Genomic DNA, 72089 nt, shown 5'->3' with positions numbered 1-72089 from the left:
GACCCGTTGCCACCCTAGCCTCATTAAACCTACATTGGCTGAAATGATTCATCTCTCTGTCGAAAGCCCATCTCACATACATATATGAATATGTTATGTGTTGGCACTAGCGATTATGCATAGTATGTTGTGGGACAGATAATCACTGTAAATCAACCTGATGTGACATTAAACAACATAATGGTGATAAACAGTATCGGACTGATTTATGTGGACATTCGGTTTTAGGGTTGTTTTTTTTGTTGTTTTTTTTAAGTAAAGACTGGGAAAAGAAATCTTTGGGGATCGAGAGTAAAGCTGCAAGTGTCCATTGATGAGTAGCTATTTTACAAACTCAGCTTGTGAGAGACAGAGAGAAAGAGAGAGAGAGCGAGAGAGAGAGAGAGGGAGACAGAGAGAGGGAGAGGGAGAGAGAGAGATGCATGAATGACAAAATGCTGGCTCTCCAAGTCTCAGTAACTGTGCATCTGGACTCAGAAACATCCGATATCCCAGAATCCAATGCACAGTTTTAACAATTTGATTACAGTTTTAAAAAATACCAGAAGAGACATAACTTCATAATGACAAAAAGTAAAGTTAAAAACAAAATTAAAATAGTAAAACAGTTATCATCCCTTTGAGAGATTTTGTTAACCTAACTCACCAATATCTGCACTCTACATTATGAGTAACATGGTAAAGTGTAGATTCACTGATGTAATAGTAGTGAAATAACTGGCAAATTATTATATTATCAAGTAATTAGTGATAAACAACATATAAATGAGATCATTGCCCTGATGTATAGTGTAATAGGTTCGAGGTCACTGGATATCTACAAGGTCTTTGTAAGATCTGGTCAAACACTTTAAATTGTTGACGACATACAAGAGCAATTGTATGCAAACAATACTGCCAGCACAACCTAATTAAGAATGCTTAAGAGTGCTTATATCTGTTATATATTGTGCAAACACTAGCTCTGGATGAAAATGTTACATCTTGAGACTTCTCTACAGAAAATAAATAACAAGCCCAGTTATCAGTAATGTGAATACACACAGCACTCATTTGCTCTCCACACTTTGGTGCAAAAGCAGTAGTCTCACAGCAATTCCAATTTGTTATCACTATGCAAACATGTGGACAATGCATGAAGAGCCATTCAAAATCTCTTACTGGGCCAGGCCTAAGCAACAGCAAAAGAATTAAGAACCAAAATGGGAACAATAATGTGCAACGTTCACATTACGACTAACCCAGGGGAAACTAACGGACTATTTAAAACATATGACACACCTTGAGTGATCGAGGATGGATGTGCAATCATTTTTAAAGCTGAAAAAGAAACTTGTGTATTTTTCCACAAAGAATTTACGGTAATAAGGAGCTTCAGATTTAGCTATTTGTAAAAGGAATTCAAATGAATTACTATTGGACTTCCAACAGGTATCATTCTTTCCTACTACATTCACTTGGTTTCTTGGTCCCTGCTGTTTACATTGCCTTTGCTGTTAGCATTAGTAATATATCCAACAATAGATGTCAGGAAACGTGGTAGCTTGAGAATAGCACTGAATAAGAGGGAAAATCCTTTGAGTACTATTTTCCATGTCATTTTTAATTTATGACAGCTTGAGCTATTTCTTGTTAACGACCTCTGTCCTGTAAATAGTGTACATTATGCTTTTACTCACTGTGTACAAATACATAAGTCTCTACTTCCTTAGTCTCTGCCTACATGTAAGTGAATTACTGTGCACTGCTCACTTGAAAGTCATAACCTATGATTTCACCATCCAGGCTATCCTGGAGAAAGAATGTTATTTATACCAGTGCATTTATCTTAGGCTTGTCCAAATGAAACTCTGTCTGGTCAAAATGTTGTTCTTCAAGTTAAACTGTCACAGTGAGAGGCATCATCCATATTCTTCCAATTTTCTACTTTTAAAAGGTCACAGGATTCTATCACAAATCACAGGACTACTGTGATCATACTCAGTCTTCTGCTCTTCATCTATGTGACTGTGCTAATGACATTTTAGGGACAGTCATAAAATTACAGTTCCCAAATTTAAATGTAGAAAACAACATCCTGTAACATTTGTGCGAAATTTTCTACTGGTTAAGATATTTTAGCACACCATCTTGTGAGGTTTTTGTAAGCAGTGCAGAAAACTCTCAATGACTTGGTTAATAAGAGCAGAGCGAGACCTACAGAGAATGACTCATCACTTAAACTTTCATTTGATGAACTTTTTCTTACCATCTCTGTAGTCATGCTTTGGAAATGATCGTCATAGTGTTCTACTTGTAAAGAATGACTTATTTGCCGGTGTTATTTCCTGCTGGGATATTTCTTTTATTTTCTGAGGATTGTAAAAGAAAAGATTGTGCCAAAATTGTAGCATGTGCGCGAAAGGAAATCATTTGGAAACTCACTCCAAAACATCATATAGTCAGACGCTCTTGGACTCAGGTATACACTTCAACAGAGTACATCACGTTTGAATCGTCCATACGCTGCCAAGATTAATGGCAATATTCACAAGGTTTTTCTTTTTCTTTTTTTTTTTTTTTCCTTTCGCTGAAACGAGGGTTTGTCTGTCACCACCTCGTTATGGCTACATCCATCAATGTTGGCAAACATGGGAAGGTATTCAGTGCTGCTACGTGAACTGAATACATTACCACTGGGCCTGTGCAGTCCAGACTCTTCCCATGACACATTTTCATTTCTTCCATCTCGTCTCTCTTACTTCCTCTTTTAATCCCTGTCATGTGAGTTGCAGAGTGTTCATACCTCTTCATTAAATGTCCATAATATCTACACTCACACCCAACAGATAAAGCATTACAGTAATTAATTAATTATATACAGTTCTAATATATAACATTTTATATGTATATATATATATATATATATATACATACATACATACATACACACACACACACACACACACACACACACACACACACACACACACATATATATATATATATATATATATATATATATATATATATATGTTTATACACACACACACACACACACACACACATATATATATATATATATATATATATATATATATATATATAGAATTTAGAATTATAATGTCAGTGCAGATTTTCATACTGTACCTATATGTGACAAGCTAGTTGGCTGTGAAATCAGCAGGTTGTAAGGCAGTGCTACAGGTAAACAGTCTCAGTGATAATATACACTGGAATATCAGTCTGTACTGACTCTCCTCAGCGAATTTTCAAAAATGTTTCTGTTGCTTTCATGTTTTGTTTTAGAGCAGATTTTTTATGTAACTTTGTAACACATTATATTTTAAAGTAATATTTCAGTGTAATTGTTATTAATCATAAATGTATATCATCATATGTGTTTTTCAATATTGCTGTGTGACATTAAGTTTTATGGTTAATGTGTGCAGTAGCACTTACTGCTGAAAAACTCAAACACGACTGACTTTTCATATTCACATATTTGAATGCATAAAATAATACCCAGAATATAAATGTCAATCTCAGTTGGCCTTATTTTCATGGAGAGAATCAAGCTGGATGGTGATGAAGCAGAGGACTTTAATAGTATGGTGCTATTGTGAGGGGTATAGTGTTCAGCGGTCTAACCTTGGGGACAGAGAAGTCTCCGCATGTGATAACTTAACGAAAGAATAAAATGAATGTTGCTGTGTCAGTGAGATAATTTATGGCTCCCTGCAGCTGTGTAAATAGGATAATGGCTCGTGTCATCTTTTCTTCTGGAGAGGGAGGGGGAGGAACCGGGCCTCAGCTATGATTTGTTATTATGAGCGCGAGTACATACATTTCAGAGTCGTAATAATGAGGCCAGCGTAAATAATTCAGAGGGCATTCTACACAGCCGAAAACGACAAGTTATTGCATCTTCTTACACATTCACACACCTCATTTGCAATTTCACCTGCTTATGTGTTAACGACAGGTGTTTCAAATGAATGCCCTGCATCAACAGGTCTTAAAAATTCATATATAAATATATACATATACATACATATGTACATATATACATGAATATGAATATATATATATATATATATATATATATATATATATATATATATATATATATATATATATATATATATATGAGATTATGGAACATATATATGATTATGGAACATACACACACACACACACACACAAATATATATACACACACACACATACACACAACCATACACATGCGCACACATATATATAGCGTGTGTATGTGTATGTGTGGGTTCCATAATCCTTAATCCTGTGTACACCTTATCTTTCAAGCAAGCATCAGTCGTTTGTCGGCCATAACCGGAGCTGTTCTAATGATGAAACATAATATGCATAATCCTATTAAAGTCCCCCTCCTTAATACAACCTTAATGCACATTACAGTTTAATGTTATCAATGGGTTATACTTTGGTTCTTGCCCCATACATATTCATGGCTGGTAGACTGAAGAAAAAGGAAAAAAAAAGAAAAAAGCCTTTGCTGTCAGTGGACAGGCATTCATTAGTCAGTGTGCATTTGCTTTTCTTCATTAGGTTAGCCATTCTCCCATCTCAGATTAAACAGATCTGAGTCAGGCTAATACGCTAAACGACTTGACAAAGTGTCATTTGGCGTAATCATGTCGAGCGCCAGAGGCAACCAAAAGCATAGGGCATTAGTCATGCAAACTCTTGCTGTGGTGTACAACGAGGTCGCTATTGAAGGAAGTGCTTAAAAAGTGCAAAAGTGATAGCAGCCGCTATTAAAGGAACAACAGGACAGTTTTTGGCTAAAAAACAACAATTAAACCATAAAACCAGATTCATCTAATGTATTCTGGTACACTCAAGGCCAGCTTTCTGTAATTATAATCCTGGTGGGCTACTGGTTTTCATTTCTCGGAAGCACTGTGGTCTTTGATTGGCTCAGGAGTACACAGCCTAGTTCCCCAGGTAAAAAATCACTCTCTAATTATGAGGTGAGAACAAAAAACAGTAAGACTTTGGCCCTCCAGAGCTGAAGGTGGGGAACCCCGCTCTAGAGTATGCAGTTTCACAGCACACCTCGGACAAAAGCCAGACACAAGAGGATGAACATATATAACCAAACACCAGATCGTTGCAGACAATATTCGTAACTGAGACACTGATTTCTTTCCATTATGTTATTTCTCAGTTTTTTTCTTGATAAGGTCACATAAGGATTATTTTAAGATCTCAAGTTCTCGTTGCTTGGAGGTTCATGTCAACCAAGACAACATCAGCAGCTTAATTTCATTTGAGTGGTTAAGATGCCTGAGATGCACTGGTGACCTGTCCAGGGTGTTTCCCCGCCTTTCAGCCACTGAATGCTGGGATAGGCTCCAGCAGCCCCCACGAATGAGGTTAAGCAGCTTAGATAATGAGTGAGAGTGAGTGAGTCATTAAGATGCTAAATAGAGTATGGGTAAGAGAAGTTTTCTGACATACCCACCTCATGAACAGTATTACGTTAAATGAGTCACTTTCTCATTGATGTTAATTCCTTGGCAGATGCCATCTGTACGGCTCTGTTGAGATTTTGAATCTACATGTATATGATGAATATATTAAACCTGACAAGGATAGTAATGGACTCAGTCTTCATTAATGGAGACATTCACTGCAGAAAACCCTAAAAACTAAACAAGATTAAAAGAAAACACATGGATATATGCCATACAGTGGCATTCTGGGCAGCGAATCAAACACTCATGTACAGCTAATTGACCAAAATTTGCTGTGCAGAATCCAGAGAATAGTTCTACCCTAACAGCATGTGTACATACACCCATATGTCCGCCTCTGGGCAAAGCCACCAAATCCTATTTAGAATTTACAAAAAAAAAAATACCCATATGTTTTTTAGACCTAGGCACAAGCGTCAATTCCAGAAAACCGTTTGCGAGCTAGCAGCTGCCTTTCAGACTGAGTGATGATAGGCAGTGGTAGGTTGAGATGAAGGCCAACAACAGCTCATTGGTGAGAGAAAGTCACCCCAGAGGACTGCAACATCTGCCAGAAACATCCACATGAAGGCTCCCCTCCCCAAGGGAGAAGGGGGTCGGACACATTCTGTCAGCACATCCACTCATCTGCCTTGAGAGAACTACGGAAGAAAGAGTGTGGGGTGCAGAAGGTTCCTTCCTCACCCTTTCCATTCAGATGTGTCACCATGTGAAGATGGCCCCCAACAGATGATTGACCGAAAGGGACCCTATCCCCTGGGAGACCCCATGCTAATTCACACACCCACAGTGTATAAACAACAACCAGAATACGCTATGTCACGTAGGTGCCAAAAGGAAACAAGAATTACGTTTTAACCCATTCTAAGGATAAGGGTAAGTAAACTTTTCTCCAGGAGGGCTTTACTATATGTAAGCTTTTGTCCCTGTGCTTTACAAACACAGCTAATCTCAAGGACCTTATGAGTCCAAGAAAAGTAGGCTAAACGTAGGTGTTTATATTAGCGCTGAACTAATATAAGCTAAATTGTGCAAAAGTGCAGCTCTGTGACATGAGGGAGAGCTTCCTTTGTTCTAATTTATCATATGTATTATGTTTATTATATGCATATCTCTAGTGTGGGAAGCAAAAGTCGTGTCTGAGGATGGTTGGATGCTCTATAGCGTTTAGCCTATTTCACCGAAGCCAGCCCTACATTCTCTCACAACAACCAGATTTAATTTAGAGCTAGCAAATCTAAATTTCCAATCACAGCAATGGCCAATATTGATGAGCGCTGTTGAGCAAATTGTGTGGGTATTCCTTAGAAAGTATTGAGATTTAATAATGTTTATGATTATACATGCAAACAGTGACCTTTTTGGAGATGCGGCATCTTTAAAACCCGTTTTCCAACTGATTAATAATGACATGAGAAGCCAAATGCTTGGGGGAGTAGATGTTTGTCATGGCTGATGAGTTGAGATTTGTTTACTGCAATATACAGAGAAAGACAGCACTCATCTCTAATGTCCCATTGTGGTTAATTAGCTGGTGGCAGTTTAGCTTTCATTATGTATGTAATTATGTCTGTCAGTCAGACAAAGATGATATGATACTTTTGTACAATCCAGTTACCCAATTTAGAAGTTACGACAAACAGCAACTCTGTGTTCAGAACTGTTCAAAAATTAAAGAGAGAATATGAATATTGTTGGGTTTTGTTCTAACTGTCATGGGCTAAATGTACACCCACTCTTGATTAATTCATCAGTCACAAAACATCAGTCATGCTTCTTATTCGTTTTACAGAAATGGAGAGAAGGAAGCCTAAAATCAAAGTGTCATTTTTAACAAGGACTGTTTCAGGATATTCTGATATTAGTCAGAATTAGCCAGGAAAAACAGGCAGAAAGTCAGACTCACAACCAGATTCACACACCTCATCCAAGACTAACCATGTGTCAAAGGACATTGCATAAATAAGTAGGCCACTGTTCCTTTTAGAGGTTTCTCTCCAGTGACTCGGTTTCATGCAGGCTTTGCACTATAAAAAGTTGAAATGAACTAATTATATAGGCCCTGTTGCTTGAGTGTGTAAGCATAAAGAAAGAATACAGTTTTATCGATAAAGGTAAATTTACTAACTTACGAAGCATCATTTATCCTCTCTAGTATGTCATTTCAGTAGAAGGGATTCAGATAATGTTTTAATCATCTGGACAGGTGTGAATGGAGGCACATGTGATGGAACTGGACAAGTAAGCTCATTCAACATGTTAAGTCTGCGTGATTGACTATATCTTAAAATGTAATTTCCTGGGTTAATATTAGGTTTAAACAGAACGTGCAGTCTTTTGACACATTTAGGAAGGAAGATATCTGAGTTACTGCTCCGTTATAAAAGGGCTGTACCATTGTTATCATTATAGGTTTCAAAGACTCTTGGGTTTTTGCATGTGTTTTTAAGAGAACCTTATTTAGTGGAGTGTTTTATTCTACTCAGTGTTTTATTGACTTAAGTTTCTTCGTGTTTTACAAAGCATGTTGGTGGGCACCCTAATTTTGATGACCACCCTTTAGTCTTCCATAAGTTCTGCTGTCCTAATACTTAGAGCCTGTCAGAGAATTAGGAACCCAAATAATATTTTTGTGGACACATTTCTGTTGGATATGTATTTGTCAGTGTCATTTTCTGTTGATCAAAACCTTTTCTGGTAACACCGTTGTCCAAGCTAATGAGCAATAACCTGGTTTATTCCTTATGATGATTACACTGAGTGATTCATAATTAAGTAATTAAGATAATTAAGTAAAATATTACCTCTTAATACAGTTGTAAAGTGCCAAAAACATTACAACATGGCTGTAATAGGAGACCCTTGTAGTCTGATGCAGTTAAATCCGCTCTGTTTGTGCGTAATAGAGAAAATGTGGAGCTCCTCTCTTATGACTGGGACAGGTGGATGTATCGTCGGAGGTTGTTGGCTGCTATGTGGCTCTCTCATTAGCACCAGCCTCAGAACAACTGTGATCAACAGGGCTTTCAAGGGGAGGTGTGAAAGCATCAGCTTAGGCATCACTCAGCGGCTTGTAATATGACAAGGTGGTTACTCAAATGTGCAAACACTGTGTTAATTTTTCACGTTCGATTCAAGTCAGCTGACTGGTTGTCTCGCTAGAGGAAGTATGTGTACGTCACACACACACACGCACACACACACACACACAAAAAAGCATCCAAAAAGATGTATCATTTGCATGGGCAGATAGCTGTAAGTCTTGACACAGCTGATAGTTTGGGGTTCCGGGAAAGTTTCCAGAACATTGTGGAATATTCCGGGGCAGGATTCTGAGAATAGAACTCTATCTAGTGTTATGAAACTGTATAATTTCTTCAGGACATTATGGGAAAAACATTCTCACATATATTGCTTTGCTGGGGCCTTTTTTTTTTTATTGTCCTTGGTGCACTGTTGTCATAGCCAAAGAACTGCCACCGAATGCAAAAGAACTTTCTCACTGTCAGAGTTTGATCGACAGCGCTGTTGACTTTACTTCAGCCAATGCCGTCTTAACCTCACGTCACTTTTCTTCCATGTTTCGCTGAGTTTTCAGAATTCAGCCTTTGTTTGATTTGCATACGAGATTTTGGTATGAGCCAGAATGGAAATTAAATTTACTCTTACCAGGTCAGAGCGTGTTTTACATATTGTGGTGCAGATCCAAGACTGTAATTGACTAGCTGAATTATTGTCACACTTTGTAAATGACACAAAGTCTCACATTCCAGGCATTGGGCACAGCATGGAAATAAAGAGGAAAAATGAATAACTCTCAAGATTGGGTAGAATGAGAGAGAGAGAAAAAAAAAGAAGGAGAAGAAGAGAAGGAGAAAATGTGACCGGTGAAGCGTATAATTAGCAATTACACTCAGTGTCATCAGTAATAACTATTTCGGCCAAGATTCGAGGTGGCTGTTAGGGGGAGCGTGTGTGTTGGGGGGGGGGGGGGGGTGCATGTGAGGTGTACGTGGGGCGTATGGGCCGGGGGGGGGGGGGGGTTAACTGAGCTCTGAGACTGTAAATCAGCCACTACACCTTTGTTCGATCATGCAATGTGTGGGCCTAAGCCAACCTCCCCCCTCGACCCCCCCCTCTGCCCCCCAAGCTTCAGAAGCCTATCTCTGCAACAATAAGCAAGGTGGCTACTATTTACCTGAACAGCTTTCAAAAGCAATTTATTTCTTAAGACCCGAGAGTTGACCTTGGTCAAGAGCAGCAAATTTTGCATGAAATCACAATTTTTTTTTTTTTTTTGTACATTTATGGACATTACATTTGCTGGTAGGGTATAGGATAAGGTGATGATAGGGTAAGTGATACAGTTGGAGAAGTGGCATGGGAAAGTGTTGTGTTGGACAAAAATGTGGCGAAATTGCATTCTCATACTGTTGAACCGCAGAATTTGGAGGAAATATTGTTTCCTTTGAGTCTTGAGACATTCAATGCAGACCTTTTGAAGGAGTGCTTTAATTGAAACAATTCTTTGTGTAAGAAAAAAGTCCGGCCTTGAAACAGCACCATGAATATATACATACACAGACCTGAGGGACCTCGTATGACACTGATGCTGTGTTGGTAGCTTCATTTTGAAAACATTTTAGCTTTTAGTGCACTCTCACTGTTTTAATTTCATTACATCTTCACCCTCGTGGAAAAAAGAGAGAGAGAGAGAGAGAGAGAGAAAATTTAGCCATCTGTCCTCCCTATCTGTGAGAAATATTTCTCAGAATCCCTCCATTTTCATTTTGCGCTATGATGTCACATTTATCAGTGTGATAAAGGGAATACAAATGAGAGGGATTCACGCGGAGAAACTCGCTGTAAATAATTTATTGTTTTGTTTTATTGAGAACAGAGACACAACATTCTTCTCACTCCGAAATCCCCCCCTGCCACGCACTGCAGATGTATTAATCTAAACAGAGAACGGGGAAATAAATGTCATTTTTCAGGTGTTTGCAGCATATTTTATGGCATGTGTCTGCCATACAGGATTCTTAGGATGCCGGGTACTGACACTCTGCCCTGTGTAACCTGTATCTGACGCTGCAATGATGGGTGTGTTAACAAATTAACTAATCACAGAAATATGACATCAGTGATTTAGCGTTGTAATACTGTATATTACCTGCAACAAACCATTATTCATATGATTACGGTGAAACAGGGAGATGACAAAGTCCGACGTCTTGCTTTGACAGTCAGCACAGGATTATGTGTAAAACTAAATTGTGGTGTTTGTGATAACTACCTGTTTTCTCATCAGTGGTTTTGTTATGTGTAAGCAAACTGACATGCAGTAAAAGAGAAATTTGCAGTGCAATCTGAATCCATTTATGCACAGAGTGATTATGTGGTTGATTGTTTCCCAGAATAAAGGTTTTACTTTTTCATCAGTAGAGCTGTGTCTGTGTATATGTGTTCATACTGCGTATCACTGGATATGCTGTGTGTGCACGTGTGTGTGTGTGTGTGTGTGTGTGTGTGTGTGTGTGTGTGTGTGTGTGTGTGTGTGTGGTGTGTGTGTGTGTGTGTGTTCGTGTGTGCCTGCGCGAACGTGCATCTGTGTGTGTGTGTGTTCGCACACTTGCGTGTGTGTGTGCGTGTGCGCCGTGCATGCATGCATGTGTGTATGTGTGCGTACTCTTGCATTTTGTGTAGCTGGCCTGGTGCTCCAAGAGAAATTTCCCGGAACAGAAAGTGAATTTACAGTCTACTGTTTGGCCACAACTTCTACTCTCCATTTGCCCTAATTGCCCTGTTGAGCTTTTCAGTCGCACCGGTTACTTCACATGAATGCTGAGCAGGAAGGTCCCTCTGTTTGCAATGCAGGAAAATGGCCACCACTTCAGGAGGAAAAGGGCTGAGGTAATCCAGCTCAAAATGAAGGCATCTTTTGTTTACCCTCTAGTTAGCAATGTGGGAATGCAGGATCAGATTGTCTGGGAGGGAAAAAAAAAACTTAATGAAAGGTGAGGAGGTTCATCTTTGTCCTAGAGAACCAAGTACATTAGTGTGTAATCTGTGTGTGTGTGTGTGTGTGTGTGTGTGTGTGTGTGTGTGTGTGTGTGTGTGTGCGTGTGTGTGTGTGGGAGGAAGAGAGAGAGAGAGAAACCATCGCTTGTTTTCCTCCAAGCATTTTAATGACTCAGAAGTACATGGCCTTTTCTTTTACTAATCAAAGGGATATAGTAATACATTGTAATGGCAGCTATTTCTCAACTAAACACGAAAATTTAAGTGGATACTTTCCCCCCAAAAAAACAAGGGTTCCTGTGTTTATGAGAATAATACTATTAATATTTCAACCATTCAGAGAAGCAAAGCGGCCGTTTCTGTCCAACCGGAGACCAGTAGGTTGAGACAAAGTCTTTAGAAACTGGATCAAGTCTAAGCTTGCCCTGATTCAGATACAGCTGCACTGCTTGGGAGGCAAGAAACAAAAGTAAGTATAAAAGGCACTATTCGTCTTTATGAGATAGCTCAGGTTTCCACCATTAGTCCCTGTTCTGTGTAATTTTCCATCCTTCTTCTCCAGAACGCTTTAAGATTTTTTCCCCCCGGGTTTTTCCAGTTTTAGTTACTCCCAAAACTTTTAGAATTCTCAGGATGTCATAAATTGGCAATTAAGATTTTAATTAAGGGTTATGTAGTCATAACGAAATGGAGAGCAGTTAGAGGGATGAAAAACACCAGACCATTTCTAGCTTCCAAAATAAAATCAATATTCTAAAAAATGCAACAACAACAACGACAAAAAACTTCTCAAAGATTTTGAATTTGTTCATATTTAAGGAACAAGATTCATTACAAGCCAATGTTTTACCTTGTGTCGTAAACACACACACACACACACACACACACACACATACAGCTAGAGGTGGGTACTGACAGTGTATCAGGTTTGCAAGACACTGTGAGCAGGAGGAAAGTCAGCCTTGTAAGCCAACTCTCTCCTGGCTAAGCTCTTTCACTCATAATGAATACAATGCACTTGGATCCTGTCATTCTCATTCCAGTCTTGGACGACATTTTATTTCTTTTCTTTTTTTTTTTCTTGTGAGTTGCAATCATGCCGTTGAGGAGTTCTTATCCACAAAAAAGGGATATTTTTGCCGTTCATGCATCACGCATTTTTCATTCTGTCCTCTCAGTGATTAACGACGATGTACCGTATCCATGTAATTTCCAGTACTTCAGACTTTTATTCAGTGCCAGTATATCTGAGGTTTTCAAGTTGTATGACTCTCTTCTTGAAATAGATACAAGTTAATAAACTATCCTGGAAGCAAGTGATTATTTTGATGCCGGTTCAATTATACGTACACTATTTAAAAGAGAGATTAAAAGAGAACCTAATTTGTATCCATTAAGTACATTAAGTGCATTTCCTGAAATCTCTTAAGTTTATTGTATTGTAATTAGAAGTGTTTGTGCCTGGTGAATAGAGTGAGGTCACAACAGACTGAATACTAAGTCTGAATAAATGCTGCAAGAACCAGGATATCTCAAAAATTGAGTCTTAAAAAATGCTTCCATCTCTATCCAAACCTAACTACAGATAGCATTTGAAAGTAATAAAGTATAATCAGTTTCAGTTTTTCTATAACGAATACTTTAACCTTTGTAAATGAGCTCAGATTTAGCATCAAAATCCGTGAAAAAAAATAGGTACTTTATGTATACTTAGTGCTGAGTCTGTTTTCTTTAAGAGTTTAGTTCACTTCTTTATGTTATGAGAGTGTGCATGAAGAGCTTTTCTCCTAAATCTTAGGCCTTATCTTCAAATTCCACTGAAGAGGCTAGCCCGCTAAATCTCGCTGAAGGTCGGCATAATATTGGTTTAGGGTCAGTTTGAAGCCAAATCTCACTTGGAGCTCTACCTACGCGCCAGGAGTGCCAGCAAATCTCCCTCAATCATAGCTGAATTTGCGAGTCATCAAGAAGCCAGTCTCACATATGCTACTGCGTTTAGTTCGTCTAATCCGCTGAAGTGATAGGGAGCAGTCGACCGTAAGTAATTCGGACCTGGATCACTGGCGAGGCAGCGGGAGCGTGTCCTACGAAGGTGTCCAACTGTGAGCTGAAAACCGAGCCAAAAACTTCAGAGCGCAGCACTTTCTCGAGAGTTGTCAGATGAAATGAGATGGTTTGATCTCGAAAGGTGAGATGGTATCTGTAGTCGTGTGCCCAGTACTTTTTTTAACTTGTTTAACGGCAGGATATTCGTCAAAGTCAAATCTTTGATCTGACTTAAGCTGTGTAGTGACAAGATTTAAATCTCGCTTGTATACTCTTATCACGAAGAAACACAATAAATGTTTAGACAGAGAGATGTCGTGTATTTTTAATGTCTTGAAAACCTGTATCTAATGGTTTAATACAAAGACCTCTGTAATATCTTTGGGTAGTTTTGTTGTCCATTTTGAATCATATACTACTGATTTATGAAGCTAACGGTGGCGTGTTTCATCAGTTAGGAGCTACAGCGGGTGCCGTGAAGTAGCCTATTACCCATCCTACAGACTCAAAGGTTTTGTGTATTGATTCAAGCTCTACAATACCCAACCCATTTTGACTCCCCTTTGGTAACCCTGAAATTCATAAACACCAGCAAATATTATCCAAGTCATGGCCCAAGTTTTATTACAATCTTTAGTTCGAAAGGAATTTACACTGTAGTTCTTTCAGACATTCACACAGCCTAGACTGCATGAATCTCAATACATATTTATTTTTGCTGTGGTGGAAATTCAATGGTCAAAATCCATTTTAATGATGATCTCTTTTTAATAACCAAGTTTGTCTATCATCACTCCGGAGTCTTTTGTTGTACAGAAATACATCTCCCAAAAAAAAAAAAAAAAAATCCAGCAATCTTTAATCTCTTTCTTTGGCTCTAAACAGGAATGTAAACTAAGTCCATTTTTAAAAAAAAAGACAGGACATACTCAGATGACTGCAGAGAGGGAAATTATCTTGCAGTCTTTGTTTTCTCATTGATTATGAAATACATAAGAATGCTTGTGGCATAGTGAATGGTTGAGTGCACAAACAAAAGGCCACATTGATCTGCTTTGGTCCCAAACATTAGATCATGCAGATTGAGAGAGCAGTAACTATATCAGCTTCCAAGGCCAGTGCTCCAATATCTCGTGACTTTATAGTTGGTAATAAATAAAGATCAACATTTCTTGAAAAAGTAGAGAAAGAGCCGATGTTGGAGTTGAGAGAGATGGAGAAATAAAAGAAAGGATCAAAAAATCTTTAAAAATAATTGTTTAAGCAAGAAATTTAAAATAAAAATAAAATAGTTGTTTGCTCCCCAATAGAGAAAAAAACAAAAACAAAAAAAAAACCAGGAGGGACAGTTATTTTCTGCAAATCAAGCTGAAAACTGATCACTGCCTTTCCATTTGGTAACTGGAGTATATAATATAGCAGGTGTGGACTTATATAATGTTCTGTTAAAGAGAGGACAGGTGGACTTTGGTAGCATGAGAGTCCAAATGGGACGCTGTCCACTTCTGTCTTTCATCATTAAAATCGCCCTCAAGGCAAAGGAGAAACAACTACAAAACTACCAAATCCACCTGCTCACGCCTTTCAAAGCATTATTCGCACACAAACACACACACACATGCACTAACAGTCTGCCCTCCCTCCTGTTTCCCTCTCACTCCAAACACAACCAAATGTTCCTGCCTCTCATTCATCTTAGCTTAAATAGGAAATGAAATACCCATAGGACAATGCTGATTTACCAGATATGATTTTGGTTGTTGTTACTGTTGTTGCTCTCTCTCTCTCACTCTCTCTCGCTCTCTCTCTGTCTCCCTCCCTCTCTCTCTCTCTCTCTCTCTCTCGCTCTCTCTCTCTCTCTTTCTTTCTCTCTCTTCTCTGTCTTGTGTGTTTTGAAGAAATTTCGTGCTCTGTCTGTATATTAGTGAGTTAGCGCCTTCTTCCTCGCTAGCATTTCTCTTCCCCTCAACCTTGGATCTGGTTTGCAAACTGGCATCTCTCCAGCGCAGTATTTGAACATAAGTGGTACATTTGCATTGTCAACTGGAGATGAATGGTTTAAATAGCTGCATTGGCACCAGAGACCGAATTGACATGATTCTCTGAGCTCTTTGTGAAGTATATCAGTGGTGCATTAAATGTTTCAAGGAGGACCTACCAGATGTACTACTAAAATAGCTCTCTCTCTCTCTCTCTCTCTCTCTCTCTCGCCCCACCACAAGCCCCTCTGACACATTTGCAGATCCGTCAGTCTCCCCTTTTCTATCACCTGCCCTGAGTTGATTTGATTCCTCTTTTAAAAACATACAGTCAAACGGGTTAAAGAGAAATGAATGTGTTTGAGCAATAAAGACTGACGAACAGAACTCCATGTACTGACTGCTCCATGAATTGCCCCTCTGAGTGAACAAACACAAGGCTTTTTAAGTTAGGGATTTGCGAACAGTGACAGGACTTCATTATCTACAGCAGAGCTGACTTAAACATTACATTGCATTTAAACTGACTTCAAAAATTACGTTACACTTAAACTGACTTAAACATTACTTCCTATTAGAATTCTCACTCCCAAGACTGCCTGCACTATCACATTTAACAATATGTCAGTTTTTATGTCAAATATGAGCTGTCTGTGAGTTAAGTTTGATTGACAGATGAACAGAGAGGACGAGCAGTATCATCTATGCTTTGTGATAGTGACTGTGAAGGTCACTGGGAGGTTCTTTAGTAGGGCTGATAACTCGACTGTCCCATCCGCCATGCCTACGTCTGTCACAGGGTGGACGGGGGAGCGAACACCTTCATCGCCTGGAGCTGCAGAGCACCAGATTGATTTGAGGATAAGAGGGAAAGGAGAAAGAGAGAGAGAGAGAGAGAGAGAGAGAGAGAGAGAGAGAACAAGAAATGGAGGCTTGTCAAACTACTGAACTGAGTTTAGGATAAGAATGAAGAGAAAGAAGGAGGGAGAGAGAGAAAGAGAGAGGCACTTGACAGGCTTGACTGCCCCCTGTCAATGCCCACGTCTGATAGCTGCTTTAATTTAGCACATTTTTCGTCAGTGTAGGAGGGAACCCACTGACAGGGCGATTCTTTACCTGTCACTATATGCAAAGGTGTAATGGCTAACCAGGGCAAGCAGCCTCAGCGGGCTACACGCCACTGATTCGATCCGGTGACGCCGCCAAGCGTGGCTCAATCCTAAAGACAGGCCGTCAATCCAGGCTTTCGCCAAAAAGAAAATAAATGGCTGCCAATCTGGTAGACACTTGAGCGAACGATTGGGTTTGTCCATCTCTCACACCGCCCCCCCCCCCCCCCCCCCTCCTCCTCCTCGCACAGTTACCCAAGGGCTGCAGCTAGGGGAGCGTGAATCCATAAGCATTTTTTTTAAATGCCAATTTGGGAACGTTGCATGCACATGATGTTTATTGCTGAAGGATTTTTGTTTGTTTGCTTGTTTGTTTGCTTGCTTGTTTTGGAAACATCTGTTCATAAACAAATGTTGTGAAAACAAATACCTTTTTCATAAATCCAACAGCGTGGTCATAAATTTTGAAGATATTATTCAAAAATCCAACACCTTCAATGGTACATGCTCTTAATTGTACCATTTGTTATACACCACCAGTGACAAATTCCTTCATATATATATATATATATATATATATATATATATATATATATATATATATATGTATATAAATGTATATGTTTGTATGTATGTATGTATGTATGTATGTTTGGGTGTATGTATGCATCTCTCTCTCTCTCTCTCTCTCTCTCTCTGTATATATATATATATATATATACACCAGTATGTGTGTGTGTGTATGTATGTATGCATGTATATATATATATATATATATATATATATATATATATATATATATATATATATATATCTTAATGATGATAATAACAACATATGACAGTGTTGTTTCATCTCTCTGTAAAAGATTTCAAACACTGGGGAGAGGAGACCAGAGCTAAAAGCAGCTACAGTAAAATATGGGGATGTGCAGTTTTTCATGTGCCCATAGATAACAGAATTACTGTAAATTCCCTGTCAGATGTTAAAAATTGTTTTCTTACCTTAAAATGTGTGTTACAGTCTCTATCAAGAGCACCCCCACCCCCCCTCTGCCCCACCGGACTATACCATTGTCCAGAGTTGAGAGGTGTTGCATGTTGAATAGCCATGAGCATCATTTGATTGGTCCCGTTACAATGCATTTACTGCTGTGTCTCACACCACTGTCAGACCCCTCTGAAGGGCATGCTGCTGTAATGTTGGCCTGAGGCGACGTTATGTTGCTTTGATCGAAAAGAGAGTCCTAACACTCTCTTAATGCAGGTTTTGGTCCAGGAGGGTCAGTGATCAGGGGTGGTTCTCAACATGTGTTCTTTGTGTGCAAGGCACTGACAACCAGCTCAGGTCTGTCCTTGCCTACTGGCACTGACTAATCCAGACCAACTATGTTTGGATCCCACACAGCATATGAACCTTTCAAACAGAAGTGTGTGTGTGTGTGTGTGTGTGTGTGTGTGTGTGTGTGTGTGTGTGTTTTATGGTGTTTTATGGTGTATGTGTAACAGAGAGACACAGTCAAGAAAAGACGAAGCTAAAACAACAACAAAAAGAAAACTCTCTGTCTCAAGAATCATAAAAGACTTCTGTGAAAAAGAGGTTCACTGGCATTTTTACTTTTTTTGCTTTTCTTTCTGTATTTTTGAAACATTTCTGATTGCTACCCATTTTGGAATACATCCCATCTCTCAAAAAGCTTAGAGAAGGACTAACAGTGATGTTTGCAGTTCAGTCAGCATCTTTGCCCTTCCATTTTGATACATTTTTCAACCTTTTCAGATACTTTTTTTTTTCCTCCCTAAATACGGCCTTTCATTCTTACCTAGCGTGTTCCATACAAAAGCAAAACGTTACTTGTGTGACCACACTGAGTCAAATTGCCTTTTTTTTTCTCCCCTCCTCTGTGTATTTGGTTGTTGCAACCCGCGGAAGAGCTCCTCCATTCATGGTACACACACAAAGAGTCCCGGGGAGTTCTGTTATCGCTCAAGTGTACACAATAGACACTGTCGGTTGTCAAGTTTCAAACGGTGCATAGTAACTCAGAAAAAAAAAAACGGCTAAACCCAAGGAAAACAGGTCATTCCAGCTTACAGGGAATATGTCCAGTAGATTCTTGGATTGATTCTTTTAAAGTCAGTGGCAAATGTTATGACAGGAATTTTCCAAGGATCCGCCAAAAACGTCTTGTTAAAGCAATAAATCAAAACGTCCTGCACATTTTTCAGAAAGTATTCTATGACTTTGTGAAGCTTTTATACATTGGGAGTCTTAGGAGCGGTGCTGTTTGAGTTTTTGGAAAGAAGACTTTTTTCGCAATTTTAAAAAGCAGAAGATTCTAGAACCTAAATGGTTAAGATAGGTTAGTTTTTTATGTGAGACCCTATTTTTATGTTTGCAGTATGTTGTCCAATGTGTGTAACTGTCACACATGTTGAAAAACTTTCAAGGTTCTGATTACCAGGACTATTACCAGCAAAATCATACATCTACACTGATCTCTACAAACAGATGCATTACCCCCCTCCCCCCCAGCCCTGGCACTCACACACACACGAAGTCAGACAGGGCAGTTGCATCTTTACAGGAGTCTCTCACTTCCTGTCTCTTGTTGTTGAGAAAATCTCTCCCTGTCTCTTTCTCTCTCTTTTTCTCTCCTCTCTCTGTCTCTTTCTCTCTCTTTTTCTCTCCTCTCTCTGTCTCTTTCTGTCGCTTTTTCTCTCTTCTCGACCTCTGTTTCTGTTCCAGGCCGACAGCATGTGTGATTACACAGGGCTTCTGTTACACCCTGTCTTGTGCCCAAGTTTAATATGGAATTCAGTCCTGGCAGTAGTCTAACACAGCCAGCCTGCTATCGGAAACAGCCCTGGCCTGTTTTTGCACTGAGAGTGGCATAAACTGCTAGCATTTGGAGGCACTTTGCTCTTATTCATTAATGTCTGAGTCAGCTTTTTCATTTCTCTCCTGCACGGTTCCTTTTGGGGCAATTAAGTCTTAAAACAGTTCTGAGTACACTCTCCAAGCACTTTTTTCCCTTTCCTTATCATAGCCTTAAATCACAATTACAGCTAAATGACCGATCTCCGAAAAGATTGCGATCCAAAAGCAGAATTACAAAGTTGTGATCTTACAGTCACTTGGGAAGTGGTGATTATTAAATGGAGATTGTTCACTGGTTTTTTCTTTTAGTTCTTTCACATTGTTTTATACTCTTATTGACAAAATTATGCTCGATAAGTCATTACAAAGGTGTGTATTTATGAAACTATATCTCTTTGATTAAGTCAATACCAAATCTGAAGTTGTTCCACAGTAAAGAGCAATATGGGAATAGATAGGCCAGATAAACGCTGAATGGAATGATAGAGTGTATGACTTACTTAGATCAGTTACAGTTCACTCTGTGGCAGATGGTCTGCTTACAAACACACTATTTAAAAACTCAGGGCAAATGTCATGTCCTTTATAGCTTTCCGTTTTCATTTTGAAAAGAGCTCCTTGTCAATTTGTATATGTCTTTGTGCGTGTGTGTGTGTGTTGTATGTGTGTGTGCATGCATGCGCACATGTGTTTATATATTCTTGTGTGTGTGCACATGCACATGTGTTTGTATGTGCTTGTCAGTATGTGTGTGTGTGTGTGTGTGTGTGTGTATGTGTATGTGTGTGTGTGAGAGAGAGGGCGAAACAGAGAGAAAGGGCAGAGTGAGAGAAATGAAAATAATGATTTGATAGGTAGGCTCTGCCTCCCAGTGGTCCACCACAGCAAATATTTCCTCTGTTTCCTCCAATGTCATGTTCAACACATACTGTTTCAGTTCAGTGTTATTTCCCCTAAATATCTCTCTCCCGCTCTGCATTTCCAAAATATAGAATGCACTCTTTTCTTATGGTTTCCAGTGTGGTCATTTTCAGTGCCTCAGGCAGGGGTAATATTTGACTTTAGCTGCTTCCTGTTCCTGGTCTAACAAGTAGTTTCTCTACTATTGATGTCCTCTCTCTCCCTCTCTCTCTCTCTCTCAGAGTGTGAGTGTATTGCATGATTCTGTGTTATTGATGTTCTGATGACATGTTGATGGGGACCTAGGAAGCCTGGAGGAATCCAGCTCCTTGTTGCACCTGTTTTTCTTTTTTTCTTTTTTGCAGTTCAGTAGAACATAAGCAGTAATGCCCTTCCTGCTGTCTGCTGTATTTAATGTTTGTCCAGAGCAAGGACAGCTTGTCATTCTGCAGTTGTTTGAGTAACCATTGCTTTTTTTTTCATTGTGCTTCCAAAACGCAAGCCTTTCTTGTTTGTTCTTTTTCTTTAACATCATGGCATTGTAGAGAGAACAGAATTGTTTATGTTTATTTGAACTCCCACAAATTTGAAAATGAGTTCAATTTTCTGGTTCCAAATTCATTTTAATTCAAAGGGAGGTTAGGTTTACTTACAGTATATACACTCTCTTAAACCTAAAACTAACCTTCCATAGTCAAACCAATATAACATAACATGAGATCAACGTAGAATGTTTCAGTTCAATATTATTCTGGCGTGAGAAAACACAGCTCTGAATCCACGTCACCAGGCACATTGGGAAACTGTTTCAGCTGTGTGTTTGTGCACACGGGCCTTCTCAGACACAACTTTTGCCATGCCAGTTCCAAAACTTTTCCCAAGCACCTCCTCCGAGGACCCTCCTGCAGTTCCTTACATTATTGAATGGAAATTAACAGTCTACTAATAGCATGACATTATCCTTCAGATGGCTTAACAGCGTATCTGCAATTGTACTTAAATCTACACAGGCATTTGAAAAGCAGTTGAAGGGCCAAAGGGAAGATGCCTAAGGAATGGTTTTGAGACTTGGGCTTTCCAGTATGACGGAGCCAAGCCAGATGTAGCAGCTTGGCTCAGAGGTGTGAAAAAGCAGTTGAGAACAAATTTGGGAAGTCGATTAAACCGTGCTAACCCTTCACTGACAGCCCTGAGGCCTGTGGCGATGTGGACACCCTGGGTTTCCTTGTTTTTTTTTTCTCTTCCAGATGTTTGCAAGCTTCCAGGTCCTTACCGGGTGGGCTGACCGTGGTCGGGTCATACCGGTCCCTGTTCCGTAGGAAATCCAACCACAAACCTCTAAGCGCCATCATCACCATGGCTACAGTCCAGCTTTCTGTCAATTACTGACCAAGTCAAATCCAAAAGCAGCAAGGTTCAAACCAAGAGTCACTGAGTCTGATCCAAACCATCCAATTCATCATCCCATATTCAATGGAAACTTCAGAAGGGGTTATGTTGCATTTGAATGATTACTTTAAAAAAGAAATTTAATTGAAAAAAGTCAGCATATGTGGCCATAAAAATGAACACTGAAAATGAAGTTTTAATGATGATCATTCGTTTAAAAAGGAGGGGAGAGCTATCACAACATTGTACAGATCTTAGTCTCAGTTTGAGCCCAAATGAAGAGCCATCGCAGACAGTCACATTAAACCTATTTTAAATTCTCATTCTTGAAGATTCTCCATTTGTGATTTCTCTTGTTGTCTTTTTATTTATTTGTTTGTTTCTGTGTTTGTTTGTTTGCTAATTCCTTTTTATTGACCTTGCTCACAGTACCTCTTATTTGGGAAGGGGCGAGGGGAGTGTGCAAGCCAGTCACCTGGTGATTGACAAGTAACGATGGATATTCATAGTTTATGTCCTAACTGTGCAATATGCATTCCACTGCACACTCCAGTCACCAACCTAGACACTAAAACTCAACTAAGACAAACAACATGAAATAAAATGAAATAACAGGTCTATGTACTTCAGATAGGAAACAATTAAACAAAGGGAACCGATTAAAACACAAATTATATTGTTTTATGAATTTCAAGGAATCAGAAACAGAAAACTGGTTTGCTTTAATTGTTATGACTGGTCTTTATCTATATCTAATTTCCAAGTACCCTAACTAAACTCAACATGTTCTGAGCTATCGTGGAGAATTTTCCAGTGTTATGTGGCCACAAGGTGGCAGTGTTTGGAGGAGAATGTGGGATTTGGCTGTGTATTTGCCTCTTTTTATAAGATAAAGATTCAGATCTTTCATAAGCAAAAATTTAAAACTTTCTCCCTTTTAATAAATGGATGTAAGTGACTGACAGTATATATATATATATATATATATATATCTCTAGCACTTTACAACCTTACAACATGCTGGTTTGAGTCAGAGGTACACAAGAGAAACACGAGATTAAAAATAAGAATCATTGCAATTACTATAAATCTGAGCTGTATTAAAAATGTTCTTCCTGAAGATTATCTTACTTTATTACCTGTTCCATTAGTTACTACTGGCATATTTCCATCAACAATGTCCAGAAGTCTGCAACAGTAACAAAATTGGAGGGGAACATAAAGTAAAATACATGTAAATGAACACTACACAAAGTGCAGAACAGAGCGTACATGTTGGTTTATTTGGCTGTTTTACTTCCTTTGGACATGTCAAGATGAAAAAAGGCATTTTAAGTATATGCTTTTGTTCTTCCTCTTCTTTTGCACAGAAAAACATTTTTTGGCATTTTCTTTTTCATTCATTTGCATTTGGGTTTTTTTTTCCCTTTGCTTTTTTTTCTCCCTCAATTGGGAAAAAAATATATATTTTTCCTGGTTACTTTATACTCTATACTGATTGCTGTACGAGTCCAGAGTCTGCATAGACAGGTCTTCCAACAGCACCACCAGCTGGTCCCAGAGACACATAACACACAGTTAAGAATAATTCACACAGATAAGACATAATCCAATATCTGTCTATCAGTCAAACAAGTCGTAAAAAGGAGTGCAGCAATACAATATGGTATGGTTTGATGAAGCAGAGAAAACAGGACTTCAAGATTCAAGAACTTTATTGTCATTGTGCAAGTACAACGAAATCGCAATTGTTTGACCTCAACCGGTGCATTATATTAAGACTCACACATATTTGTAAAAAAAGTAGGAAATATGAAAAATACGAATAAAAAATCTGCAATAAAATCAGAAATATAAACATCAGCAATAAAAAAGTATAGAATCTAAGCAAAAAGTATGAAATATAAACAGTGTAAATTATAAAATACAATTAACGATAAATACAACTATTAAAGATGCAAAGTGCCAGCAGTAAGGTACAGTCAAGGTGTGGTGTGACATGGAATGATGGTGTGTTGGGATGTTGAGTGACATGTATGGTTGATGTGGAATCTGAACATAATCAGTGGTGAAATGACATATAAGTGAATATTGCACATACTCCAATGAAAACAGTACATAAAATTACATGGGTGAAATGACATGAATGACATAAATAAATATTGCACGTATGACATGACATGTAAGTGAAAAATAAAAGTATTGAAAGTATTGCGCTGTATTGCACTACTTCAGTGTAGCAATACATCAGTCTTGTTACACCGTGGAGTTATCGGAGTTCAATAGTGCCACACTTAAGATACAACACACAGGGACGATGTGTAAATAAATATCAGTGTGTGATAAAAGTATCCTTTGGCTCACACAAAGTAACAGAGAAATTTATCAGAAGTTCCAGACTTACAGATATCAAATACATACATACATATTCATACATACATACATACATACATACAGGGTTTGGTAGTAACGGATTACATGTAATCGGGATTATGTAATCAGATTACAGAAAATAAGTGACTATAATCAGCCCAGATTACATTTGAAAAAATGTGCAATCAGATTATAGTTACATTGTCAAGACTTACTTGATTACACTTTTTGCTTTCTCTTTTTGGTGCCTGAGCTGTACAACTTTGAATGCTAAGTGAACTGTCAACTGTTGTTCATTCATAGCTCCAAACTTGATAATATGCTAGCCCATGAAATTGTCGGGGGGGGGGGGGGGGTAATTTCGGGACACAAGTGTTCGATGACCGCAACTTTGGTTATTAAGTGTCCAGCATTGCAAACCTATGCATACATAAAAAAAAATCTACCTACAACAAACAAAAACACAGTCCTGAGGGTTCCTTAATCAGATTGGGGAATTGGGGAATTTGACTGGATGGACCAGAACTGTTCAAATGAGTAAGAAAAGAAAAACAATAATTAGATTGCCAAAATATGGCATTTTTCATTTGAGGAGGAGGAACAAAGCAGTTTTTATTTTCTATGCTTGGATGAGATATCAATCAAAGACATAATTTCTCAGCTCCATCTTTCTCTCATTCTAATTATTAGGAGGCCTCAGGAAGCAAGGTGCATCAAAATGTCCACAAATCCCACACCACAGAAGAGCATTAATCCACATCAGCATCAGTCCAAAGATCTGTATGTTCACAGTCCAACCATGAAACAGCCAGGTATGTTTCACATATACGAATACATGCCACTATTGCTTTCATTGATTGCTTTGGCTCTGATTACACCAATGTCGTTAATTACATAGGCTTATGTTCTATGTTCTTATTTACCTGTTTCAGACCCTCAACAGTATGCAGAGACATGAAAGAGCGTACAGCATAACTATCACCCTCTTCCCGAAATAAATCTTAACAAAATCTCAGGAGACCATATACGATACATGGCATGTATATGCCAGCACAGAATAGCTAATAGCACTTATCTGATACTCAAACCCTACTGAACTTGTCCAGTACAGCCAGAGAGGTTCAGTAAAATAAGTCACTTTAAGGTCTATGTCACTACCTCCCTATCTCCTGGCCAGTCAGAGCCCAATTGGACCTGATCTAGCTAATCACCTTGTTATCTAATTTTGGTGTGCACCTGTCCTCAGTTTGTGTCCTCGTTGGGTCTGTGTGTCTTCCTGTGTGCTGTGCTTGTCTTTCTCATTGATAGTACTGAGTTGTCTCTTGTGTGCCTTGGTCCTTGGTCTTTCCCTGTTAGCCTCCTTGCTCATCCAGTTAGCCTTCCTGTGCATTGAGATTAGTTTGTGTACCCGACCTCAGATCTTGCCTAGCCCCCAGTGGGCTGTGTTTTGTGTACCAGACCCCTTCATGACAGCCACTCAGCTGAGGCGCATACTATGGAACTGCACTGGGTACATCTCATCAGTAGTTGAAAATGATCTTATCATCAACTGGACAAATGTCACACAAATACTGTCGGTAAGATAAGATTGCAAGCACAAAAAGAAGTAGAGATATGATTTTGATCCAGGGTTGAATCTTCTGTTACGCAAAGCTGATGTAATGCACTTCATATCAATGGCTAGACTGGTTCCAAATCAGTGCCAGCTAACTGCATTTAGGATCAAAGAAGATAATGTTGCTGGTACATGAGATCTAAGTAAAGATATGATCAGATCGTTCAAGGCAGATCCAGGATCAGTTTTTCCATAATGACTGATGTGCTGCACTTGACATGAATGTGATTAAACTTGATTCAAAATCAGGGGGAGGGGTGACATAAAAACGAAAATGAAAAAAATGAAATATCCATCTCCAACCCGAGTTATGGATGTACTTTGGAATTACTGATTTCTTTACTGAAATCTGGGTTTCCTACCAACTCTAAATTCAAAGTATCAATTAAATGTACATTGTCTCATCAAAAGTATGTTATAGACAATATCATATTGTAGACCTTTTTAATGTTCTCATTATAGCCATTTAACATTTCCTGAATACCCAAGGTGATGTGCTACAGTGATTTCATTAAAGCTGAATCACTGAATCTCTAATGAGACAAAACTGTAAAATGTTTATTTTAAATAGTAAGAAATACGATCAGATTTCTTTTCACTGCCTTTTGGTCTTTTTCTCTGTGCTGACTTAACTAACACACTTCAGATTCTGGCAATGGAATCTCCTGGCTCTACCAGAGTTCTTCTAAGTCATCTCCTTTCTGCTGAGGTGACTTGCGTTCCTCACATAATCATTTTCATATTCATCCCCCACATACTCCTCATTGTCTTCCTTAGACTGATCTGTGTGTCTCAGTGTGACTTAACCACCTTCTCTCCTCATTTTCTCTCTCTCTCATAACTCTCTTTCTGGGGCTGTTGTGTAGATTTCATCTGAGTTATGAATACAGCATGCTGCAGCTGTCTCTTTTCTGTCTCCCACTCAGACGACTTCTTTCTCTCGTTCTCCAGCTCTAGAACAACATGCTCTCTCTCCTGCTCCACTTCAATGAAACATTCTAGCTCCTCAATCTTTCTCTGAAGAGATGATGTTTCCTTTTCCTTTCTTTTCCCTCTCTGTTTCCTTCTTTATCAGTTCTTCATTTTATGTCTTGATTTCATCCATCTCTCTGACCATGTCCTCTATTTCTTTCCTCATAATCTCCTCTCTATTCTCTCTCCCTTTCCGCTGAGATTCTGTTTTCATCTCTGCCCTCTGCAGCGCAACACAGGCTTCCAGCTCCTCAGTCTTTTTCAGGAGAGAACTTTTCTCATCCGCTCTTTCCTGTTCCACTCTCTTCTCTCCTTCTTCATCTGAGTCATCCAAACTGCATGCTGAAGCTGCCTCTTCTCCTCCTCCTCACACTTCTTCTGCTCTTGGACAAGGGAGACTTCCAGTCCCTCAATCTTCTCTCATCTCTCTTTCTCTCTCCTCTCTCTCTCTATGTCCTGTTCCTGCAGCATACGACTCATTCCCATTCTCTCACACCTTCAGTTTCCTCTGCCTGTCTCTCCAGATCCTCTCTTTATCTCACTAACTGAGCTCTCAGACTTTTCTCCATCTTTGTCTGCTGTTCTTTCTTCAAACGCGATGGCATTTTAACAGCTCTCTTCTCCACCTCCATGCCCTCCCTCATTGCCTGTCACTCCTTCCACTGATCTCTCCTCATCTATCTTTCCACCTTTCCACCTGATTTTTTCAATCCAATTTTCCACTGATATGTCCTTCCATAGTCTTTCCTGATACATGGTTTAAAATGGTTTCAATCTGTTGGAGGGGAAACATGCAGATGTAGAGGATTATTTTAAATTATATTTAAAATGTAACCCAACACAGCTAACCTTCCAAAGAAACCTGCCATACTTTTTCCCTTTTAACATATGACACTTCAGATATATTTATGAATGTAAGGATGTATGGATGTATGCATCAGTCGCATACGTTTTTTGCCAACCATGACATAATAACACTGCTATTGAAAAGCATACAGTCTCATATTGGAAAGGAAGCATGTTCTTGACCCGAAGAGTTTACTGTGTTGAAAATTTTTGATATAGTTCATTTTCATCCGTTTTTCTCTATCTTTTTTGTGCAGCTCAACAAGCGTCTTGATCACATGCAACCCCTCTTAATATTGTAATAATACATTTTACCACTAGATGGAAGCATTGCAAAACAGTTCCCAACATGAACCTCAAAATGTCGTCTTTCCAAAGGCGAACTTCAGTTAACCTTATAACAACAACAACAAAACTATACAAATCAGACAATAATACAGGATATATGGCAAAATATACAGAGCATGCTGAAAGGGAAAAATGGTGGGAAGATTGATAAGTCCTTTTACTAACAAAGCAAAAAATTCTCATGAGCAACATGCCTCTGAGACAATCAAAGGTATACATACAAATCTTGTCAAAAATTGAGCCTACTGGATTTGAGAAAGTTGCTCACATGAAATGTCTAAATAACCAGCTCTTTGGTGGCAAGGTGACCCAGTCGCCTCACAGCAAGAGAGTCCTGGTTGGATAATCATGAATGAATAATCAGTTCTTCATCATTTTTTTGAATGTGTAAACTATACATAAACTGCACATTTTACTGTTGCTGAATTACTGTTCAATATCATAGTTAGCTCTATTTAGTGTTAACGCTGTGTATGATTTAATTTTTTATGTATTACATATTGAATGACAAACATAAACATCCTTTTCCATGATCAAACTTTTATTTATTTCACAACAAAGAATGACATCCCATTGGTGACAGCAGCGCAAAGCATCAAAGTAATTATCTATCTTTATTTCTCTCGCACTGGTGCTGTGTCTTCGCTTTCTTTTCCAAAATGAAATGACGCACAACACTAAAGGTGTACACTGAGTTTGACATAATTCAGGCCAATGTAAGTGTCTGTGTAACAGTTCATATAAAATCCCTGAGTGAAGCAGTCACTTCTGGCTCTGCAGCATTAAGAGCAAAGGGACCTCCATTGTGGAGCAAGACATGGGCTCTATCTCATCATCAGCTGAAGTTAAAGTACAAAACTCCACTAACTGGAAAATGAAAGGTTTTTGGTTGAGGTTACAGATGAGATGTTTGATTCCTACCTGTCTGACTTAATTACATCCTATAACCCCCCTCGCACCCCTGCGCTCTCAAGATTCTAGACTATTCAAAGAGTTGAAAAGAGTTAAAAAGAAGTCTGCTGGCAACCGAGCCTTTTCCTACCGCTCTCCCTTCCTCTGGAGCGGTTTACCTACAAAAGTTAGGGGGGCAAACTCTCACTATACCTTTAAAGCCATACTAAAGACTTATATATTTTCTCACATAGATAATATAGTTTTGATTTGACTTTGTTATAGTCATGTAAAGCCCTTTGAGACTATAAATAGTGATATTGGGCTCTAAATAAACTTATATTATTATTATTGGAGTTTAATGCTGATGATGCCATGCCAGGTGCCGCTGGATCTTGGAAGGTTTTTTCTGTAAAAGCTGCATAGGCTTGGAGTCAGTGATGAACCTGAATGATATTATGTAAGAGTAACTTCTAAATTAAAGACAAAAGATCAATAATAAGACTATTCCATTAAATAGCTACATTTGCATCTCAGTTTACGATGAGAATACAGAGAATACATAAATAAAATACTACTCGACTAATTGATTTTTTTTTTCACACAGTTGAGGCATCTTAGCAGGCAATACGACAGAACATTTAGACAGAACAACTGTCTCTATTTCAACATCATCTCCTCAAAATCAGTTTGGCAAGTTGTTGTCAAAAGCAGTTTGCCACTGGGCATCTTATGTTTTAGTATCAGTAGCCAACAGGTTAAACACTGGAGTCTGATTTCTGTTCACAGACATGGCAAAGAACAACATCCCTTGATGTTTCTCTTTGTGCTTGATCATGGCATTGCTGAGGTAGAAAGCTCTGGTGATTGGATAGATGACACTGGCATTGTTGTCCTTTACAGAAAACTTTTTTCAAAACGTATATTATCATCACTGTGACAATAACAACTACAAGTCCTATCAAGGTAAAGCTGATGGTTTTCTGTGGGTTACAAACCTCCTCTGTGGGGTACAAAAAGAGATAGTGACAGAGAGAGAACAAAACAGACACAAAATGAGAAAGAGTGACAGACAAAGAGAGAGAGAAAGAGTTAAACATTGTAACAGAGAGAGAACGAGACAGACACAAAATGAGAAAGAGTGAAAGACAAAGAGAGAGAGAAAGAGTTAAACATTGTAACAGAGAGAGAACGAGACAGACAGAAAATGAGGACAAGACAGACAGAAAATGAGAAAGAGTGAAAGACAAAGAGAGAGAGAAAGAGTTAAACATTGTAAAACACACATCTACAACTCTGGCCTTGACAAAGCTTTCTATGCATATTATAAACTGAACAAAATCCTTCACTCAGAGTATAAAATACTAACACTAAAAGCATCTCCATTCAAAGTAATGTTTATTCCTGGACAGCTCAAGTACTCACCATCAACAGTTACATCAAATACATGGAGGATGTCCTGGGTTCTTTTGTCCAACACAGTATAAGACCCATGATCAGAGTGAGTTACACCCAACAGCAAGAGAGACTCATTCTTCACTAATGCTCTCTCCTCATAATCTGGACTGCACTGGGTTTGGTCTCCCTCCACAGAACAGACTAGCACACTGGCACCCTCTAGGCTGGTGAACGTCACGGCCACACATGTGAGAGCATGTAAAGTCAGGGAGAGAGACTCCCCAACATGGACCCTGACTGTCCTCTGAGGAACTAGAGAAGAAAAGGAATGGAGAAACATTCAAAATGAGTGCTACATAAAGCTCATAATGTATGTCAGTGTCCAAAGCAGGTAATATTCACTAAGTGCGTAACACAAATGCAGACTCAAATGTTCATATTTCTGATACCTTTTTCGAAAATTTTGAAATAGTGTACATTTGTTACTTGTTGTACTCAGAGTCCTGAATAGAAGTTGTGTAAATGTCACCTTTTACACTGAGATTGAAAGTGTAGTCTCCTTTGTCCCTGTCACTTTTGATGTAGCAACGGTAAAGGCCTTCATCTGACTGACGAACTGAAGTGATGGAAAGAGAAAAATCACCACTTCTGTAGTGATCTTCTGACAGAGAGAATCTGTTGAGCTGTTGTATAACATGTCCATCTTTCTCCCACTGGATGTCATCTGTTTGTTCTTGAGTATTCTTAAGGCATGGGAGTGTGATATCATCCAAGACACTTGCCTTCACTCCTATGGGGACTGATGGAGAAATGAAAAGCCACTTCAGATGAACAATTTACTTCATATTTCATATCTAAAATTATATCTGTGTCATAAACAGTAAATAACAATAGCTCCCAAAGCAGCTTCTTAGTTGTTCTGAGCCTTTAGAAACACTCTACAGATTTTACACTTAAATCTATTCTGAAAAGTTCCTAATGTCTTGTGAGAAAACTCACCATAAACGTCGAGATACACATCATCCGTTACTAACCCGTTGCAGCGACATGTGTACCAGCCCTGATCGGTGTACACTACAGAGCTAATGTTCACTGACAAATCTCGCCCCTTGACAAGTTCGTTGGTGAAAGTGACCCGTTTCGCTTTTGTGGAGCAGATCCCTTCGTGACACTGCAGAACCATCTGGGAAGTATCTTCCTTCTTCAGTTCAAAAGACTTATGGCACTCAGATCTTTCAATTTGACAAATTAGGGTGACGGAATCCCCTTTCGGTGCTGTTAGAATGTGAATCGAAGACGCACACACTCCCCAAAACGCTGACATAATAAAGCGACATTAGTTGATTAGTGGCTTTTACTTTAATTTTACCTTTGCTAATTTAACTGATGCTCTTTTGAACAACATACTAAAAGCGGTGAAACTTGACAAGAACAATGTATCACGCATAGAATATTTCAGATTTATTGAAATGGCATCGCATATACTTCCCATAATTACTTGTGTGACAAAATTGTAACGATTCTTCAACATTTTAAGGTTAAGTCGTTACTTACGAATGAAAAAGATTATAATAACTCCTTTTGCCGTCATTTTGATAAGTGATGATATACCAGTATTTATCCGTCTTTCGTATTATTTCGCTACCGTTCTACATAAGTTCATAAGTATAATAATAATTACTTCTTGTCAGGCCCGTATACGAGTAGTTATCGCCGATTTTGATCTTATGGCTACTTCGAATGGTTATGTTTCTGTCACTCTACATGATGATTGGTCCTGAAATATGGGCGTATTTTAGTCTCAAATTTTGCGGTAGTGAGGGGCTAGAATAATACTTGAGTGGTAATACGTGTGTTCGGTAAACGAGGAAGTGAAGTTAATTTATCGCGTATTTTTGACATCTACGCTGGTCTGTAAGTTTCGCCTTTATTGACTAAGTACGCACACGCGCCTTCAGTTCCTGAAAGGGAAAGAGGACGGTGAGACAAACTACAGTTTAAATCGTAATTAAATCCATCTTTTGACTAACGAAGTAGCATAGGACGAGTCTGAAACTATTCTGTAGTGACCTTGATAATGATATTTTCATATTGTGATTTACCTTAATTTCATTTTGAGTCGAGTGAAATAGCTTCCATCAGCCAGTTGAGTGAGTCTATGTTTTGTTACTTTATTAACTTTCTTATTTGAACAATGATGTATATAAATGTAATAGAAGTGTATCAGTGATGTCGACTGATTTGTTAATGATATGCTGATTCTTAGTTTATGTTTATGTCGTTACGTGTGCGTCAATTTTACTTTTGACAGAAGATAAGGTAATTGACTTTGCTAGCGGAATTATAATTTCTGGAATGTTCTTGCCAACCGTGGATGTGACGTGTTATTCGCATTACTGTAGTAATTAATATCTCTCGTTATTTTATCACTTTTAATGTTGATTGTTTGCACCGTAATTACAGATATATATTGAAAATGTGTATTGAAGATGTCTTTCACTAAAAGGGGTTAATATGTGAGGAGACGGACATTGATGACATTTATTGTAATTAATTGTGATGTAGGCCTGTACACAGTATATCTAAATTTCATCACTGTAACTGCTCTTAAAGTGGTAAAAGTGCCTTTGTTATGAATACATTAATGTAAATTTTCTTTTACAACACAGGCTAGGTTTTGGGTGTGATTGTATGTTCTGAGGAGATAATGAGTCACACAGGCCAGAAAGAGAACTGCATGCAGAGAAGGAGACTGCAGTTGAGTGGCAACTGGATCCATCAGCTGAATCTTGTGTGGTATGACACACGCACATATGAACACACACACATAGATGCACACACTCCAATATTTTTTAGGGGTGCACCCAACATGTCAGCTGTCCATTGATAACTAATACTGAAATTGTATCTGAACATTCATTGTGATGCAATGCTCCATTTGTTCTGTTAGGTAATATTTGCTTTGTTGGAATAGTGCTGTAATTACTTTCATTATGTATCTGTTTCATTTCTTATTTATTTCATTTTATTACCAAACTACTCAGTAAAATTATTAACCAATTAAACGACCATTTCATCTCGACACTGGTGTCTGCTCCATTTCTCCAATCAGGCCTAGACATGTACTTTCACTAATGGGTTACAATAAGATTCACAGTGGACAACCGCTTTGGACAACAACTTATCAAACTTGCCAAACCGATCTTGAGGAGCTGATGTTGAGTGATAGACAGTTAATCATTATCTTTGATTGCCTGCTTAGATGCCTCTACTGTCTTTAAAGAAAATGGGGGGGGGGGGGGGGGGGCTGTCAATTAAGTAGTGTAAGTATTTTTAAGTATTTTTAAGTATTTTTCTTATCATAAATTGAGAAGCTAATTTTGCTGTTTAATGAAGCAGGATTATTAAGACCTTCCAAGACCCATGCCACCAGACATAGGATCATTAGCAATGAACTTCAACATCCTAGGCCATGCTCTAAACATGGTTATATTAAAATTCAAACTGTGCTTAAGCATGCTGTGATACAAACCAAGGAGCAAAGTCCAACCTCCACAGCGCTAAACACACCAAAGACTCACACAACAATCGCAGAACCTCAAAATCTGGAAAAGCTCTCTCCAGCACCACTTTAGCACTAGAATTTGAATCTTTGGGATATACAAAAAAAAAAAAAAACACCTCCCCTGGACGTAACCCGAAAAACTTCTATTATCTTGTTTGTGGAGTTTTGTATGTAAACTTCAGCTAATGAACTAATAGAGCCCATGTCTTGCTCCACAGTGGAGATCTCCTCACCCTTAATGCTGTGAAAAAAAGGAATCGTACACTCATTTTATTATTAACTAGAGCCCATTATGATAATGGTTTTACTGAACTGTAATTAAATTTTAAAAAAAGTTCAATATACAAACATTCAAAAACTGCATGAAGGACTATTTTTTTTTTTTTCGGTTTTCTTAAGACAGTTTTCCTGACCATCAACAAGAGAGTGAGCTGCTTCCTCTCGGTAGGCTTACTTCTTGTCAAGTTTTTATATAGAGTTTTGATTTTCTCACAGGTGTATTTTAACAGGTATTTGGTGATGGTGAATGACCTCTCAAAATTCGTGTTCTCATAACGAGTGTCAGGTGGAGGTGTGTGAGAGAACGGAATTGAGTCCTGTGCTGCAGGAACAGGAAATAGAGAGAGAGGAGAGAGAAAGAGAGATCCTGACCTTTGGAAAAAAAGGATTGAGGGACTGGAAGCCTCTCTTGTCCAGGAGCAGAAGAAGTGTGAGGAGGAGAAGAGGCAGCTTAAGCATGCAGCTTGGATGACTCAGATGAAGAAGGAGAGAAGAGAGTGGAACAGGAAAGAGCGGATGAGAAAAGTTCTCTCCTGAAAAAGACTGAGGAGCTGGAAGCCTGTGTTGCGCTGCAGAGGGCAGAGATGAAAACAGGATCTCAGCAGAAAGGCAGAGAGAATAGAGAGGAGATTATGAGGAAAGAAATGGAGGACATGGTCAGAGAGATGGATGAAATCAAGACATAAAATGAAGAACTGATAAAGAAGGAAACAGAGAGGGAAAAGAAAGGAAAAGGAAACATCATCTCTTCAGAGAAAGATTGAGGAGCTAGAATGTTTCATTGAAGTGGAGCAGGAGCGTTGGGAGCAGGAGAGAGAGCGTGTTGTTCTAGAGCTGGAGAATGAGAGAAAGAAGTCGTCTGAGTGGGAGACAGAAAAGAGACAGCTGCAGCAAACTGTATTCAGATCAGATAAAATCTACACAACAGCCCCAGAAAGAGAGTTATGAGAGAGAGAGAACATGAGGAGAGAAGGTGGTTAAGTCGCACTGAGACACACAGATCATTCTGAGGAAGACAATGAGGAGTATGAGGGTGATTATGAAAACGATTATGTGGAGAACTCAAGTCACATCAGCAGAAAGCAGATGAGCTAGAATAACTCTGGTAGAAGCAGCAGATTCCGTCACCAAAATCTGAAGTGTGTTAGTTAAGTCAATAGAGAGACAGAGAAGAAAAGGCAGTGACAAGAAATCTGATAGTCTCTTTAACCACATAAACACTGTAGGAAATAAACATTTTACATGTTTACATGAATGTTTTGTGGCCTTTTTTTTCTTACCAAGTCTTTAGCAAGTATTGATCCCTATTCATTTTCAAAATAGATTTTTACAGATTTGGGGATTCACTCACGTTACATTTATATTTATTAATGTAACACATGCTTTTATCCAAAGCAACCTCCAAGACTTAATACAAACCAAACATGAGGCCGTTTAAAGGTAAAGAATCCATCCATCACCAGAATCTGAAGTGCATTAGTCATCAGAGAGCAGAAGAGCAAAAGGCAGGGACAAGAAATCTGACAGACCCTCTTAGTATTTAAAAGAAACAATTTACAGTTTTAAAGTTTTGTCTCGTTAGAGCACTTGTCAAAATCGGGGCGTGGAGGGCCAGGGTCCTGCCGGTTTTAGTTTTCACCTGTTAGTTACCTGTTGATTTTCACCTTTAAAACAGGTGTGCACAATCTTCTGCCAATCAGAGATTGTAATTAGTTGGTCGACAAGAAAAACAGCAGGACCATGGCCCTCCAGGACTGGATTTTGACACCCTTGCATTAGAGATTTGGTGATTCAGCTGTGATGAAATCACCGCAGCACATCAAACATGAACTCATTTCGGGTACTCAGGAGTGGTTAAATGGCCATAATGAGAACATAAAAATGTCTACAATATTACATTATCCTTAAGATCATACTTTGGATGAGACCATGTACATGTAGCAAGTCTAGAAGGGAGGGCTACACACAGATCTTGCACATGTTAAAACGGGTTGAACAATAAGTGGCGAGAGAAGAGGCAACTCAGCGTTCTCCTTCTCTTTATTGAACATTAAAATATAGAAAATCATCTCGTTCTCACACATATATAGGTATATACAGATATATTGGGAGCATGTTGTATTATTCAGTCTTTAAAGCTTATTAAAGAAATTGCTAAAACCACACACAGTCACGTAGTCTTAGCTGATTGCTTTAACATACCGTTTTACTCACTCTCACTCATTATCTAAGCCGCTTATCCTAATTGGGGTCGCAGGGGGTGCTGGAGCCTATCCCAGCACTCATGGGGCGAAAGGCGGGGAAACACCCTGGACAGGTCGCCAGTCCATCGCAGGACAGACCATGCCGTTTTAGACTACTAATAAATAACAAGGACACCTTTCCATTATAAACTTACTATTTACCAGACAATATAAACAAAGATTCTTGACATTTGACTTTCAACTGTCATTCATCCTCAACTTCAAAACTTGATGGTGACAACACATGCTTATCGGTGATGCTGGTTCAAACTATCACATACAAGAGAAACTGCAAAAACACATTAACTGTTCTTTTGGTCAGTATCAAAGCATCAAGGAAGAAGTGAAAGTATTCAGTTGTTGAAGGGTACCTCCCTCAGAGAGGTCTTCTTCACATGTCTACAGGAAGTAAATAGCAGGCATGAAGTTTAGTCATAAAATGAAATGAGGTTATAACATTATATATGCAAACCCAAACTGTGAGTCTGGCTATTTCTCAGGATCCTGATCAGACACAGACGTAAAAAGTCTAGTGTCTCTGTGTCTTACTTCGGCAACTCACTATTACGTGATCTCTGGACAGGTGATTACACACAAGACTTATCATATTTCTGGATAACTTCATGACAAAAAACTGTTCCACAGCAAAACAAAAAACAAAAAAACACTTAACCCAGTCATAAGATATAATATATTAATGATTCTCAGCGTTGCGTTTGCACACGGTCGGATGTATCAAGAGTGAAATGAACCTGAGAATGTGCGTTCCTCCACGCCAACTTCATGTCTGGCGTACGCACATTTCTAATGGTTTTTGTCCGTTGGCGACACCTAGAGGCTATGCAGTGAAACTGCTAACACTGGGAATTGGTTCACGAGTCTGTCGGACCACATGAGGATGCTGGAGACGCAGGGCTGTACGGGAGGGACAGACTCAGAGTGCGTGCCACCGGTTTCTCTTGCCGCCGCACAGTCTGGCTGAAAATACAGAGATCACACTAAAGCCAAAGAACATACGCTGCAGCCTATTCATTGTAAATATGGATGTGTATTTGACACCATTGCATCTTTACACGTAAACTTTTATCTGGTAGGCTCTGGGAAGGCTGGTAGGCTCTATAGGAAGGTTACCCAAATACGTGGATTTTTTTTTTTCCTTCATTGCGTACGCATTCAGAATCTCCCTCACATGCAGCAATACCCCCGTAAAAATAGTGTCGCCCACAACAGAGGAAACTCTCTGCTCTTACGGTAGAGTTTCCTGCATATCGATTCCTGCACCTCCGCCCGTTCTGCCACCACTTCGGCAGTGGGCAGCAGTCCTCCGCTTCACGTCCACCTTAATGTCGGACCACTTCTTTTTAATTTCATTTACCTGCGGTTCTCCGAACCCACCGAATTAATAGCCTCCGCCACAAAGTCCCACTCAATTTTTTTCTTTTATTATAACGCCAGAGGACAGAGTGCCAAATAAAATACCTTTTCCGGCCTCTACCTCTGACAATAGCACCTCCACCTCGCACTCGATGAAATTTCTTTTTTCGCCAACTTCCCGCTTGCTTTCGCCATTCTCCCTGAATTTCAAGAGACGGGAGCCTAGGCCAATCTATGCTCATTAGAATATTATAATCGGTCTAATTGAGGGAGGAGAGAGGGTGGAGTGTAGTGCTCGTGTATGTGCGCTCAATTTCACGTTGACTGAGATGTACAAAGAAAAGGTGCGTGAAATCCTGCGTGCGCACGGTTTCATACATCTGAATTTTTTGTACGTACGCAGCTTTCCAGCTTCGTGCGTACGCTACTTTTTACTATGAATTCTACGCAAGGTTTTGTACATGAGGCCCCTGGGATGGATTGTGGACAAGTGCAACATATGATATAGAAACAGGCGGCATATTGAAACCACCGTTAGCAGGGTACAGACACAAACAATGTTTTTTAATGCTGCCACAAGATGGCATCAGAACTCCTCAGAACTCCTGACAACCACAACCTTGTTTCAGATCCCATTTTTTCTTCCCTTCTTTTTTTCTTTCTTTCTTTTTGTTCTCTCTTTCTTTTTTTCCCATGCATTTTCCCATGCATGTGAAACCAGTCACTGCATCATCTCACACTGTGAGTCATACGCTGTTGCCAGGTGATATTGGAGATTGCATATGCAGTAAGTGTTAGATCACCATCTCACTGTTACGTAAAGTGAACTACAGAGTGTACAGCCTATTTGTGGTCCTTAAATTTAATCACTATGCTTTAGATTATGGATAAGGTACAAATTTGATTCTGACATTCTTGTTGTGAATATGCCTAAATGCTCACTGCTAAATGCTAATAACGCAAAGCTATTGATATTGTGAACTGGCTCTCTGAACTTATCTGCTTGCAAGAGAACAGCAGATAACAGCTTCAATACATTCTCATGAATTATATATGTGTGTGTGTGTGTGTGTATGTATGTATGTATGTATGTATGTATGTATGTATGTATGTATGTATGTACGTGTGTGTGTGTGTGTGTGTGTGTGTGTGTGTGTGTGTGTATATATATATATATATACATACATACATGATGTATATACACTCTTTATTGCCTTACACTGAATAGTTCAGCTGCAACGCATTGCAGCAACTTACAGCACAAAATAAGAAGGATTTTGTCTTAAAACATTAAAATGTAGTACAATAAGAAGGAGATTTTAAGTGCATTTTTAAGGCCTGAGATTAGTACTGTTATGACTGCTTAAGGAATGAATGCAGGATGAAAATTAGATTCACACATACTCAAATTTTGTATATCATGGGGAAAACTAAGTATGTTCAACCTAATTCATTCACTTAATTGCTTTACTGATGCCCTTGTCCTCAAATAACAGTACTTTAAAACTTTAGCTATTTTTTTTCTAGATTGTGGTGGAGCTTTGTGGAAAATTATATATATATATATAGTGTTTTATAATGAGCTGAAAAGGAAGGGGAAGTTTCCTGTTCATGGGGAGGGGGGTGGGGGTGGGGGTGGGGATGCAGACTGGGCTGAGGATGCTTGTTGCCGGGAAACGGGATGCTGAGTGATAATCAGAGCACTTCCAGACCATTGGCAGAGCGATAAATGGAGGTTGCTGGGAAAGCGTGTGATTGCTCAGACGGTGGAGGCTGCTCAGGAACAGCTCCTAGCAAAACCAAGCAGTACCGGAACCATCAGCGGTACTGTTCTCATCATGTTCATCAACAGAATCCTCCGCTCCAAGCTGGAATCCCAATATGTGAATTCCTGGAAGAACTGTGGTCTCCTTATCTTTTTAGTATGTACTGTTAGTCTTATCGGATTCAGGCTGATGAAATGGGAGAAAAAATTTCAGCATAGGTTTGGCCACTAGGAGGCATAGGACTTTAGTTTAATCTGTGCTATATTAGGAATTTACATTTCAAAGAAAAATGAAGCAAGAATTAAAGACTGATGAACTTATACAATTGCAAATGTGTGTAAGAAAAAACATAACAATGTTTGACTTTTCTACACTGAATTTTGTGACACAAATTGTTTGCACACAATTTGCGTCACACCGAAAACAATCCAGCAGAGGGAGGTAGACACCTGTGTTATTAGACTTGATCATTCACACTCTTACATATACATTTGGGAGGTGAGTCATGTCTGACTCAGCACTCCATGACGAGGGGAACTGCCGAAGTACAGTGGTTTATTCTTCTGACACACGCCTCCACTCATCTCTGCACTGACAACACATTCACATGTCCGGACTGGGTGCTCCAGGCTGCATTGTACTGAAAACCAAACACTCACAAACACCATGTAACAGCAGGAGAAGGTGGCAGATAAGGGCTTTGACTTGGCTGAAAAAAATATGTATATATATATATATATATATATATATATATATATATATATTGTGTGTGTGTGTAAAAGCAGTGATTAAGCAGATACTTATACTGACCTGTAAAAACAGGTGTATCCAAGGCCTAAGTCTTTACTCACACACACGCACACACACGAACATTTTATCGCTGTGGATGTATGTGCTCTATTGTCTTTTCAGGTGAGCTGTCATTTGTGGTCAGTATTAAATTTGTGCTCTCATTAAGTGAGCCAGTAAAAGTGCTGAATCAGCTCTCTTCTTTCTTCTGCTGGTCTGTCACATACAGTATAAACATACATACAAAATAGGTCATCAGAGAAGACATATATGTAGAATACACACACACATATATGTGTGTGTGTGTGTGTATATATATATATATATATATATATATATATATATATGTCTTAGGATATATATTTTGATAAATAGAATATATATTTGCTATTCTATAATAGGATATATATTTGCTATACCCTTCAGCAGGTGCAACTTTACTGAGTACAGTCGGTGTGTTTCTAATGTAGCCCTTACTGGCTTTGTATAAATGTTAATATGTGCAAATTTGGGCCTACAGGTACAAAATTAAGTAAGAATCTAAAATATATATAAGATATATTCAGCAATATATTCAGATGTGTTTTACATAAACCATATGAAAAATCAAATGTCAAATGCCCCATTCTAGTTATCAAATCTTTTTACTTAGTTTAGAATTTAAAAATATCAAGTTGTTCTATTGCACTGCTCTGTTGACAGGGAACTACTTTAAGCAAAATGCCAAACAAAATTCACTTATCAAATGAATATCAAATTGACGCACCTTTCACATTGAATGGTGCATGTATATAGATCCCTTCACCTATGTTTACAGCAATAGCCGGAGACATATCCTGCATCGTTGCAACACCATGCATCTTACATAAAACGCTAACAATGCCAGGATGGAGCGCTGAGAGATGAGACATGTGTTCTATAGGTCAAATCGTGGGAGCCACATGTTATGTAGGTCAACAATTCATGTGCATGTCTTTATCCCCATGTGTGAAAAACGCTCCATTTGATCTACAGGGGAAGGCCAACATTTTCAAAGCGCTTCTATCGTTCAACCACCTGCTTCCTCTTCTTGAGTTAGGTTCCCCACCAAATATGGGTTTTGGGGGTGGGGTGGGGACTTTGATAGGCATGCTTCTGTCATGCACTGCATTTGCACCCCCCCCCCCCCCCCATCTGCACAAATATAAAAGTGCATACCCCGGCGAATGCCAAAACCCCATGCCCTGGGATACTAGTCACAGTTTCAAATCCCTAACGCCGGTTATTCCCCCGCCCCAACACAGCGTGGGAGTGTTTCTGGCGGCTCTGAGTCAACCCCTCTGTTTGTGTTTAGATGTTGCTACAGTATGGGCCTCAGAAATTGAGTTTAGCCTCGATACAGGCAGCGTTTAGATGGACCTGACCTCTGCTTTTTTCTTCCCTTTTTTTTTTTTATTACTCCTCAAACAAATGGTCACTTTGTCCAGTGCGGTCATATGTTTTGGTTCATGTGAATTTTTGTATAAGCGTTGTTGTTGTGACGAATGGGATGGAAACAGTTTCTCTGATTTGTCATGGGAATACCACATGATTGTTACTGTGGCAACACTGATAAATACTCTGCTTTGCAGTTAGTGCACTCCATGATTTGGCTACAAGTATTGTTCTTTTCGGTTTGTTTTGTTTTTTATTTCAGCTGCATGAACAAGATGTTGCATACCAAACATAATTTAAAAAAAATACAGAACATGGTGTCTTGGGATCCAATCTGCTGTGTTTTCATATTTTGCTTGACCTTTTTGGTCATTATGTTTTCTTCTTAGAATAGACTACAATCACATTATATTGATGATATGTCTTTTTTTCATTTGTGTTGTTCTAAACAACTGCCACGTTTCTTCTATTTGAGAGAGAACACTATTTAGCTGCATAATGTATTGTAGTTAAAACCTCCCACAAGGTGCCTGAGACACTGTGTTCCCTTCCCCAGGCATCAAACTTGCGATCGACACTTTTTTTTTTTTTTTGAGTGTTGTTCATTTCGTCGTCGGCAAAACACAAAGGCTCTATTTACAAGGATGCTAACATCTGCAAAAGACAATGTTCTGAATGCACAAATGCATAATTGCATGATTATATAAAGTCAGAGCAATTTTTTGTTATGATCTTGACAAGATTTGGATTTTCTAAAGAGAAGTCCATGCAGATATTTTGGACATCTAAGCAAGTTAAACAAGTGCTTTGCACCCAAAGCCATTTTATGTAGTTTAGTGCCGAGAATGTACCATGGGAAACACTGACCAATGCATTTTTATGTGCATGCATGCATACCTGTGTGTGTGTGTGTGTGTGTGGGTGGGTGGGTGTGTGTGTGCATGATTTCTGTTATCACTACAACAATCATGTGTTAAGAAGAAAAAGGTTTCATAGAAGCGGGTAAGAAAAAAATGACAAGAACATATCCTTGCACGTGACAGTGCAAATGGTCAATAGCCCTGTGCATTATTCCTAATACATTCCTGTTAAACTCACTCTCCATAGCTTTCTATCTATATCTCACTTTCTGCTAAAGCAGCAATAGGCTGTGCAATGTGATGAGTTGGTAATGTAGATAGTGAGTGCCTTTTACTAGCTATTGATCGTCCATTTCCCAGGATTCAGCTGGGCCTGTTTCTCAGCTGAGGGGCTGTTTCTGGTCACAGAAGACAGTTGAGCGTGAGGTTGCGAGGTGTAAGTTGCCTTTTACTGGAAAGCGGGGCGGCGGGTAAAGGACTGAAAACGAGGGCTTGTTTTTCTACTTACACAGGAAACCAGCAGCCGCGACAGGGGGAATCCTGTGACCAATGAGTACCCCCCGCGAGTAGACCCCAGCGCTCTTTGTTTCACCTCTTTCTCTTTCTCTCTTTTTCTCTTTCTCTCTCTGCTTATCTCACATACTCATGCACTCTCAGAGAGATATCTTCGCGTTCACAGCTCACACGCAAAGCTCTCTTTTTCTCTCTGACTCATTCAATCACTTTCTTGCTATTTTTCTACCACGTTCTAGAACTTATGTGGCACATTATAGCATCTCTAAGAAGTTTAATCATTTTCCTCACACCGTTTGCTTTTCCCCTTTGGTAGTGAAAACCTGCAGGTCTGTTCAAAAAGGCAAAGAGAGGGTCACACACACACACACACACACACACACACAAACCCACGTGGACTCATATACATGTATACTCCAGGGTCATTCACACCTTTTACATGCTAAAAGTCTTACCTCAATGCTATGCTTGTTTTTTTCACCAGGAAGGTATTAACTTTGAAGCACTCTCACCATTCTGTGCCAAAACACGCAACCACAAGCTAAACATCCAGAATTTTTTTTTTTTTTCACACTTTCATTTTGAAATTCAGACACGCTGAAAAAGCTTCTGCTTTACAGAAAACAGGAACTGCTTGGCAAAGGCGGAATGACATCTTGTGAAACGGTTTCCCATGAAAGGCTACGATGTTGAAAACACATAAGCTCATGTTCCCCTCCTAACTTCCACCTGAAATCAGCAAAGCCTTTTGGTAGATTTTCCCTCTGTGAGATTTTCTCTATCTTAACACTCTTACCATAACAAGACATATGGTGAAATTACATCTCTGGTCATGTTTGTTCCCAAGGGTTTCCCTAATACACAACCCTTGACCTGAACTGTAAGGTCAAGTCACCTCTTAAAAGAGGGGGCTGGTTTCTTTATGAGTGTGGCAGCTGTCTTTTCTGTAAAGCTAACCTTTCTCATATCAATGACTGGACATTATCAGATCAGTACAGTAAAACTGGGGCAGTCAATCAAATTACAATTCTACTAAAACCAGAAGCTTAAAGGTCACTTATCTCCTATGGCTTCTTTAGCTGCTTTCTAAGAAGGTCAGCTTAAGATCTGGAGCTTCTCCTCTTGACCCATTTACTCTCTTATCCAAACTGGTACTTTATATGCTGGAATAATTAGCCTTAATTATTCAGGCCTTGTTTCAGTACCCCTACTCAACTCTCAGCTGCCTGCACTTAAAGGTTACACTAAGACGTATAGAGGAAAGAGGAAAATATGTGAAGACAGTATGTATCGCAGCACTCAGCTGAACATAAGAGCAAGGACACAAAGAGAGGATTTATTACGGGCTTTTGGATTTTTGAGCTGTGAGAGTTTGTTTGTTTGGATGTGTCCGCCATTAATGCAAAAGAACAAGAGAGAGAGAGAGAAAGAGAGTGAGAGGAAGAGAGAGAGAGAGAGAGAGAGAGAGAGAGAGAAAGAGAGAGAGAGAGAGAGAGAGAGAGAGAGAGAGAGAGAATTGAGAAGCCGCAGCTCCTTGGCTTTCATCTTTTGATGCTTTTGACTCAGTTTCACACCCCACACACGTGAGTCAGAGAGCCCCCCCCCCTCCACCAACAACCCCCACCTCCACCCCCTGCCACTTTCATCTGAACCCCCACTCCGGAGAGACCCTGCTCAAGGCCAAGTATTAGCTGCTAGCATTGTGCATCTCTTACTCATCTCAGACATATTTTAAATGTTTCATTGTTCCTGTCTCTAGGACGAAAAAACTCTCCAACATGACCGTGCTGCAGATATCAGTTGCATGCTTTTGTATTGCTCTCATTCCTTTGTAATGTCATGTAGGTCTGCGTCGGCCTTTTTGGCAAGACGCTCCGAATTCCACCAGTTCTGTTGTATCGCTGTCACTTTTTTGGCCTTCAAAACGTCAACATCATTAGAAAACGTGGTGTATCAGATGTCTTCAGGTTTTCTTTGGGCGGGGGGGGGGGGGGGGGGGGGGGATTTGTATGTTTGTTTGTTTTTTTCTGATCGAAAGAGGTCTTAGAAATTGGAGCAGGTGTCAAGATCCACCATCAAAACAATGATTGTGCATGAACTTTGACAGATGAGTCACATTTACACGACAGCTTTTTTGGTTAGACCACACAGTTGTGGGCGAAGTGCAGTACAGAAGGTTGTGGCAAAAGTGCAGAATGACTCACTGCCAGTGTGGCCTTTTAGTCATATTAACTTACAGATGGATGCTCGAACGCTTACTGCCTCGAAATAGATTTTCTCAAGCTAAATAGGCCCCGTGTTTCAACATTTATTCGTGCTTCGAAAATGTATTTAGTTATTTAGTTATTATGGTGAAAATTGTTAATAGTGTGTAATGTCGCATTACTGTTACATGTCTTTTTATGTTGTTTAATCTTTTTTTCTTTTTTTTTAAGGCCTTTTTCTAAGCGGTGCGTGTAATTTAACAACAGAGGCAACACAACATCAATTCATTTGTCTTCTCCTTCTTAGTGAAAGGGGATTTCCAATGAATTTTGGAAGTAAATGTTTTTTGTGTTTCCTGAAACTGCAGCACCACACATTCTTATACTGCTGATCTAAGTTAACTTCTGTTACCTCAGAAAAAAAAAGAAAAAAAAAAGATAGGATCAGCAAAAAGAAGAAAGAGAGGGGGGTGAAATTGATCAAAGAGTTTATAACAGAATAATGAGCCATAAAAAAAAAAAAAGTCCACCTGTACTGTTGTTTGTGAGCCACTGAACCAAACACCAGGATGCTTTGTGCTCTTTCTGTTGTTCTAATCAGAGTTTAGTCCACAGAGTGCATACCCTCAGTTTTGATGACATGAACTGTTTCTGCATCTAACAATAATTTTGATACCCACTCCAAAAAAACCCCCAAAAAACTTTAAACCACAACAATTAGGGACGTCTGTCTGAGCTGCAGAAACACCTATGGTAAAAAAACACTTTCAAATGTGTCCCTGTGTGCTCCAAAATAGACAGTGTTTCATGCCAAAAAAACCAAAAAAGTAAAATACCCCAGAATATCACTACACTGAATGCACACTCACAGCCAGCAAAAAAGTGAGGAGAGTGACAAGATGGCACGTTTTTTTCTGTGAGGTGTAGCGTCCGCTGACCAGGCAGAGGAAGGACACAGGTTTAGAGCTTTCAGTTTTTCGTAGCAAGTGTAAAGTGCAGCAGTCCAGTGAGTGAGACAAAAAGTTAATGTCCTTTCCACCGGATACTGAACTCACATGTTTGTTTCTGGTCCAGATTCAAGTGTCAGTCAAGCAGGTAATTGGCTTAACCTCTCCCAGTGGCATGGTGACCTTTCTTTAACTGACAAACAACCAGTGAAGGGGGAAAAAAAAAACTGAGAAATGGAAGGTGGCCGAGAGGTGTGTTTCAGAGAGATGGTTTGCGTTCTGTTTATCGCACGGTTACTCATTGTGGCGAAAGACGTTTTAGTTTTCCCAGCTAGACTATTCATTTACCCGATTTGTGAGAGTCTCAGAATCGCCGTCAATTGCCGTCAATCACACCTCAAAAATTCAAATTTGGTGTGAAAGATCCACATTAAATCTTCATGCTTTCAAATTAATGTTCATACAGAGTTCCTAACTGAGGGAATTTTAACTTATGACTTAGCTTTAGTTTACAAAGCTATGTGGGCACTTCTATAAATCAATCAATTAAATACTGAAGCTGTGAGGCCTACACAGGTCTCCAGAGACCCACTGGTGGCACTCTACTGAGTCCAGTTGTTGTTTGTGGCAGGTGGAGGGCAGTTTGACAAATTCCAGTGAAATGTGTACCAAGGGTCTATACACACACACACACACAGACCGACACCTCGGTCTCTTTATGAGCAACTTCTGTCCAACACTGTTTGGTTTTACACATGTTTAAGTTTAAAAGAAAACAGTCTGTCATCGATTTGAACTCCTAACAAGTGCTTCGAAAGCACTCAAAGAGCCAAAGTGAAGTACCATTTTTGATCATCTTATGGTATACTGTCCTCTTAATTAACATACAAAAGATGCAAACCATTTGCAATGACAGCTCCGTTCATAATGTATTTCAAACTCATCTGCAGTGCTTCACTAGTGCAGCTGTGGAAGAAATGCGCATAAATAAAATGTTGCAAAAATAAATGTATAAATGAAATATACACACTTATTAGTACCTTGATCATGTTTTATGATGAAAAAACATGAATATTTGCAGAGGTAAATATAAGAGATGTCTTTTGGGGAAAAAATATCTTGATGTGTTGGTTTTTCCGTTTGCTAAGTAACAGTTGTTTGTCATCCACTCACAACATCAAAAATGCACTTTGAGATTTTTGGGTTTTTCTGTACTTGCACTATGTGTATTTATGTGGTTTTTAAAATGGCTATGGCAACCATTGGGAAATTCTCTTTCTTTTAATGCTGTAAGAGGTATATGAGGGCTGAACAAATACTAGACACTTTACATAGCTTGTGGGTACCAAACATGACCATAACTTAGTGCAACACTTCTGTGCATTCAACCTTAGATCCCCTCTGACAGCACTTTTCTGAAATAAAACAACAAAGCCCGCAAATTTCATATCTATAAGTAAAGTCCAAACCAAGAACATGAGGCCTCTTTTTCGCTCATAAATCAGACCTAATGACACATGTTATACAAGGCCAATAAAAATACATTCATAGAAATACAAAAACCACCAGGTTTCCTGAATACCCCTCAAGAAGCGTACACACTTACCAGAATGGCTTTAGCTGGCAAGCTCTGCAGCCACAAACATCTGGTCAAAAAAAAAAGAAGAAGAAAGAAAAAAGAGAAAGAGGGAGGCAGGGGGCTTTTTTTGAGAGTGGGTGGGGAGAATAATCATACTTTGGCAATACCATGAGATGGTCTGCAGAGTGTCAGGTGCTGTTGATGAAACTGATCTGTAGGGTTGGTTAGCTTCGTCTAAGCAGCGCTAACAGCTGGGCACGAATGCCCCTCCGCATGATGAAGAGCTCGCTTTCTGTCTTCTGCCCCATGTTGGGACAGGGGTGACCTGTCTCAGGAACTAACATTCAGAGAAAGCCTGACCACTGAATCATACGGTCAAAACTCATCAGTATGTCATTTAATGTTGGCTCACCCTCCTTGGAACAGCAATGCTGCTTTATCGGCCAGGAATTACATTGATGTAACTGTCTGGAAATGATAGCAACAGAGTGAAGACACCTGTTGTTGTGAGCATATAAGGAATAAAGAGATGGTCTTTAAAAAAAAATTTTTTTTGTTTTTTTTTTTCTTTTTTACATATATGAAAACAATTTAAATGTCTGTCTATTTCCCCAAATGAGAAGAAAACCAGCTCTCAGACACCAGTATTTGTAGACAACGTTTTTAACCGAGCTGTCACTTTCTTAAAATAGTATGATGGGTTAAGTGCAATTAGGCACGGAAATCCCTTTCTTTGATTTGTCTGCATTGTGTGCATGTCTGTGTGTGTCAGCACTCTGACGAATCTTTCACCAGATGCAGATCTTATATGTGTGTGTGTGTGTGTGTGTGTGTGTGTTAGGTAAAGCTAGCTAACTGGGGACCATGACCTGACCTCACTCTCGTGGTGTGGGGCACAAAATGCTGTTCCACACTAAGTGAACAATATGTTTTTCTAGGGGACATTGTTGTTATTAAACCAAAAGTGTCAAAACATTTTTTTGGTTAGGGTTAGGGTTAGGGATAGGGATGGGGATAGGTTAGTATTCTTTAGTTGCAGGAAACTGGGAGTCGATGGGAATTCCCCACTTAGATATGAATACAAACTTGTCTGTGTGTGTGTGTGTGTGTTTGTGTGTGTGTGTGTGTGTGTGTCTGTGTGTCTGTGTGTGTGTCTGTGTGTGTGTGTGTGTGTGTGTGAGTGAGTGAGTGAGTGAGTGATATCACCTTCTTGTTTTATTTATTTGTTTAATTCTTTATTCAGTAAATGTGTAGAATGCACTTCTTTGCCAGCACAATCCTCTGTGCCTTTTCTAACTGAACGTTTATTAGCATTTAGTTTGGCCCTGTCTGTGCAGATGCATCAGTGTTTATGAGGTCCGTGGGCGTTTGTTGATCATTTGCAAGCACTACTAAGATGACATTTGTGTGAAGATGATTAGACCAGGTGCTAGCTGAGAAAGTGATTCTGAGAAAGACGAGACACACCCCCCCCCAACACCCCCCCCCCCAACCACCTCCACCTCCAGTCCCTCTCTTAGACACTGTAACTACACACACTATCAGTACATCAGTTTCAGTAGGTTACAGTAGGTTACAGTGTGTTAAATGAAACCCATTCAAATTCCTTACATATTTGTTCAGTAAGGTTAGTAGCTTCTGTTTTGACACAAGGTCAAATTACTAGTCAACCTCTTTTACATGAGGCGTTGTTGGCAAAGTCTCAGGCTGTCATGTTTTCTTTTTTGTTTTTCTAAATCCTATAATTCTGTTTAGACTTGTAAATCTAATTTGAGTAAATAAGTATTCATAGGTATTAAAGGTATTATAGGTATTCAAGCACTCAGTTCAATGTCAGTTCATTTCTGGTGGTCTCCACCCTCCTCTTCATCACAGCTGAACATGACAACAGCTGAGTTCTCTAAATACTACAGTCAGAGAACTTCGCCATCTGCTGTACCAAATACATGATAATATTCATTTCTATCACTACCCATTCAGATGCAGACTGCATGTCTTGCTCTCGCCACATCCCTCGCTTGTACAGTATATTTCTGTGACCGCTAGAGGCGCGTGGCCATTTCAATCCGCAACAGCGAGGTCCATTTAGCTCAGACCTGTACAAGACGGAGCTGTTTCTAGGTGGCTTAAAAAAAGAACTAAGAGGAATATATTTGAACACAGAGGGACATTTTCCGAGCGGAACGCTTCTGAATTTGGCAACATCGTCGGTTATAAATAGAGAGCACGAGCGTTCGATTTTCTAACAATAGCTTGGAATGTCTTTTAAAAGGAACCGTGTCTTTTAAAAGGACCCGAGAAGCCGAGAATAAACTTTATCTCATTAAGATTAATCCTGTCTACAGGCCATGAGAAAAGACGCAGAGCGCGGGGGAAAACACCTGATGATGTTGTTCAAGGAAAAAAAAAAAGAAAAAACTAATCCAATTGTGTTGTAACTGGCCTACATTTGTCTCTCGTGCTAACGGGAGGTCAGCAGGGGTAACCAGACGCAGAGCAAATGGCCAATTCTGCGTTATTTCTACTGGAATGTTTGAACCGTGTCCAGAGAAGGTTTTTCCACAAATAACCATCTAGCATTGTTTATGGCTCAGTTTGCACTGGTACGTCACGGTCTTGAGTTTCAGAGGATTTGCCTTTCCTAAGTAACCTACGTAAACACTGACTTACCCGGACATGGCCGAGAGAATGTCCGAAGCAACAACTGACTGAAAACTCTCTGGCTTTCTTACTCTTAAAAAGAGTTCATCTCCTTTGAAACATGATCAAAACTATTGTAAGCGTACATTAAAACATGCCACGCTAAAGAGGTCTGGCTGAATTCGAGGAGATGTGACAACTGTTTGGAGCCCAGTTCAGATCTTTAGGGGCCAACTATTCACCCTTTTATGGCAAAATAAAAACCTGCTAAAAGAGAATGGACATTAATATGTCTGTTATCCATGGAATGCTTGTTTGGACTGAGTGTTACAGCTGCACAGCTGGGATGAAGGCATTGTGCACGAGGCAAATGCTTTTAAACCAGCTCCAGTGCCCGTGGACCCAAAGACAGCTGTGTCTTTTTAAAAAAGACACAACTCCCCTTCTCCTGCCCTCCTCTGTGAGTCAGCGTGAGTGCGTGCGCTTTGTTCCTTTGAAATAGCAGACCGTTGATTCCTCCTGTTTAGCAGAGCATGCAGGGGCAGTTTCGGCGTCGACTTTGTGGTCTGGGCAGTTGTTCCAATGAGGTGATGACTCCTTCTCGGTACTATGCCTCCACCTGTTTCTCGCAGATCTCCAGAGGCCGCAACTTACGCCAACAGAGTCCTTTTCCAGCCTCTTTCTTACTCACACACACATACACACACATCCATCCTAACTCACTCCTGGGGAACATCATGAAAGCCTAGCAGCAACTGTTTGGAGCCAATGAGGTTGAATTTTTCAGGGTTAGACATGTTGTGGTCAGACACTGCTGTTAGTCTCTGATGAATTGTGCTTTGGCTAGGACAGCCAAGAACCTAATGTGATAACATATTCATCCATACAACTGCTTCCCACAAAATTATTCACCACACACACAACAAAGACATGAAGTCTTTATTATTCACACTCAATGTCCTTTAAGTTCACGAGGGATCTATTCGGTATCAGACACAGAATTTGGACCGGAGAAGCATTTCTGACAGCTGGAAGTCATATTCATACCCTAGAAACTGTTTATTATTTTAGCCACGGTGGCTAAATGAGAATATGGTGCGGGGTTTGTTCCTTCAGAGAACTGTCACCTGATGGGGGTCATGTACACATTTCTAGCTGTAACGCTGGATAATGCCAAAAGCATGTTTATTTCCTGCTAATTCAGTCATATGCCTCTAATGTTACTAAGTTTAGGTTTTGCAAATTCTCTTACTAATGCGAGGTATGCAGCAGTTGCAATGAGTGAATCTACCTTTGGGATGTAGCATATTCCATGTTCTAGCCAGGAAAACACCATAGCTATGTAAAATATGTTGAAGAGCCCCCAGAAATAACATTTTTTAGATTCTTTACAATTTTGAGAGGATATGATTAACCAAAAAAGAAAAAAAAAATTGGGCTACTATGACAACTTCTCACCTAAAGATAGAAACTACCAACATGGACATTTTTGTATTCCAAAACAAATCCTATTGGTCCTGTTTGCACTCAGCTTCTATGGATCATACCAGAATGACGTAATGTCTTCTCTCCTGTGAGGAAATCAGAAATCATTGACAAACATAGACCAGGCGGGTGAAAGTGAGCAAGCTATCCAAACCAGCAGGGCCAGCTCTTGTACTACAGCCTGTGTTTGAGCAAACAAACTGAACACCACTCATTGTTTAGCTTCACCGCGGCGTACATGACAGGATGAGCGTCTCTGCGGCTTCCTGATCTTAATCTCTGCCGCCCGTTCTTACTTCCACCAGTGCACTATCACCCTCCACCCTCTCACTTCCTCCTTTTCTGTCTTCTCTGCCACTCATCTGTGCAGCGGAAAAAAAAAAGTTACTTACTGTGAGAACCTGTTGTGTCACTAGTTCATAGATGATTAAAAAAAAAAAGCATGCAGGAAAAAACCATTTGTGCACCATTTGGTCAAACTCTTTCAATGCCTTTTAGCAAGTATAAGATTCTCAATCTTCATTCTCAGAGCAGAACTAGCCCCCTGTCCATCCCTATGGTGCAATAGCCAGAAGGTCTCTGGGAAGTTTTATCTTTGTCTTAATCTTCTCTTGCAGTTTACAATCAAAGTGCCTTCAGAGGACAAACCTGGCAGCTTGCCACTTTGACTTCAAACACAGTAAAAGAGATGAAAAAGAAGTAAATTGGATCTGTTTTTCAGTAAGCAAAAAATTGCCAAAGACATCACACGTGCATTTTTTTTTTTGTCTTTACACAGGTGGCACATAACTTGTGCCAGAAACTTCCTTTGAAGTTCTCAATAAGGATGACCACAGGTGCATTAGATTTTTAGGAGGGTAAAAACATTGCCCCTGTACCTCATTTCAGGGTTACCACTTCACAAGCACTTCCTGTGAGAAAGCAAATTAAATTAAACTTACTGAAAATCACCAAAAACAACTTACACCATCTGTACGGGTAATGGCAATGGCGATGGCGATGAAGATGAAGATAAAGATGAAGATGACAATGATGATTAAGAGAGGGGAAATGAGGGAGAGAAAGATGAATATGAACATGATGATGATGATGATGATGATGATGATGATGACGATGGTGATGTGCATGCTTCTCTGTTTTTTCTTTTTATCAGTGAGTACAGCCAGCTATTCAGTTGCATCTTTCTCTCTTTCTCTCTCTCTCTCTCTTTCTGTCATTTTTGCTGAACATGTCTGTCCACCTGGCACCTCTTAATGTGTCGCATGCACTCCGTCGCCTGCTGAAAAGTAGGACAGTACAGGCATTGCACACAGTATAAAGAGGTTAGTGTGATATCGGGTTATGCACAGTGACTCCGACCCACTTTCGCCTAACCTATATGTATTTCCTTTGTCATCCAAGAAGACTGGAGAGTGGTTGGAAGAAGAGCTGACTAGTGTCTAGGATTGTGTTTTACCCTATTGTGTCCTGCTTAAACACCAACAGTACAACTACAGCCCTTCTAACCCAGATTCAGTTGGTCTTAAAGGTTATTACTCCCTATTTTTAGAGAATGCGCTATCATGAATGGCGAGCTAGCTTCAATGAAAGGCCGTCTTGTTGATGGCCGAATATTGTGTTCCGACATCAGTGTTACATCCGGTTGTATTGTCACTGTGGCTGCTCCCTTAGTAAATTTTATTAATATTCTTTTTAGATGAATGGAATTCAGTCTTCTGCTCGCTCTAACCGACCGGAGACCAGCAGCAAGAGGTTTCTTCTTACTGGGCCAATTATCTGTAAAACTTAAATCTTCATTTTGGGGAGTATGCTTTTTCTCCTTTCAGTTGTGCGATACATGTGATTTTGGCATTGGGAGATTTAGTTAAATATCAAGTCAGACTGTATTTTAAATTGATACAGGCAAACCTCAGGTTTCAGAGGACAGTTCGGACAATATTCGGTGACTATTTGAATCTGTGCTATGTTAAATATGTTATTCACATTTGGTATCTTAACTGAAGTCCATGTTTATCTGGTTTTGTTTGTTTGTTTGTTTGTTTGTTTTTTAGATAAAGACCTCAAAACTAAATACATCTAACTTGTCCCCTACAACCATCTCTGTTTGGGAACTACCTCTGTTGTTGATGACTCTCCTGTTTTACTGGTAAGTATGTAAATGTTAGCTTTAGCAGCCTTAGGGGCTTGTTTGGTTGTGGTTTAAATTTGAGTGATATGATCTGAACATGTTTCTGTTGAACGCACTGTTAATTCTCATTTAACCTTTTCTTACCATTGCCATTTAGTGCTATTTTGCCCTATGACCTTTAAAATCTACAGAAATAGTACTTAATCAGAAATTTCAGTATATTTTCAAGTTTCCCTCTTTGCATACTTGCATGTAATCGTTTTATGTCTTTTTAGACACTTCATCTTTTCCATATCTTCATCAGGAGTGTTAATCACACATTCACGCCTGTATCTGAGTTGACATCAAAGGCTTTTTTTTTTTCCATTTTTTTCAGGTGTTTGTAACCAGAATTATTGTCTTCGTCGAAAAACGTGCAACTACACAATGTTAAATATCTTTGAAACAATCCACATGTTTACTATGTGCGTGTCTCTCTCCACATGTTGAGTTTCGTGTTTCAGTATGAAATAATAACCTCCTTTATGGTGCAGCGTGGTCCCAAGTGCTTTGAGAAAGCGTGGAAAAATTGTGCAGCGTAAACCAAAAAGTGCTCCGGGTGGTTTTGGCACGATGCTATCAGGACCAAAAAAATCCCATGTGATATCATTTCACAAGTTGGTTTGCAACCCAAGCCATTTCAAAGCGGGATTTTTTTTTTTTAACTCATTCTTTTTTTAGGTACCTGAGTTTGCAAATCCATGGTCAGCTGTTTCCATATATAACTCACATAGCTTAATCTCTGGGCTACGTGTTCACTCACCAGAGGTAAAATCCGTGTGACACAGAGAGAGAGAGAGAGAGAAAGAGTGTGTGAGAGAGAGAGAGAGAGAGAGAGAGAGCACCTCACGTGGTAGTGCTGTGAAAACACACCTAATTCTCTAACTCTCAAAAGTTTCTCTTTCGGTCACACCAGCTCTCGCTGCACAGTTCGACGTGTATTGTCTGGCGTAAATAACTGGATCAGATTTTCTGTCATGAAACACTGCTGTCTGTTACCTGTCAGAGCGAACACTGACATCACCCAAAGTCTTATGTCATTTTATCGTTCTGCAGCATGTACAATCCAGAATCATTACAGCCCATGCATACATTCAACAGAAACATGACACCACATATGATCACTGTTCAGTTTGCTCCTTTCACATCATTTCAGTTAATTATTATTTTTCTACTGACTTCTTTTCTTTTCTTCTTTCACTTCCTTTCGGGGCTTCTGGGCAGTTTTAATATGTAATGAAAACAAATCTTAACACACTGTGACCACGATACGAACGCGTGATGTCTTTTGCTAAGTCGACCGTTTAAATATAAAGCAGCGTTGTCGGACCAAAAAAAAAAAAAAAAGAAAAAAAAAGAGAAGAAATCCCTTTCAGCGTGAATACCCAGTCACCTACATTCCCACTGGCTGGGTTAAATCGGATTACGTGACGTATGCCAGCCATCGTCACAATGAGTCTGCAGAATGTTCCCTCAGCACGTTCCTCTGGGGGACCGGCAGCAAGAGGTTTTCCTGTGACTGGGCCAATCGCCCTCAATTTATGAACCTGCATGCTGGGTCTTGAGTAGTTTGTGCTGTCCTTAAATATACGTGTGATTTAGACACTGGGCAGGTTTAGAGTTAATAGAGAATGGAAAAGTGGGTCATTTTTGATTTAGTCCTCACGAACGAATTCGGGTCAATTTCGTGCACCGTGTCAAACAAATATCCGTCTCAGCACGGTTATCGTCATAGCAACCTAAATCAGAATTTACGACCTATAGTATGCTGAGATATTGGAAAGTAATATGTTTTCTAATATGACATTAGATTTCATAGTAAGTCAGTAAAAGTGTGATACCAATTCTTGTCATTTTCCATTTTTTTACTGTGATATGACAACAGTTCAATTTAAACTTCTTCATTGTGACTGGAACAATGATAAATCCAGTCTTTTAAGACATTACAACCATTTTTTAATGATTACATTCTGACGGTGGTTCATCCATAATCCCATTGAATACAGTATGTTTATAGAAATCCTTGATTAATGATTTGAAAGCACTCAGCATGTGCGTATTGTATTAAGACTTCACAGTCGGATTAGCATGACAACAGAGGCCAGGGTTTTTACTGTTAAAGCATTAATAATCACAAGGGTAGCACTTAATGCATATGAACCTAATGTTTAGGTGTTCAGGTCCGGATAGGTAGATATAGAGAGACAGAGCGAAAGAGACAGAGAGACAGAAAGAGAGAGAGAGAGAGAGACAGGTGTTCTTAGGTCACAGATGATCACAGCAACAGCCGTTAAAATATCTATTGACTGCCTATGAGAATTAGTAATAATGGAAGCTGTAATTCAAGCAGACCCTATGCTATCACTCCCACAGTGCCTCAAAGCCATGGCTCTAAGTCTGGATGATGTGGCAGAGACAAACCACACCGTTTGTTTTCAAGTCGATACCTGTGGCATCTGGTGAGGCAAATTTGAGGACAAGGTGCACGTGGAGCGTGTGTGCGTGTGCGCGTGCGTGCGTGCGTGCGTGTGTGTGTGTGTGTGTGTGTGTGTGTGTGTGTGTGTGTGTGTGTGTGCATGTGTGTGTGTGCACAGGAGTGAGCATGCATCAGCGAAGTTTGATGCATGCACAAATAGAGAGATCCTCTCTCTCTGTTTGGGGAAAGAACAAGTAAGGTAAGGCGTGAGGAGGTGGCGGGGCAGGGGGGTGGGGGGGGGGGGGGGGGGGGGCAGTGTTGGGTGGGGTTCAGCTGTTGTCCCATTTTATGTGAGAGCCAGGCACTGTCCTCCCTTTCCATTACTCCCATTATTTAGGACGGTCATCAGGGTGGAGGTTAGACAGTAGACAGCTTGGAAAGAGGAGAAAAAAGCAAAACTCTGTATAGTGCTGTTAGTGCTCTTACTAACCACATCAAACAATCCCAGCAACTCTCTCTCTCTCTCTCTCTCTGTCTCTCTCTCTCTCTCTCTCTCTCTGCCAGACAGATACACCCTCTTTACTTTTTTTTTTTGTCTTTTTTTTTACAGCCCTGCTCCTCTACATCTCCCATATGTTGTCAGACACTGCCTCAGGGGTCAAACCCACTGTGCTTACACAGCAAACAGAGGAGAACAGAGGAGGGGAGAAGAAAAGACGTTGTGAACAGGAGCGGTTTGGCTGAGACTATTAGACGCTTCACAACACAAAGGGCAGATGTGCCTGAGAGTTCCTCAACAAAAAAAACAGAAAGACCTATCACTACCTTTAAAGTCTTCAGAACAACATGAAAACAAATGAACTTATCACTGCATAAAATTTCAATCCTAATGAATTACCCAGTGGATACTTGAGCTTGGATTTATTCATGAAGACAAAATGGATTCATGTCATAGTTGTTTACCTGGGCAATGCGGTTTAAAGCATGGATGTTTTCACAGTTACAGTGGGATTATATTCAAATCCGGGTTGCATTGTAAAACCACACTGATTATGGATACCTCAGACCACCAGGTCTCCACAGTCAGTTAGTCACAGCTGTAAAATGACTGCATCTGTCAGGCTGTGTGTGTGTGTGTGTGTGTGTGTGTGTGTGTGTGTGTGTGTGTGTGTGTGTGTGTGTGTGTGAGAAGGGGTTGGATCAACACCGCCATACGACCTGGAATCACACAGACCTGCCCAGGCACTGCTGAATGTTACACCAAGGTCATGATCAAAACAAAGAAACAACAACAGTCCAGTATTACAAAGCTGGTTTCACTACTGGCTAAACATGTGCTAGAAACAATAGAAAAACATTAGTAAGCACTGAAAGCTTGGCACTTTAGGACTGGACACATACACATACACACACACACACACACACACACAAACACACACAAATAAAGAAAGAAAAATACACTAAAGACACAGCATGGGGTTGGGACAACTACATATGTTAATATATTTGTGTTGTTATCTTGCGTGAGCGATTAGCAGAACAGTGGGATTACAGTGCTGTTGCTATGGAGATCCGTCTTGACTGTTACACATATGGAGAAAACATACTCTTGTTATCACGATTACTGTCCACTTTGATCTGTTTGCGATATGTCTAAAGCTGTTAATCTCTTCCTGAGTTGTTTTTAATGATGGATTAAGAGCTTGATTATGATGCTTTTGTCTTGCATTGTGCATTCCTCCACCTTGTCTTTAAATCTCTGGAAGAGATTAAAGAGAATAATGGAGGAGATTGTGTGGACAATGATGGAGAGACAACACCTGCTTACAGGTACCAAAGAAAGAGAGGAAACAAAGCATTGCATGTACACTGTTTGGAGAGAATAGAAAGGGATTCATCTGTTCTTTTGTTTTTATTTTTTTATTTTTTTGGACTGCTGTGATTGGCTATGACAAAGTGTTTAGATTGCTGAGGTCATTTAGATTTAAATGCCCTTGACTGTGTTTTTTTTATACGATATATTGATCAAAACTTGATAAATATGAGGGACTGTGGTATTCTTTTGGTCTAGATCCACAGACTTGCTCAGACTTGCTGTTTTCTCTACTCGTCCCTTCGGCATATCCCATTAGTTGTGTAACCCCCCTACATTTCAATGTTTCTAATACCCCCTGCCTGCAGTGCCTATTGTTGAAATAGCTTGTGCAATCAAAAAAAAAATGAGAATGCACTAATAAATGTGTCAACGTCCCTCTCCAGCATGGTCTGAAACTCTATAAGTGGGGCCTGAATATCCTCCAATCAGAGGCCACATATTTCCTGTATTGAGACTTCTTGAAGAGTTGGTCAGCCTCTCTCTCTCTCTCTCTCTCTCTCTCTCTCTTTCAGTGTCTCTGTGTGTGTGTTCTGTTTTAAAGACTTCGTTTACACATGTCACACTTTGAGCTCTCCTTTACCAAACCGTTCGACTCTTAAGGGGCCCATATGCTGTTTCTAAGAGTCATTGCTTTTATCCTGGGTCTGTGCTCCAGTAGGTGGACACACAATCCAACCAAGATCCCATTTCACAGCTGCACTCTCTCGTTGACAACTGCTGTGTGTGTGTGTGTGTGTGTGTGTGTGTGTGTGTGTGTGTGTGTGTGTGTGTGTGTGTCTGTGTCTGTGTCTGTGTCTGTGTCTATGTGCGTGTGAATGCACACATGAGCATCTTTGTGTCTCCCCCTCACTCCATTTCATATTTTCCTGCAAGGATCTGTGTGATGAAATGGGTCATTTATTTCACATTCACGTCCAAAATTCATCCTCATCTTGGCCACTTTGCAGCGTTTGAATCCCTCCATCCCCCCCCCACCCCCCCCCCCACCCCACCCCACCCCCGGTCTCCATCTCCAACCTTAGCAAAGCATTACCACAGGAATGTACGGCTCAGTGCGGAGGAATCAGACAGCCAGGCCCAGGGCTGTGGCGAGGGATTCCTCTCATACCACTGACTGGAATAGATGGCATGTCTCTGAGGGTAGAACTGGTTTGAGGAATGCCCTCTGAGATATGGCTGGTGGTTTTTACCCTTACAAGTGACTTACACAAACATGTCATAGCAGCTGCAGCAGTCCGTGTGACATACGCAGAAGTGGCGTTAAAACGCTGTAATTCAAAAAATAATTTATTTTTTTTTTATGTTCTGTCATAAATGATCATAAAGCTGTTGTGTCATGAATGTTAGCTGCACAAGTGCATCGCATGTGATGAATGTGACAACACACACAAAAAAAATATTCCTGTATATTTTGTGTCTGCTTGCATTTTTTCGGACATTTACATCCGAAACTAAATTATGACATTTTAGAAACTGACTTGGTCTAAGGGGAAGTTTGCCTCTCCGAATTCACACTCAATCACTCTCGAACAGTTTGTCTCACCAACCCGTGGGGCTGTTTTGATTTGTTTTGCTGGGAGAATGAAGCCACAGGGCTCTTCTCTTAGGAGGTTTACTACTTGCTCTGAGTTAAATAACTATGAGTTTTCACTAAACCCTCTTTCTGGAACACCCCCCTGCTGCTTTCAGTTTGTTTGTTTGTTTGATTGGTTGATTAGTTGATATTGGGAGGGGTCTTATGGGACAGATAATATAGCAACACTGGATTACATTCAACTCACGTTATTTAAAAGGCAATACACTTTATCTCCCAACATATTTCTCAGAAACTCCTGCATTTGAACTAGCCAGTTACTCAGAAATCTTATTTTTTTTGTCAGACAACTTACTTTCAATCTTTAGAACAGAAAGATTTCAGATACTTATGAAGCGGGTCGACTTAAAAACAAGGAGACATTTATGTTTCTGTATATATTACACTACCCACTACCACACACTACGTACCATTGTGCAGCACACAAATCCATGCACAGTAAATCACAATAAATGTCATTATACTGCCAAAGCAATAGCCTGAGGGCTGAGAGAGTACATGGATTAGGATTTTACCATCTTATTGACTTGTCTGTGCTGAAAAGTGCTAGAAAACAGTCTATGTCTTGGCTTGTTTGTCTGTACGTGGGACAATTATTTCCTTTTGTTTTCACGACTATGCCTGTAATGTTTCTCAGTGCTGGGGTTTTCAGGGATCTGGGATGTTAGATTACATGTACTTGACCTCTGCCCTGGGGTTTAGGTTCATTCTGTTTGTTCTCTGTTCTCTGATTAAGGCCTTTGAGAAGATGATGTGATAAGCGGTGAAGAGTCCGTCAAAACAAAGAGCACACCTTGCAGCCAAAGTCCTCCACACTTGCCCGTGTGTAACAGCCATCTGGTAAGGAGTAATGAGGTGAAGGTGAGCGGAAACAGGAGTGTCAGAAACGGAAAGTTCATCTTGACAATATCGGTACAGTGGGGACTTGCTCCTTTAAACCCGTAAGCCGCTTTTAACCCCTTGGTGTCATTGCTACACACAGTGAAATGCCTACAGGCCATTCTGGTTCATATCAACGCCCAAAATGCAATTTTGCAAGATAGTCTCTCTTGCTTCAATTTTTAGAACCTTCAGGTGAACTACTGGGAGAAAGACTCATCACGTCAATGATAAACAAAAATCCATAGCCTCAAGGTATTACTATCATGAAAAATGTCATGGCTAGGTGTGTGAGGGTGTAGTTTTTACGTATTAACTTCGATGAAATTTCCTGTGTAAGTCTCACCCATTTACGGCCTTGACTTTTAATCATCTTCCTTGGAATCAAGCGTCATCTAGTATTAAAGGAAGACATCAGTCATAAATTCTAAAGCACTGAGTGGAGATATTAAATTGGCCCTAGGTGCGAATGAGTGTGTGAACGTGTTTGTGTGTCTGCCCTGCGATGGACTGGTGACCTATCCAGGGTGTTTCCCCCGTCTTTCGCCCAGTGACCCCGATTAGGATAAGCGGCTTGGAAAATGAATGAATGAATAAATGTATCTCTTTGTCCTTTTTGGACAGGTATAACATTGAATCAATATGCTCATTAAAAAAAAACATTTGAGATTTTTTGCGTGCACCGGGTTAATAAGGAAAGAAGTTCTGTTAGCATGTATCAGTTAGCATTATACAAAAGATTTAGTCAAATCTTCTAATCAGAAACAGGTTTCCAAAGCTCTATTCTGACGTGGAAGAGTATTACTCGGTCAGGATTGTTTACTGCCAGCAATACTGTAATTTGGTTTTAAGGCTGTTTATTTATTCTCTTATTTGTGTGATGGCTTTTGTCTTTTGTGTTTTTTGAGCCATTCGATTTGATAATCCCGCCATCAGATTAACAGCTGGTGTTTTACTCTGTGCGTGTGTGCGTGTGTGCGTGCGTGTGTGTGTGAGTGCGTGCGCGCGTGCCTGTATGTGTGTGTGTGTGTTGAAGGGGGTGTATGTTTGTCTCCACAGCTGGGAATTAATATCACCTACCTGTGCTGGGAAAACACAGAAAGAAAAAACAGGGAAGTCCCCCTACTTGTGCTGTTTAATTTGTGCCAGCAATTCCTGGGTTTATTGGTGCCGCGCTGCTGTCACTAGGGAGGTTAGAGTGGATTATCACAGATTCTCCTCAGCAACAACACTCCTCACGCGTGCGCGCATACACACACACACACACACGCACAAACATACATACACAAACGCACAAATGCATGCATGCACGCGCACAAATACACACACACACACACACACACACACGCACACACACACACACACACACATCATAGAGGAAACCAGTCAACTGCAGGGACTAACATCCTGAGGTATTTCAGGGGGGTCCAAATCTTTTGTTTATACTGCATGTTAGTGTGTGTGTGTGTGTGTGTGTGTGCGTGTAGGGGTGTGCCCTGGAGAGTAAACATGTGTGTGTATGTGTGTATGAGAGAGTGTTGGTGCACATTCACATATGAATGATAAAAATGATCTATGCAGTGATCTGTGTGACATGTATATACATCTGCACACACAGACACACAGAAAAACAAAGTTAAGGGTATAGAATTATCTATATACTGTATAAGGGAAATCTTAGTAATATAAATGTGTGTGTGTGTGTGTGTGTGTGTGTGTGTGTGTGTGTGTGTGTCTGTGTGTTACAATACACACTGATACCTTCCCAATCTCCTTAGTTAACCTCTGTGCACTTTTTGTTGCCAGTAAGATTTCAGTGTTTGTTAGGAACTTCAGCTCACATGTGCTGGCGCACACAAAGAGAGCTCTTGTGCTTCTGTTAACAAAAGAGTACAGCCAAGGCAACACAGAGGAACACAGACACACATCTGTGGAGTTTCCTTTGTCTCTGTAGCTGAATGTGTGTGTGTGTGTGTGTGTGTGTGTGTGTGTGTGTGTGTGTGTGTGTGTGTGTGCGCGCGCGTGTGTGTGTGTGTGTGTGGGCACAGGGAGGCACATCTCCGTCAGTGAGGGTCCCCTTTTACGTACATCCAATTGCCTGGCAGTCCAATGCATACATTTAAAGTAGAGTGCTCAGAGGAGCAAGAGAGTGAGAGCGAGAAAGAGAGAAAGAGAACACTCAAAAATTGTGCCCACTCTCTTTCATAAACACTGACCTCTTTTGCGTCAACTGAGCCTCCAGCTGAAATAAAAAGGAAGAAAAAAAGAGAAAAAATATTACAGAGGCACAGAGGACTTGTTTGCGTGTTTGCGTGTTATTGTGTGTGTGTGTGTGTGTGTGTGTGTGTGTGTGTGTGTGTGTGTGTTTGTGTGTGCTGGGGATCTCATCACTCTTCAATGAATAAGATATGGGGGTAAAACACAGAGAGTATCTGTACCAGCTGGCCAGTGCCTTACAGGGCCGGGTTTGGCTACGGTGTATTCTCCTCCTGAGAGACACTGAGACTCTGTTTATGGTGAACACTCATTCCGCTTCAGTCTCCACTTACAACCTGAGCAGACCACGGTTCTAATGAATTTCCCTGAAACCAACTCGGTGAACCACAGAAGAATTCTTCGTACGCTGCTTCCTGCATGAAGCATGAAATGATCTGAGAAATTAAGCACGTGTTGCGTCAAATGTCGGATATACACAGATATGAGCAAACATGGAAGATTTTGGCTTGAATGTAACTGTTTATAGTAATCACATAGAATCCTATGATTACACACGGAGTCATGGACAGCTGTCAATCATGCAAACACACAGCATAAAATGCACAAATTCAACAAACATGTATAGAAGAATACAAGGTTGAAATGCTGTACTGTTAATATGGATACAGTAATTTTTTATCTTTTTTTAAAAGGTTTATTATTATATCTTTGTTATTATTATATCTATATGTTTATTATATCTTTGACATTTGAAAATATTAATATCATTATAGTAATGTAAGATGCTTTGACAATGCAATAATAATAGAGCTCGCGGAGGCATTGCCTTCAGTACAACACAGCGTGTGACGCGATGAAATTTAATATCGGGTGATAGACTTGAGGTCCTGTAAACCCTCCCGCTGACAACACCAAGCTGTTCCAAAAGACAGATGGGAATTAATTACTCTTACTTAAAGAGTGGCCTGAGGCAGCTGTTTCAGAGAGAACTTACAGAAGTCATTTTCTCATCTGAAATGAAGTCATTTTCTCACCTCTTCTATCTCTTCCACCATTGCCCAGCATGGAGGATCTCCACAGAGGTGACCTATTGTCCTTCCTTTGGTATGTGCTATGTCCTTTCAAATCTGCAAATAGCGTTCTCATTAGTCCAGATATTCTATGACCAAGTCCTTCTTTTAGACTCGATAAGACGCGGCTATTTTGAACAGAGCTAGGACATTGCGCTCTAAGAAAAAGTGTGTGAGCGTCATGCTCGTTTTGGCGTCTCCTTCAGCCCAGACACTTCCCAGAACTGTGGACTCCAACATCTCTCGTGACTCAAAATAGTTCAGATCTCCAACGAGACCACATAGCCTGGTCGGGTTTGTGCACATGAAGTTGATTCTTAAATGTACCTATTCTGGGATACATATCATCGTTGAGATGAACAGACAGTAAAAAAAAACCTGGGTGAAGTATCTTTCAGTGTAGTAGGACTGGTCATAAAAACTTACTTACTTGCTCATTATCCACGCATAAAATGTTTGCAGAGACATCTGCTGCATTGCTAGTGGTTATGAAGATGTTTGACAGGCCTTCTGTAGCGGGAACTTTCTCTAGGCTCAAACTCCTGCAACAGAGAAGGCCTCACTAAAGAATCATTCATGACAACCATAAAATGTCATAAATATGTGTTTTATATATATAGAATGAAAGAAGATGGCAGTAATTCAATTTAGCTATATCTTAAATGCACGCTGTAGGTAGAGAGAACATGCGATGTCACAAGTAAAATCGTGCAACTGTTATGTACCAGGATAAGTGTCTGCCCTGAAAATACCTGCGGGGCTTTTAACATCGCAATGACATGGATTGTTGCCAATTACTGGAGAGAATTTGCACAGTTAATGATGCATCAAGCTCTTGAAAGATTATTTCGCTCATCTGTAAGCAAATAAGAGAGGGGCCATTATTGGTTTGTTTGCTCCAATACTTTGACACAGGGAGGGAGGGAGGTGTGTGTGAGTGTGGTGTGTGTGTGTGTGTGAGTAGTTTGTTTTGAACAAAGAACTGCTCCTGAGGACATTTAATGGTTTTAAAACACATATTCTCTAACTCTTCCTACCCGCCCCTCTCTCTCTCTCTCTCTCTCTCTCTCTCTCTCTCTCTCTTTTTCTCTCTCCCTTTCCCTCTCTTCACCTCCTCTCCCTCCTAAGGACATTCAAAATGTCCTGATGTGCACTCTTTCATATTCTATCCTTCTCACTCTAACCCTCTCTCTCTCTCTCTCTCTCTCTCTCTGTTTCTCTGTATCTGTCCTTTCTCTTTTTTTCAGTCTACCCTTTTATGAAAAACGTTCTTGCATTAACCCATTACTTCCAGTGTCAGTAAGGTACATGTGACTGTGTGTATCCTAGGCGGAAAGCGTGTCCAGACACATTCTGGGCGTAAGCCTGCTTTTATAACACTATTTATACAGTCTGTCTGAAGAGAGACGATCAGGGGATGATGTCAGAGTTACACATGGGCAAGGGGTAAGAAAGCAATGCCAGTGTGGGTCTACTGCAAGATCCTGTCATCTGTGCACCAAATGCTTTTGAATTGTCTATTTTATCAATAACGAAGCCAGGAAATGCATTATCAGTGCATGGGTTGTTCTCTTTTTCCTTTTTCCTTTTTCTCTCTCTTAAAGTTTTAAACTAATGTTCATTCGTTTCGTGTTGTAAACTTAATAGCCAATATATGTTTGACATGTTTTTTTTAACATATGGTTTTTTATAATATATAAATGGTTGCCTTTAGTTACGAGACATAAGGTCTACAAGAGTGTCATTTATTTCCCTGTTACTCCTCTGTTTCTTAGCGAGTCATTGAGAACAACGTGTCAAATTTGAGCCGGGATATTCTTTACCGTGTAATGAACAGTGTTGATCTCTACAGACATAAAAGTACAACCCACAACGAACAGGGCTACTTAAACTGTCTCTGTCACAAACGGCATGAAATCTTGCAAAATGCACAGGGGTTTGAATTCAAAACCCAAACAGCTGTTTAAACTGGAGTATTTCTCATTATTCATAAGTTCTTTGTCCAGTGCAATACTATGAAGCTTCAGATTTTTGTGGCTGAATTTGTGAGTGTCTTGCTCATAGCAACAAACCAACCAATCACAATTTTTGTATTATCAAAATAAATTTGAAATGACAATCTAACACAAATGTCCTTTGTGTTCTGACTGAAGCTCTTTGTTGGGGGCACATATGAGCTCTTGTAGGCATGTTTAGGAAAGAAGACAGGAATCTCTTTTGTGCTTATATCAGATAAATAAATATGTATGAAAGCCACTGAGTGTGCATGGCATTGTTGGACTGCGCTGCTCTCCTGGTCATGGACATTGTAGCTTATCTCATGGCTGCTTCCCCGTCATCCTTTCAGAGAGATAGGAAGAGTGCAGGAGATGAAATGCCTACTGTGCCTACTGAAATGAAATAGAAGACTGTTTCAAATAAATTCCACAAAGATTACAGTAGCATCTGAGCAGATAGCAATCACCTACTGCATCAACCTAACCACCAAACGATGACATAAGGCAAGTCTGAATGTAATATAAAGATACAAAGACAAGGATGTAAGCCTGTTTGTATTCTCAAGTAGAAAAGTGTTCATTCTTGTTTCTGCAGAAAGGAACGTTTTTGTTGATTGTCCATTAAATGTGTAACAAATCGTCCCAAGATGCGTCAGATGTTTGTTCATTGTACTGCTCGCATTCTTTATCAGAGCACTTCAACCATCCTTAATGAAAACAGAGACTTTCTGTCCCTTGCTGCACATTCATTCATCAGTAGCGCCCTTAAAACACACACGAAATCGGAGCGTTTTTACAGCAGCTGTCGCGTGCAGCTGGTAACAGGAGAAGGGCTCTTCGAGGACTTTAACTCCACACATGTGGCGCTACCTGTCTGTCTCAGATTTTAAGCATTTCACGCGAATAGGGGCAGCTGCTTGTGGCTCTTAAGTGAGATAAGTTAGATAAAGAGCATTACGCAGACTGTAAAACGGTCCTCGGAGACCCACAACGTTCGTGTCAGGCGGTTAGCATGTGTCCGCCCGTGTCAAGGCAACGTAAGCTCTCGTAAGAGGAGCTGTCACTTCCACAGAACCCGTTGTTATGGAACACAACCGCTCCTTAGAAACACGCAAGGTCTTTTTTGGAGAGAGTCGCATTCAAATAACGATTGTTAGATAGAGTGGGTTTCGGCAGGGAGCGTTTTGGCAGGATACCTGGTGTCACTCACCAGACGTCAAGTCTAAAGCGGACGTGTATTGACGGTGTGGTTTTATGAGGTTTTTCCGATCACGGGTGCGTTGTTCATTTTAAAACCGTCACGTGTATACCTGCAAGATATGTTCAACTCATAGGCACGATGGAGGAAGATCCTCTCTTTCTTCTGCTGATTTGAAGTTCCTGTTCAAAACAGAATGTTGAGCTGTTCAAGAAAATTGTAAGGTGCAAAAAATTAAAGCATTTTGACGGCTATTCTTTTTATCCACTTTGAATCTATAATACATACCAGTGCTGACACCAAATAAACACTGGTGACACTTCAGTAGCTGGGCTAATGAAATAACATAACACACCTGCCCACTCAGGTTAAAATGAATGAATAAATTTGTTTCCTTTGCTGGCAAAAGATCACTTAACAAAGTTCAACTTGACTTTTTCGGCTCTCACACATGACATCAGATCCAGATCAATGTTTCTCAGTCATCATCCACACAAAGAAAGTCCCCAAAATGATGATCAAAGAGACAGTTGTGGATCTAAAGTTCTCCTCTCTTTTTCATTTTTCCCTTCTCACTTCAAAGGCGTATGTTTTGTCTGAAAGAGTCATAGAGTTGATTCCGTTGATATGTTGAGGAAAAAAGACAGACAGTCATGGACAGACTAAGAATAGCCTCTCTCTTTTGTCACCTTCTCTTCTTTTAATACCCCCCCCCCCCCCCCTTCTCTCTCCTTCTCTTTTGCTCTCATTCTTTGTGTTTGTGCGAAGCTTTGTGACAGCGTGATGAGTCAGCACCCCAAGAGCGTTGGACTTTCCTCGCGCTCCTGTGATCTCCCCAGAGCTCAGATGCGTTTCCTGATTTCTTGTCAACTGTTGAGCATTTGTTGCTTTTCATCGGTGTCTTAGAGATTTCTGACTGTGGCCGTTTGCGCTTTGGATTTTTTTTTAAATCTCACTCTTCCCCTGAATTCAAACTGTTTACTGATAAATAGTCCTCACTTACAAAAAGTAAAGAAATAAATCGGTTATCAACACATTGAGAATCAGCGCTACACCCGACCCAGTTTTTCACAAGAAAAAGTCCCCCATATAACTGACAGCTTGATTTATTATTTTTTTATTCAACACTCTGCCCAAATTCCAATACTGTGGTGCCTCCGCTAGGTTTCAGAGTTCCTATCTCACTGGTTGAAATAAACCATCTACTTGCCTCTGCTCGTCCTTCTACGCACGTCTGTCTTGCATTGGCAGTTTAAACAACACATAGTTGTCCCATTTAAGAGTCTTTGACAGTAAGTATCAGTTATTTAGCCAATTTATATAACCCAAAGTGTTTGAAGTTTGGAAGGCAAAATGAATAAAATAGCGAGCCCAGCAGCTAGCTTGTTACCTTGAATGAAGCGTCTGTGTTCACGAGTTATACAAGTAAATGCAAGTCAAGCGTAATGAATTGAGAATTCAAGATAGGCGACGCTTGGTAGTTTACATAAGGTATGTTACACATGAATGACAGGTAATAATTAAGTAAAACAAATCTGTGTTCATCTGAAGATGTTCTCTTCCGCTAAATGAGACATAATTCCCAGCTATCGTCTGTACTATTGACCCAGTGAGTCAGTCTGCATCTGTGGGGTTTTTGTAACAAAATTTGAAGGCCAAATGAAGCTTAAATAACGTGTTATAACGTTTCTTCATATGCCTTTATATGAGCAGTTACGATTATCAGTGGGTTTTTATTACGACATTTAAGTCTTAAAAAGTAACTCTTGAATAATTCAGATATGTGTAGTAGTGTAACTAAGTTCACAGCTTATACAGTTTTCAGTGTTTATTATGGCAACAGACGTAGTATCAAAGAATGTCTTTCTGATTCCAATCTCAGTGGACAGGTTGGGTGGGGGAAAGTGGAACGTGTTTAGTTTAGGATCAGTGGAAGTTCTTCTGCTCGCACACACCCACACACACACACACACACACACACACACAAACAGCAGGCTGTTGTGCGTTCGCTGCTTTGTTTCAGTGAAAGCAATAGAATATCCTTTACCTCAACAGGTAGGCAGGTGAGCAGGTAGGCACAGGTAGACCACACTTACCTTGACCCCCCAACCCCCCCCCCCACCCCAGACCTGGCCCCACACCTCCCCTTTGGTTGTTATGACTGTAAACAGAACAGATTGGAGTACAGACTGTAAACAGTTGCCTATGGCCCAACAGACTGTCTTTGTTTGGACACAGAGAGAAGTGTGCCTTTTGTTTGCCTTTTTAATGTGTCTCTCAGCTGAAAGGTGATATCAATCTTGGGCATGTGGCACAGGTAAACAGCAGTTTGGTGTCTGGGATGGGGCCTGAACGCCTCTGTGTGTGTGTCTCTGTGTGTGTGTGTGTGTGTGTGTGTGTGTTTACAACAGGTAGTAATCCAGCCAGGACTGCCTGCTGTCTTTAACGGCCACAGCGCGTAGATGATACTAAGTGGTGTAGATTAGATTGATAGATAGTGCAGAAGGGGTTTTAAGCAGTGTAAGCATACTCAAAACATGCCTGTGTGTTTTACATAATCTGTCACTAAAGTTAATTGGAGCCAAATGGATTCAAGATCGTGTGTGTGTGTTTGTGTGTGGGCGTGTGTGTGTGTGCGTGTGTGGTCATGGTGGTGGGAGTACATGGTTACAGTGTTTTTGCCATGCATTTATGAATTCATGCCTTTCTATCAAAATGTCTTTTGGATTGAATCATCATTTGCCAGATGACACGTTTCATGATGGAGAAACCCTTACGGTCTTATTTATTTGTCCTGATCATCAAAATTGAAACTTATCTTCACATCATCAGTCTTGAAGTGTTACTCAGTCAATATGTAAAACACATTTATGTAAAACAGTATACTCAAACCTCTACTCTTACTGCGGAGAAAAAAAATCCCAACAAGTTGCTAACAATAGTCTGTACTGCCTGTGCTGATACACATGAATTACCTCATTTGCACTGAAAATCCTAGGAGGGAATTCAAACAGGGAATTCAGAAAGTGTAGACTTTGGCCCTTTGAGCCTTTGAGCAAGCTGCTTAGTGGTTAACTAGTATCATGCTAACCCACTGATTCAGCCCAGCTGATCACTGCTTCTTTCTCTCTCTCTCTCTCTCTCTCTCTCTCTCTCTCACTCTCTCTCTCTCTCTCACCCTTCCTCCCCCTCCTCTCTCTCTCTCTCTCTCTCTCTCTCTCTCTCTCTCTCTCTCTCTCTCTTTATAATTCACTCGGGGCTATCTAAGGACTAGCACCATGCCTGCTGCATGCAAATTAATGGAATCAATTCATTGTGCCAGTAGTGCTTTTGTACCACATAGTTTCTAAGGAGGCACACTGCAAAAACAAACCCTTGTATAAAGAGAACATTTTGGAAACAATATGAATTCCGATAAAGTAGGATTATAGAGGCAAGACATTATGGATAGCTAATTGAGTATGGTCGGTTGTGACTGCTGTCAACAACTTTTAATTTACAAACTTCTTGTAAAGATCAGACACAGAAGAGTCCCCTATGCCCTATGCGTGTTACAGACACCTGCACCAATTTTTTTTTAAGGCAATTAGATTTCGCTGTATTTTGAGCATTACTTACACCTACTGTGTTTACCCATGGGTACCGTCTATTGAACATGCAAAAAGCACTGACATTTGAGTGCTCATTCTCAAAACCAGCTCGGACTGGGGATGTTTCCACAGGTGTGTACGGGTATGTGTGCTTTCTGATGAAACTTGGCCGTGGAGTCCCTCACACATGCTCTATAACCACAAGCACACAGCAGCAACCAGCTGGTGTGTATGTGTGTGTCGTGCATGCGTATGTATGTGTGTGTGTGTGTGTGTGTGTATGTGGCTTGAGCGGAAAGCCAAACACAGTTTCTCGAAACAAGAAGGAAGGAAATTAGCTCTTATGTTTCTCAAGGGGTCTCAAACTCTATATGAACAGTAAGAACTTCAAAAGTGAGGAAATATCCTGTTTAGACTAAAACAAATTGTACTTTGATGCCTTTGAGTTGAAGAGAGACACACAGACCCACTTATAAGGCCGGACAAGCAAAAATAACCATACTTTGCCAGTGTATACTGGGCTTAGAACATCAGGATCATGTATAGCCCTAGGGAGTAGTGAGAGTGAGTTGGACTTTGGGGGGTTTGGGAGGGGGGGGGGCTGTTTATCCAATTTGCATTTTGATTCAGGTTATGTTTTAGTCAGCAGTCACACTCATTTAAAACAGGCTCCTAAAGAAGAAGTTCCCTGTTGTTTGCTCATTTTAAAATTTTAGTCATAATGAAAAAAAAAAACAGTAATTAGAGAAACAAATAAATGTAATTGTTGAAAAAACGATTAAGAACCTACATGTCTATATGAATAAACTTCCCTTTTCAAGTCTTAAGATCAATATTGGATTGGGCATGTGTAAGACTGACTGAGTGAAATTATTCTGCTGTGCTTTATGTACTACTGTGGGTGCCTTGTTGTTATTTTTCTGGTTGTTCTTTTGGTTATTGCTGTAAAAACACAATTCCCCAAAGGGACTTGATATTTTTTCTCTCTTTTTTTTTTCATGTGGTGAACTGCGACAGCAGTACATCAGAAAACAACAACAACAACAACAACGACAGCATTAGATCTTTTCACACGAGTACCTCTCTCGTACTTTGACATGACTCTGTTTCACTGTTCAATTTGCGTATGTTTTTCCCATGCACGCTGACATGACATCAAAATC

Source organism: Chanos chanos, chromosome 1 (genome assembly GCF_902362185.1).
Source record: "Chanos chanos chromosome 1, fChaCha1.1, whole genome shotgun sequence".
NCBI classification, from domain to species: domain Eukaryota; kingdom Metazoa; phylum Chordata; class Actinopteri; order Gonorynchiformes; family Chanidae; genus Chanos; species Chanos chanos.
This window is presented reverse-complemented; position numbering follows the sequence as displayed.